Source organism: Lepisma saccharinum, chromosome 13 (assembly GCF_977018435.1).
Source record: "Lepisma saccharinum chromosome 13, izLepSacc3.1, whole genome shotgun sequence".
NCBI lineage: Eukaryota > Metazoa > Arthropoda > Insecta > Zygentoma > Lepismatidae > Lepisma > Lepisma saccharinum.
Genome location: NC_139241.1, coordinates 6,475,437 through 6,547,525, shown reverse-complemented (window position 1 = coordinate 6,547,525; position 72,089 = coordinate 6,475,437). Strand labels below are relative to the sequence as shown.

At 39.3% G+C, this 72,089-nt stretch overlaps 1 protein-coding gene across 1 annotated transcript; it reads right to left on the bottom strand.

Annotated features, from left to right (window-relative positions):
* Positions 1 to 32,336: 32,336 nt before the first annotated feature.
* LOC145996861 (uncharacterized) lies at positions 32,337 to 40,778 on the bottom strand. Its single transcript, XM_083133402.1, has 2 exons — positions 40,275 to 40,778; positions 32,337 to 34,772 (listed from the first exon to the last, which is right to left on the bottom strand). The coding sequence occupies exons 1-2, from the start codon at positions 40,772 to 40,774 to the stop codon at positions 33,767 to 33,769; spliced, it is 1,506 nt and encodes a 501-aa protein (XP_082989528.1). The 5' UTR covers positions 40,775 to 40,778; the 3' UTR covers positions 32,337 to 33,766.
* Positions 40,779 to 72,089: the final 31,311 nt, after the last annotated feature.

Sequence of the window (72,089 nt, the reverse complement as noted above, 5' to 3'; positions counted from 1 at the left end):
CCCCTCTTTCTGTTCTGCTTTTATCTCATATCGCCTTCCCTACTTTTCTCGCATCTTATCTCCATCCCACTCTTCTCCACTCCTCTTATCTCCTTTCCTGTCTTAGATTTCCGACTCCACTGCACTCTCTTTTTTTGTTCTTCTCTTTTTCTCTCCTTTGCTCTACTCTCCACTTCCCTCTTCTCGTCTCCTCCTCTCCTCTCGTTTTCCTCCTCTTTCCTCTTTTTTGTTCTTTTTCCATTCTCCTCACTACATCTCCTCTCCTCGTCTATCCTATCTTTCTTCTCTCCTCTACCTTTCCTGTTCTCCTTTCGCTTTCTCTTTCTCCTCTCCTTTGTAACCTTTCGTTTCCTCTCACCTCTTTTCCTTACTGTAGACTCATCAGCGATGAAATACTAGAAACCTATTTTTTTCTTTCAGAAAGAATTTTGTCATTTGCGATATAATAGTGATATTTTTAATAATTTTATACAATAATAATTGTTTATATTTCTTTCGCGTATTTTATAAATATCTATTGTGCACGTGGCAACCCTGAAATTGAGCCTAACTCTGCACGCAACCCACTAACGGCTTGTGTAAATTGGGTTGCCTAGTTTAAAATGTCGTTGTCCTAAAACTTTTGAGAGACACTGTACATACAATGATAAGGCGGGAGACGGACCACCGTATGTCCCGCTTCTTCTGCAAGCTTGTCTATTCGATATATGGGGAACTGGGGTTTGTGTAACATAAGGAGCTGCAGTAGTTCAGCCTTCCTCATGCTCATATCACATGCTACGTTATGGCGTTCCAGCCAGGTTATGATATCAGCTTTGCGGGATGACATCGTGGGGGGCTTGTCGATTTGTGTTGAATGGTATGGCGCATTGTCAATGATTATTGTCTGACCAGGAGGAATATTTGGCAGCAGTTTGTCTACAAACCAAGAAATGTAACCCTCAGCGTCCATTTCTTCGTGGTAGTCACCGCTTTTTCTGGAATGAAACGCCCACAAAGCTCCTTCCACAAACCCGTGAACCGAGCCAGCATGACACACAATCATACGTCCCCCTTTACCGAGAGGTTGTTTCACGGAAGACGAAGCACTGCCATCAGCCCATATTCGTGGAATGCCATGATTTGTGTTCACCCAGGTTTCGTCTGTGAATATGACATTGCTAAAGTCGACATTAATCATTTTACGAAGAAACCGGCAGCGCCAAATAACAATGTCTTGTCGCTCCATCAGTATTTTCCACCCATTGAATTTTTTATACTTAAAATTAAGTGCGCGAAGAACAATTGAAAGCAATGTTTTCTCTCCACTGAACAATCCTGCTTCTTTAACGAATTCACTAACATTTTCCTATTTGGGATTTCACCGCGAGCGTAATACTGGTAAATGTGTGTAAGAATTGCGTCAAAGTCAAACGTGTCTACATTTGTCACTGCTTTCGGCCTTTCTCGGTGTTTTCCTGGAGTTCGAAGTTCATTTCCCTCCTTGCCAGACTTCCCAAACTTCTCTGATGTTATCCTAGAAACATTGCACTTATTAACCCCGGTAGCATTTGCTGTTCTTTTAACAACCTGTGCAACAGGTACGAGGGTCACTATTTATATTTTGAGCCTTGGCAACACTGATTGAAGTTAGGCGCGATTTGACGTTTGCACGGAATCGTCTGGCATTATTGACCATAACGTACTTCAAATGTTTTGTCAATAGCTTCATTTGTGTTGTTTATGTTGCCTTGGAGATTGCACGACAACAATAAAATGGAATTAACTCGTGAACATTTTCGTGTGATGATTTTTTACGATTTTCGACGTGGATTATCAAGACAAGAGTGCATCGATCAACTTACTTTCACATTTGGCGATGAAGCCCCGTCCTTTGCCACTGTGAAACACTGGTATAACGAATTTAATCGTGGCCGCCATTCGCTCACCGACGAGATTCGCGAAGGTCGTCCAAAATAAGTTGTTGTTCAAGAAAACATTGATGCTGTGCAAAACCTAATACTGCAAGATCGTCATGTGACATACTGTGAGATTGAGGCAACCATAGGCATTAGTTCCACCAGCATATATAAAATATTACATGATCATTTAGCTGTGAGAAAGCTATGTTCTCGTTGGATCCCACACAATTTGACAAAAACTCAAAAGACGCTCGCGTCAATTGGTGCAAACAAATGCTCAATAAATACAATCGCGGTGCTTCAAAAGACGTATATAAGATTGTAACAGGTGACGAATCATGAATATATGCATATGAGCCGGAACGTAAACAACAGTCGACTGTATGGGTGTTTCAAGATGAACCCAATCCAACAAAAGTTGTTCGCGCTCGAAGCACATCAAACGAAATGGTCGCCTGTTTTTTCGGGAAAACTGGTCATGTGGCAACTGTGCCTTTAGAGGAACGTAGAACGGTCAACTCTGAATGGTACACAACAATTTGTTTGCCAGAGGTCTTCGGTCAAATACGGAAAACAAACAAACGCCGTCGGATCATTCTTCATTAAGACAATGCCAGCTGTCACACATCTCGTCTAACAACTGACTTTATGAACAGTCAAAAAATCGAATTGATGGGTCATCCGCCGTACAGTCCTGATTTGGCACCCAATGACTTCTTCTTATTCCCGAATGTCAAGAATAAATTGCGTGGACAACGATTTTCGTCGGCGGAAGACGCCGTTGATGCGTTCAAAAACCATATTATGGAGGTGTCTCAAGAAGATTGGAAAAACTGCTTTGACAAATGGTTCGAACGAATGCAAAAGTGTATTGACCATAAAGGAGAATACTTCGAAAAACAATAAAGCAGTTTTCAATGCCAAATTCCTGTTTCTTCATTGTTAGGCTCAAAATATAAATAGTGACCCTCGTAATAGAGGTCCATTGTTTTCACGTTCCCTTTCAAAACGTTCAAAATCATTTCTCTTCCCTGTGTACCAATTACTTTCTTTCTTCTTTCCGACATTGCAGTACAATTTATCCAAACAACTCTTACTTACAAACACACACACGAACGCCCGCTCACGCACAGAAGTTAACGTTGATCCTTCAAATACGAACAGAGTCGGAATGAGAACAATGGAAGTGTCCCGTTGTTTACTGTTTAACCAGATGTTTAATCCTACACGTGTTTCTGTGGGCTCGCGAAAATCCTGAAGTAGGTCAATCCGGCAACAGCGCGTCGCTACCAGAGTGGGTGGTTCCATGCCGCTTGCTAGCGCGTCCCGACAATAGTGTCGCTTCCAATATGGCCGCTCTAAGTAGGATAAATCTTCGTTTACATTCAGCAGTAGTACAAAATAACAGCGTGTTGTCATGACTGGTATGGTAGAAAACGTTTAAATTACGCATTATTTTTAAATATTGCGAATGCGATTTGAATTCCAGGTACTCTAACAAACGTGAAACTGTACTGAGAACGAAGCATTTAATTATGATAAGCAAAAATAACACGGATAATGCAGACAAAACTATGTATACGCACTGGTTGTCTAAAGCAGTGCTGTATCATCTGCACGTCATGTTGTATCTGGAGTTCTCGGAAATTATTTCAAAATAAAGGAATTGAAATTGACCTGTACTTGAAAAGCTGGGACAGGAGAAAATTGCGAACATATCGTTGCAGTTCTTTCTCGAAAGAGAAAGGCTAGTTTAGTAATAATATTCACGATTTCATGACCAGGCCATACTCACTGAAAAAGGACATTGTACTGAATGAAACAGTAACATTATCATGTCCACTTTTTTTTCTGGTTACATTTGACATTAATTCATTCTCAAACTATTTTCATCATCTCTCTTAATCAACTTGCACCTGTTCCAAATTTCACACATACGTAATACCGGTAATACATGGACGCATTGGGTAAGATGCTTCATGATTTTTCGGAAAAAAAAGTTTATATGTAAAGTACAATTTAAAACTTTACTTTCATGGTAATATATATTTATCTCTCGAAAAATAAAGTAAGCAGACTCGTGCATTGCAGTCTTCGTAATTTCCTTGCCGAATTACAGTGTTATATCCCTCATACCAATCTTTTGTCAATTACGTTTTCCCGGATTTATTAACAAATTTCATTTTGTTGATTCCACGGGGTGGAAACACATGAAAACTTTTAATTTGTTCTGACCCATAAAACGATTTAGAGCAAAAAAAAAAAAAACCTGAACAGTAGACCTTAGTCTTTCGCATATTCCCCATGCTTTAAACGACTTCAACACAACGTATCCTACTTAGAGTACTTCCTGAAAATCCCAACAGATGGCATATTGGTTAATTTTAATCGCGAATTGTGCGTTGCTGCAGTTTGGAAAGATGAGCCGAAAACAATGAAGAAAGGAGAGTTAGCAAATAAGGAAAACCACTCTCAGTTTTTAAATACGTAAGAAAAAAAGGTGTCATCGAAGGAAGGGGGCAACGAAACATGAAAGAAAAATATTGTGATATTAAGGAAAGTGCTACTCAGATGATGTTGCACATGTTGTGACTAGCACTTTATAGAAATGTCTACAGCAGTTTTTTTTAATAATGACTTTGTGTGTTACCGAAGAGATGTTAACATGAATCAGATTTTATATCATTTAACCAATGTGGCCTGTATTCCTTTGTTATGAAGTTATCAGGAGGACAAAAGGGTTCAACACAATATGTGACGTTTCCTCTATTCGTAATTATTATGTCGTTCTTATTCCAACTTATCAGGTTCTTTATGCAAAAAAATTGAATGAAAACAATTTGTTGTAATTAATAATGGTCTGCCAAGCTAAACACATCTTCAGGTCGATCAGAATTGACCAACAAGTGGACAAGTTCATGTAACTACTGTAATTTATTTTTCATGAGATTACAGAAAATAATTGAAATCCTCGGAACAAAAATATCGACAGTACTGATAACTTTCATTCAGTATTCTTTATTTCATTTTTATTCCAATAGATTAAGATTAAGTAGGTGTTATAAGGCGGTTTCGAATCGTCCGAAGTACGTACGAGCAAATCGGACGAGTCGTAGCCTTTTACGGTGTGTATTTTTGTAACCTTTTACGGTGTATGTTAACCTTACTAGCAGTGTTGCCATTTTCTGTACGTGAGTGTACATGTGCCCGGACGAGTCGTAGCCTTTTACGAGCTATTTTTGCGCGTTAGTGTACATATGAGCAAATCGGACGAGCCGTAACCTTTTACAGTATATATATTTTTTAGCCTTTGACGGTGTATGTTAACCTCACTAGCAGTGTTGCCAACTCGTCATAGCCTTTTACGGTGTATATTTTTGCACGTCAGTGTACGTACGAGCAAAATCGGACGAGTCGTAGCCTTTTACGGTGTGTATTTTTGTGGCGTTTTACGGTGTGTGTTAACCTCACTAGCAGTGTTGCCAACTCGTCGTAGCCTTTTACGGTGTATATTTTTGCGCGTCAGTGTACGTACGAGCAAAATCGGACGAGTCGTAGCCCTTTACGGTGGATATTTAAGTGCTTTAGTGTACGTACGAGCAAATCGGACGAGCTGTAGCCTTTTTGCGGTGTTTGTTAACCTCACTAGCAGTGTTGCCAACTCGGACGAGTCTTAGCCTTTTACGGTGTCTATTTTTTACAGTTTTTTGTTTTGTACGTGAGTGTAAGTGTGCCCGGAGGAGTCGTAGTCTTTTACGAGCTATTTTTGCGCGTTAGTGTACGTACGAGCAAATCGGACGAGTCGTAGCCTTTTAAGGTGGATATTTTTGCGCTTTAGTATACGTACGAGCAAATCGGACGAGTCATGTGTGTTTACAACCCCCTCCTTTTTCCAACCCTGCTGCTTTCTTCACAAAACGACAGTTGGATTTGGTAACTCCGCTGTGTTTGCAAATGTTACCCTGGAAACGTGAAAAAACTGCAGCAGGATCAATAGCGTCACCGGTGAAAAAGAAACGTATGGGGGGAATGATTAGGGGTTAGGAAGAAAATTACTTTTCTTCATATTGTGTTACTTCTGGTTATTATTCCTTAAAAAAGGAAGGGAAGGAGCGAAATGTTAAAATAACAGATATTAGTGATAAAAACCATATTTTCTGAGGCTGTCAAGATGAATAACTGTATGCTCGATTCCATTTATGTTCAATTTCATATCCCTTCGGCAGGGGAAGGGTTGGAATGGGGCGACATATTAAAAGAATTTTTAAAAAATCAATATTAGAGCCAAATCCATGACTTTTTGGTGTTGCCGAGAGAAGTGTTGACATTTGATCTTCTTCGGCGAGAATGAGATGGGGAAAAATTGAAATATTAAAAATAATCTATAAATAATACAATAAGACCAATTCTGTATCGTACTTAGTACGAGCTCACACTATTTATTTTTTAAAGGGAAAAATCATCATTTTCTATGCAAACACCCATTGTTTCTCATATATAAATATATATACAACCAACATTAGTGTCGAACCCATAGTAAAAACTTGACTATTATATGATTTATAACAAAATCCCATTAGTCTGTCTTCCATTACTGGATATTATGCAAGAGAAACACGATGACGATAGGATTTTGCGCCGGGGAGAATGTAGGGTTTTCTGTGTACAGTTTGTCGCCGACTTCGATGTCTATGGGTTGCGTTGCATCCTCGGCAAATAAAGTCTCCCTGCTTTCAGGATGTGTAAAATCGGCCAATTACATACCTCTGACTTTCGGTTGGTCGCCGATGTCGGTTACCGTCATGGTTGGATAGTGTAGAGCTCGCGGTAGCGATCAGTACGAAACCTTGACAAACTGAAGTTTGCCCCTGATGTTAAACTGGTGGTAGGCTTTGACGGAATTCAGCATGTAGAGCTTGCTGCAAGGATTGAAAGGGGAAGAGAGCTCTCGATTCGGGATGCTGTACAACTCGATGACCGTTCTCGATTTCAAATTATCGAGGTTGGTGTTCAATGTGTTGATATTGGTTCGAAGTTCATCCTGGACATCGTCTAGTTTGTTCTGTTCCAGATGCTCGGTGATGTAGGTGATGATGTTGTCGTACGAAGGTTTGATCTTGACATGTATACGAAGCGCCTTGAGCTGCTTGTTCTCGTGCAGGTCGCGAAGCTGTGTACTGAAACTGGTCAAAGCCGATTCTTGACTCGCTTCCACGCTCCCGATTTGAAGTTTGACATTGGTAACAATCTGCTGCAGGCTTTCTACGAATCTCAAATTTGAATTTTGCGTTGCGAGATCGTCAACTTGGTTTCTGATTTCGGCAAACAGAGCATGCAGCTGATCGATGTGTTGGTTAGTGGGCAGGGCAGCGATGTTTCCTCGAATTTGAGCAACTTCCTCTTGGATGTTTTTATGTCCTCGGATTTGAGTATTTGGTTCACGGTTCTTTTGACACCCTTCAATTCCTGCGATGTTCGTAAAGTGGCCACGGTATCCTGCAGTGCGACCAAAGCATTCTTCACGGCTTCGAACTCTGTGGCGTCGGCCACGGTACTCAGGGCATCCTGGAGTCGCGTCATGTCATCCTGCGTGGGCGTGGATTGCTGCAGGATTTCCAACTTGCTCTGTATATCATCGATCAGATGGTGGAAGTGGGAAAGTTCAGTTTGGATGTTCAGGCTTTCCAGCCTGGCAATCTGCTGCTATACTATGCTTAGGGTTTCGGTGATACCAGGCAATTTCGATTCCAACGCTTCCTGAATATTCGCGAGGTCGGTTTTCATGGTTGCTAAAGTGTCCTCGATGTATGCCACGGTGCCTTGGATCTTCCCTAAATCCTCGTATGTTTCGAGCTGGAGCTTTATGTTGGCCACTGACTTCCCTATGACTTTGATTTCCTCAGACGATGGAAGATTGTTGATTGACTCTTCGACGATTTTAAGTTTTTCCCTGATGGTTTGCACCGACTTCTCCAATTCAGTGGATGATTCCAGTGAAACAAAATTATCTCTAAAGCTCCCGATTTCGTTTCGTAAGTTTGATACCGCCTGTTTGATCAGGAGAATGTCTTCGGGTGACGAGTTCGTTTCGAGTTGAATCTTGATACCTGCGAAGATGCTTTGAAGCTCGCTGAAGCTAGCTTGGATGTTCGCGTTCTGTTCATCAAATTTGGTTTTCAGCTGAAGGACGTCTCCAGATTTCTGAAGCTTGAACAGTTCGTCTTGCAGGTTGCTAATTGCTTCCTGAATGTCCGTCAAACTTTCCAAAGATGCTAAATTGGCATACTTGGCGACTAGGGAATCGAGTTCCGCTTCGATTTTGAGGATAGAATCCACTAGTGTTGTCTGTAGACTCGTGATTTCATCCTGTAGACTCGAGGAAAGAGTATTCTGGAGAGTCAGTAAGTCGCTACGAAGTTTCTTCACTCGCTGGTCGAGTTTCAGAATTTCAGTGTTGTCGTGCGGCTCGACGTCCGTGCCGCTACCTCTGGAGTGTCCAAATATATTGTTCGGCATCTCGATGCGCCTCACTGTTTATTTAGGTAATCTATCACTTTTACCAATCCCCAAATAATATAATAGTGTACTGTTTACCAATGACTTTCTCCCCAAATAAATATATGTGAAATTTGGCTTGGCTTTCTGTCCTCCAGAGAATGGACCCATTGCAAGAGCCATCCACTTCATCTTCTGTCTCCAAGACGAAAGAGCCCAGAGTCACATGTCCATATTGTAGCATTCTCCAAACCAAATCCAATTTCAACCGGCACAAAGCAAGATGTCAACAGCGCCTTCGAAACCCGAGAAAAACTCCCAACGAAAGCAAGCTTTGCGAAAAATGTGGAAAAATCATAGCATTGTCAAATTTGGCCAAACATCAAAAACTTTGTCGTGTGCAAAAACACAAGCTTCCCGACGACGATACCAGCCAAGCACCGTCTGTTTAAAAGAATATGAAACTCCCGGAGCCTGTATATGACGGGGATACCGAACCCATTTTACCTAAGAGAACAGCTTTCTGGAAGAGATTGGCCGACTACAACCTGAGCAACGGGGATTCGCCCAAGTTAGCGCAAGTATATTCCTGGAGGATAAGAAGGAGGAAGTGATAAAAATTTTCAAAGTAATTCTCGATAGGGGTCCTTATAAAGTCAGTCTGATATTAGGTTCTGAATTTTCCAAACAAGCGGGGAACATTCATGTGTTCTTCCATAGAACCCAGCAGCAACACGTACTGGAAGTCGACAGGCCGGGGATTGGCGATCGTTACGATGGGTTGACGGGGGAGCTTCTTCGGAAACAAGAAGAGTTCCAAGGGAAGGGTTCCGGGTGGAGTGTCTGAAACACAACGCACACACTAGATATTTGCGTAAGCAAATATACACCATTCTCCGGCTCAAAGTATGTGAAGCTCCCAGAGGTGATTGCAAACAAAAAAGCAGTCTTGAACATCAAGAACAGCGATACACAATGTTTCAAATGGTGAATCCTTGCCCATTTGCATCCAGCGAAAAGAAACCCGTGAGGTGTGTCGAAGTATAAGCGGTACTCAGAAGAATTGAACCCATCCTTCCGGGACATCTAGTTTCATGTCGAGCTTCACGAAATTGCATAATTCGAGAAGGCTTACAACGAGAAGAATGCAGTCCCAATCGCCGTCAACGTATATGGATATCGTCACGATACCAAAAAGGTGAACGAGTTGCAAATAGGTCCGCTTCGGATCAGCGACATTGACGAAGAAGGTAAAGAAGTTAAAATGATAGACTTGCTGCTATTAAAAAATGAGGAAAATCATCATTATTGCATCATCAGTGATCTATCAAGACTGGTCCGAAGTGGAATAACAAAACATGAACATCACATCGAAATATGCCACAGATGCCTGATATTCTTCGGTGGGCAGGGTTCAAGATCGGCCAAAGACAACCTGAAAGAGCACCTGAAGGATTGCAGACGATATAAAGCTGCAAGGTTCGTGTTCCCGGGGGGTTTCCACGAGTTCAAAAACCACAAGGTCCTGCTGGAAGCCCCGGTGATGATTGTTGCCGACTTCGAAGATTTCCTGAAACCGATCGCTATTTGCGATTCCGATTGAGCAAAGTCCTCAACTACAGCGTATCAGGAACATGAACCCTGCAGCTATGCTTATTACGTCCACTGAATCGAAGGAGCCGATGCGAAGAGTAAAGGCCCCTTTATTTGCCAGGGACCCGAGGCAGATAAACAATTTCTCCAATCTCTTGTGAGAGAAGTAAAAGAATGCGGGAAAGTTGTCCTAACGGAGAAGAAGTTGGATCTCACGAACATCGAGAGAGAGAAACATGAATCATCAACACACTGCGAAAGTTGCAATGACAAATTTACTGATTTGTCCGATAGAATAGTAATGAAAACATGCCATCATGATCACATAACAGGACACTATATTGGGGCGTATTGCAGGAAATGCAACTTGAAAACGCAAACAGCGAAGTTCGTGCCGATATTTATGCACGGTCTCAGTAATTACGACGTACATCATTTTGTTAAAAAATCGTATCGATGTGATTGTTGAAACCGATGAAAAATATATGACTGTCAGCAAGTGGGTGAATGTACAATCCGATTACCACCTTGTGAATGGTAAAACAAAATTCCCTGCGGAGATGCATGTTCTATGTGTGCCGAGGGTAAATTACCCAAGCAAGACCAAGTTGAGATGCGATTCTTGGACTCCTACCGTAGACGATGAGGTCGTCTTTGTCGAAAGTTCCAGCTGCCGATCCTCACACGATGCCTCCGGAAGGATCCGGTTCCGAATACAATCCGAAAACTTCGTCTCTGTCGCTTGCGCTCAAATACTTGGCCGCGACTGGTCCCAGTCATATTCCTTCGATGGAAGACGAGCCGCTGCTGCTCCTGCCACCGCCAGGCGACTGCAAGCGGCGGCAGGTGGAAGTGTTGGAGAGCCGCGGCGGGTGAAGGAGTGGAAGGATAATCTGTGATGTTGCGAACCGCCACCGGACCAACTCCGTGATCAGATCCTTGTTGTGCTCGGCAACATCCTTGATTTCTTTGCCCAGGTCGCCGATAGCGTCGATGAGCGGCTGCTCCTGTCGCTTCTTCTGCTCGTAATATCCTCGATTCTCTTCCTTCCACCCTCAAAATCATTTGGCAACATACTCGGTCAACTTGATGTTTTCCTCGGCTTTTCTTTTAGACATTGCGAAATAAAGTAAAGTTGGACTATTTGTTTTTACAATTCGATTATTTATTTCGACGGAAGAAAGAATGCCGTCAACGATATGATATTGTTGATAATCCTATCTCTTTCGCTGTTCATCTCGTACCATGCATCTATAAATTTTCTAACATTCTGGTTATGGTATCCATCAAATCTATCTCCCATCTCTTCAAGATCTGGTAGAGCAGCTCCGCAGGAAGGTCGGTTAAGTTAAGCGTTCGAGAAGACTCCATTTTATAAGTCTTTTTCACCTAGTGCTATTACATTACATTTCTTGCTATGAGAAACTCGTTGATCTTGTTGCGATATTTCATCTGATTTGCTAGTCATGTCTATCGTCGGGAAGCCGTAGTCGTCGGCATTCCAGCAATGCGAACACAGATTCCGGAACGCCTCGTACGGCATGTCTCCGCCGACAAACTCGTCGTAGGTATGCTTGAGGTTGGTATTATCCTTCCGGAACAGGCACAGAAAGTTAGCGTTGTCCCTGATCAGCTGCTTGGGGATTTTGGAGAAGGTCTGAGCCAAGTAAAAGCAATCCATGCCCTTGTGGCGGCCTCGAGTGAAGTAATGTCGCACCTCGTCCTGATTTTCCAGGATGACGTCGTCAAAGACGACCACCGAATTCTCGCGACTTTCGTCCAAAGGCACCATCTGCGAGGCGAAGGTGGCTATTCCCAGATCGACGTAGATCTCGGTCAGTTGCTTGTATTTCGGTTGTTCGAGACTTTTGGAAAAAAACGTACAACTGCCTGTTCTCCCAATCGAGCCAGTGGGGAGCCAGGATGAAATTGTCCACCATCAACGTCGTTTTGCCGCATCCCGAAGGCCCCACTATGAGACATCGAAAGCTTTCGGGCAGCAACTCGCCGTTTTTCTTTCTTCTTTCACCTTCGGCGACGTCGGGTAGCCTCTTTGTTACGTCCCAGCTCATATGATATCGCCGGCATTTACCCAGAAATTCTGCAAACCGGGAAGACCCAGCCACTTGACGTAAAGTTTACCCTTCTTCCGTCGCAGCACTTTCTCTACGAGGTACGTGTCCGGGAATTGGGTGGAGGATATTTCCTGTTCGTAGAATCTCCCCTCTATGTCCTCGCCGTCCACGGCGCTTTTAAGTCTGTAGGTGGGTATGTAGGGCTTGGAGGATGGCAGGAGAACGTCGTTTACGATGAAGATCTCGGTGGACCAGTTCCTGGTGAAACCTTTGTCGAACACACCCGGTCGCTTTAACTTGCTCACCCTCACCTTGTCCCCTATTTTATACTTTGCTCTCTTGCGACAGCTGCTCTGGCTTCGCTTGCAGTACACCTCAGTGAGTGAGTGCCCCTCGTCTTGCTTGGTCACCTCCAACGGTTTCATTCCGATCGTCCTCAGGCGACGGTTGTTGTATTCGATCAGCAGTTCTGGCATCAGGTCCACCCACTTGTAGTTCCCGCGGAGAGTGAATCGCTTCCACATGAGGATGTTGAGGGTCCTGTTGAAGCGCTCCACAATGCTCGCTTTCAGTTCGCTGTAGGAAGAATAGTGGAGGATGCCGTTATCCTTCAGCACCTTCTGGAAGACCGAGTTGTAAAATTCCTTACCGCGATCTGTCTGAAGGAAACGAGGCGATCCTTTCTCGGAGGTGCCAACGCCGAGAACAGATCCGAAAGCTTTTGCGACCTAGACTCCTGTCTTGTTCTTGACGGACACCGCCCAAGCGTACTTTCTGAAAGTGTCCACGGCGGTGAGCAGGTACCTAAAACCCTTGTTGATCTTGTGAAGACCCTTGAGGTTTCCCGTACTCATCTCCACGAGGTTGGCTTGCCAGAGATCGTCTATCTCTTTCGTAACCACACGCAGTCGAGGATAGTTACTTAAGACCTACGACTGACGCTGGCGACGGGATATGACAGCACCAGCTCCAAGAAAAGCGGTGTCGGATGCTCCATACTCGTCGCGGTAGCTTCTGCGTACAGACGATCCCCGACGGAAACGTTGTCGTGCTTGATCCTGAACAGGCTTTTCCCGTGATGCAACCTGATCGCGACGCCACTCGAGGGATGCAAGTCCACGATCCGGAGACTTCCGCCACCGAGCGGGAGTTCGTAGAAGATGCGATTGTTGTTGAACACAAAAAAGATCTTGCCGGTGTTCTCTTCAAACTGCCTCACGATGCCATTCAAGTGGACGACAGTGGCGGCCAGTAGGTCGGATCGAAAAGCGATGAAAGCCTCGTCGAGCAAGTCACGAGTTTCACAAACTCCTCGCTTGATATCTTGACGTACTTGGGAAGCAAGGCGCCGGTTTTCTTTCTGTTGTAGCCAAACACGTTCGTCGGCATGTTAGAGTGCATCACATTCTTTTCCCTGGTCAGACTATTTAATTTTTTTCCCCCTTGTTTCAAGAAAGGCCTCGCTGGTGCAATTAGCGTCCGATTCTCCTGCCTGAAGAGCGACGGTTTTCGCCTCACAAACTCAGCTTCTAGATAACGCAGTAAAGCATTTCCTGCAAAGCAACCAGCATAAAAATCCTTTAGTTCTGTGCATTCAGTTATGGTTTTCTCGGTTAATAATGCAAGAAAAGAAAGTGCTCCTGGGCCTCGATAGAGGGCAATCTTGAATTTTATTTTCTCGCGCTTTTTGTATGGTGGAAAACATGAAGGTATGCGACCCCCTTTACTCTAAAGGGGAAACAACCTCGAAGGCACTAACAGGAAGGTAGTGCCGGGAGCGGAAGGGGCGTGGAATTCAGAGGCCCATGAAAGGCTTCGAGGCACACGTACACGCATGCGCAAAAACTGTAAAAAAAAAAAAAAAACGAGCGTAAAAGTCTTCAGCTCATACGGATGAGCCAGGGTTGTCCTCGACTAGCGGGGAAATTTAAAAAGAAAAGAGTTAGGTTAGTTTAGATCGTAATAGATTGTAAAAATTAAAGGCGTAAAAGGGAACAACTCGCCCGATTTGTTCGTCCACTTTCGGTCACTTGGGGGCTACGGGGCTCGATTCGAGGCTTGAAAGCCTAAAAAAAGCACCTCGAAGATTTTGATTTTTTTTTATTTGATTTGATTTAGTTTATTTTACTTCGCGTTTTGTGCCTCTTGGCTAATTTGCGAAGATGGGGATGATTGATGAAATGATGAAATTGATGAATGGACATTCACAAACAACCAAGCCCAACCAGGATTCGAACCCGGGACCCTTGGCGTCGCAGCGCAATGTGCTAACCAGTCGGCCACAGGGTCGGGCAGCACCTCGAAGAAGGGAATAACTCGCCCGATTTGCTCGTCCACTTTCGGTCACGTGTCCTGAGGCTCGACTTCGACGGCTGCTAAGTTGGCAACACTGCTAGTGAGGTTAACATACACCGTCAAATGCTACAAAAAAAATATACACCGTAAAAGGTTACGGCTCGTCCGATTTGCTCGTACGTACACTAACGCGCAAAAATAGCTCGTAAAAGGCTACGACTCGTCCGGGCACACGTACACTGGCGAACTAAAAAATGGTCTCCCTCCTCTTAGTTAGATTAGAAGCAACAAACGAAACCGATATTGAATTGGAAACACTCCAGCGTCAATGACGAAACTCTAAGGAAGATAAGGAAGAGCTGCACAGCTGTCAGATGAGCAAGGAATTAGCACAGCGTTTCTTTCTGTGGTCATTCGGCCTCGGAAGAAATATTTGCTGTCCATTTTAAGCTCTCAAGAAATCAGGTTTTGAGCTGGCGATTAATTTCCTTCATGAATGAAAATAGGTTGTTCATTTTTTCGTTTCTTTTCTCTCTTTTGTCATTACCTCTAAAACAAATATAAAAATAAAACGAGCAAAGAAAGTCGTTTCTTTCAGCACGTGAAAGGCATACGTTGTAACTTTGCTATTTTTACGACCATATTATATCCCTCTTGTTTACTTTCAACGATAAGGACGAATGTTGGAGTGACCAGAAAAAATGAATGAACACAATAAGCTCTTAAATATTACCCACGCTTCGAAAAAAATATTCCGGCCCCAGTGTCAGAGTGGTTATCACATCACACTACGACGCCAGGCGTCCCGCATTGGAATCCTGGCCTGGGCATGGATTTGTGAGTGTCCATTCATCAATTTCATCATATCGTCACTCATCCACATATTTGATTGAGTTTGTGTTTGAAGTCCACTTTATGCACAGTAAAACTAATTGGGACTGGACCTACAGTTTAAAGTGGGATCCGAACCACTATGTGCCTCCACCGGATATCGAACCCGGGAACCCTTGTTCACAAGGCGACGATGCTACCACTGCGCCATCGGGGAGGCCTCCCTCATATTTGCAACTTAGCCAAAAGTGGCACAAGAAGCGAAGTAAAATAAAGCAAATCAATCAATCAATCGAACATAGGGTCTCCGGTTTTATAGAGCAGTATCCAAAGCACTCGGTCATGAAGACCCTCAAAATTGAAATAATAAGTGGAACAAAAACCAGGCAAGCATATGGTAGCTAAACCGAAGAAATCATAAGTTCCGGTCATTTGTTTGTCGGTCATCTTCTTGGAAATTACCTGCTTTTGTTTCATTTCATTTCTTCTTTAACTTGTCACCTGCAAGCAACCTGTAAAGAGAGGAGTAATCTATGTAATCTTTCGAATCTCATCTTTACATTGATGTATTATACACCGCTACCATTTCATTTCTTAACTACTGATATTGGTGGCGAAATATCTCACCCGCAAGCCACTAACAATGGTAGCCATATGGAGTGAAAGTGGGGAATTTGTTGTGTAAACCCAAGTCCGCCGTTGCTATGGCAACAGTGCCGGACGTGACGTTCACCTCACCAGCATATAACCTAAACAGCCAGCACTCGGAAACCACAGACAAGAACCGATCCTCTGCAAACTCACAGATTATCTTCACATGGCCAAACTTTGCTCTGATTGGCTTTTCCACAGAATCAATCCAGTTGAGGAAAGCTAGTATAGCAATTAGAACATGTCCTATTCCTCCAAACCAGTCAAGCATTCAGCCAGGCGGTCATGATTTCTACCTAGAAAGTAAGTTCAGCGCCAACTAGGGCATTCCTACTAGAAATCTAGTTCCGTGTGATAGGGGCTTTACTGATTCTGTTTTGTGTCATTTGGCCATTAGAGAACGAATTCCTTCTTGTCCTTCAGATGAATTCTCCACCTACTGATTTGCAAAGATGTTTTAACCTTGTAGGGATTCGTATCTCCAACTCCCTCATTTTAAAAATTGCTCTTCAAACATGTACACAAGTGAATCTCTTCTTACAGTCAGGGCCTTTGAATGGACGAATTCAAAAGCGACTTCTCAAAGGGATATTCAATGTTCCACTTCGAACAAATATCTTATTGCACGGAGGGCATTCGAATGGACAAATTCCCTCGTGACTTCTCAAGTGTGTACTTGTAGTAAATCTCTTACTGCACTGAGGGCATACATATGGACGAATTCCATCTTAACGTCTCAAGTGTGCATCTCGAGTAAATCTCTTATTGCACTGAGAGTATTCGTATGAACGAATTCCCTTATGCATTCTCAAATGCACTTTTTAATGCTCGATTGAGAAAATTTCTTATTGCACTGACGGCATTCCCTGATGAGTTCTCAATGACTTTTCGATGTTCCACTATGTGTAAATCTCTTATTGCACTCAGGGCATTCGTATGGACGAATTTCCTCGTAGATTCTCAAGTGGTCCTTCAAGCAATCAGTTCGATTAATCTCTTACTCCATTGAGGGCATTTGTGTAAACAAATTCCGTCATGCATTCTCAAATGCACTTTCAAGTGTGCACTTTGTGAAAGTCTCTTATTGCACTGACGGCATTCATATGGACGAATTCCCTCATGAATTCTCAGATGCCTTTTCAATGCTCCACTTTGAGTAAATATCTTATTGCACTGAGGGCACTCGTATGGACGAACACCCTCGTAACTTCTCAAGTGGTCTTTCAAGTGTGCACTTTGAGTAAATCTCTTATTGCACCAAAGACATTTGTGTGAACAAATTCTTTTATGGATAATTTGTTTTTTTCAATTTTGTGTCTTCGATAAAAGTTTTCTTGCTTTGGTTCCATTGCAACAAAATATATTCATCATGTGTATTGATATGGTACGAGAATTCTATCTTCCTTGTAAAGAATTTTCCACAATGTGCACAATTGAAAGAAAATACTCCTTCCTTGGTTCTAGTTTTCATATTAATATGTTGTTTCCGATTCCAGATATTCATGTACCTACGTTTCATTGAATCAACTGATTCTTTGGATGATTTTTAATTACAACATGTTGGCATGGTTTCAATTGCATGGTTATTTAAACTCCACCAACATTTTCACGAGCACATGTAACTCCTGGCTGTTTCTTTCAAATTCTACTCACATTAGGTAATATTAAATTATTTCCATTATCTCTAAAACGAGAGGTTTTAAAATTATGAATATATTACAAGAAAATATCATGATTACAACAGGGGCTTAGAAGTAATATATTTACACTTGCGCAAACATGCGTGATTGAATCTACATAGTGTCATGCAAAAGCTTCTACGCCTAGCGGCACAAGATTTTTCAATATGTATTCTATATTTTTCTACTTCATGGGCTCCTTACTATGCCATTCTACAGCAGTGGAGTATAGTCTCGATCTATCTAATTTGATATAACAACCTTTGTCCAGTGCTGAATGAGTTTTTCCTTCGTCCTGAATATACTTTCTAGCGAACCTTCGTACAGCAATTCTCTACTTCCAGAATGTGAATAGTTCCAAGTGTTTGCTCGTGAATGACCGGTAGGCATTTTCCAGTCTTGGGTCTTGTAATGAACCCAAGTTGGCCATTACTTCATTGTATTATAATATTATTTAAAGAATATTAGTATATAATGGCTAGTATATTGTTTATTATAGTTTCACTTATTTTATAGTTAATAATTCATATATATTTTCATAAATATTATATTAATGTCTTCAACCAAATTTACCAAAATGGCCGCTTTTATAATCGTTAACTTTATACACAGATATATCTAGAAGTACAAGTAGCAGCAAGTTTAAGCTAATCACATCTTTTGATTACTAAAGGAAGTAAAAAAAAATCCAAGAGAAAACTGACTCAGGTCTTAGGCAGCCTTGTTCTTAACAACTACCTACCTGGTTGGGCTGTCTTTACAGAGTTGGTATGTTTTCAACGTTTTTTTGGATTGTTTAAAATACATTTTTATGCTCGATATATGATAATCTGTGTTTGTCTTGCATGTTTCACAACTTTGTCTTCCCATTCAACCCATCTCATTTTCTCTATTATGCACATAAATCTATTCAATGACTGAAAATGTACACTCAGTTAACAGAAAAACATATAATGAGTACCTATGGGCCACATTTAAAACATAATTGAACAGTATATGAATGAAACAAGTAGATATAATAGGCCCTGGCAACTGTGAATTAGTCAAACCTTCTCAAACAGCTTACATGCAAGATTCAAGAGTAACGTAAGTAGGTATTTACAGAAACTAGTAAAGTGTGAAGTAACTAGAAACACAATCTTTCATTGGATGATTAAAAGATCCCTTATTAACCATTATTCTTAGAAAACTAGCCAGTTTGGCATTATGTTTTAAAGGTTTTATTTGTTTGCTTAATTGATCTTGATTAAAACACTGTAAAATACAATTTAAAACATGCTGAAAACAGTGTTTTACTTTCTTATTAAAAAAGCACAAATTTCGCCAACACTGTCCACAATCAAATATTAGAAAGGAACAAAAATAATAATAAAATAAAATAAAAAATAAATAAAAAAAGAACTATCCATTGTGCATTACATGGTACCTGAAGCATGGGCTCTCACTAGGGCGACACATGCACTTGATCTCTACCCTAGTGGGTGATGTGATAAATTACTTTTGTCACGTAGTACTCTGCCCTAGAACTAAATATAGATGTGGAAATTTTTTCTCGGACCTTGGAAACAAATGTTTAAAGTTTTTTTCTTGAACAGCGTGTGTAATAGTTAATAGTGAAGTAGGATTGCTGTGTTTTTCAGTACACTAAGAGTATTAAAAACAGTTTCACTGTATATCACATACTCTATGTGATCAAAATATCCGCACACACCACGAAACGTGTGTTTATCATAGAGGGCGACACAGTACTGCCATCTACCGCATGGAACACATAGTCAGCGAACTCAGTAGTCTGCAGCCAGTATGGGATGGTCTGAGGAACTCACAGACTTTCAACGTGGTCAGTTGGTTGGGTGCCACTTGTGTAGGAAGTCTGTGTGTGAGATTTCCACCCTCCTAAACATCCCTCTGTTCACTGTTTCCAATGTTATAGTGAAGGGATGTGTACAACCCAAAAACATGCAGGCCAACCTCCCATGTTGATCTCCAGAGACCATCGAGTATTGAAGAGGGTCGTACAGCATTATCGTCAATCATTCATTGCCACCATCACACAGGAATTCCAAACTGCATCAGGATCTACTCCAAGCACCATTACTGTTTGGCTCAAGGTGCAGCAACTTGGTTTCCATGGCCAAACAGCTGCCCATAAGTCAAATGCCAAATGCCGCCTCGTGTGGTGCAAGGCGCATCGAAACTGGACCATAGAACAGTGGAAAACCGTTGTGTGGAGTGATGAATCACAGTACACAATGTGGCGATCCGATGGTAGGGTGTGGATGTGACGAATGCCTTGTGAACGACATCTACCAGCCTGTATAGTGCTGACAGTGAAATTAGGAGGTGGCGGGGTTACAGTGTGATCATGTTTCTCCTGGAGGGGGCTTGGCCACCTTGTTGCTTTACATGGCAATGTCACTGCACAAGCTTACGTTGACATTTTAACAGCTTTCATGCTGCTTACCGTCAAAGACCAGTTCGGGGATGACCATTGTGTCTTTCAACATGACCGAGCACCCATCCATACTGCAGGGCTTGTGGGAGAGAGGTTTGATGACGTCCCACTAATGGACTGGCCTGTGCAGAGTCCTGATTTGAAACCCATAGAACATCTCTGGGATGTTTTGGAATGCCGACTTCATGCTAGACCACACTGATCCACATCAACACCTCTTCACATTTCGGCGCTCTGTGAGGAATGGGCTGCCATTCCTCAGGAAACCTACCAGTACCTGATTGAAAGTATGCCTGTGACAGTGAACGTTGTCATCAAAGTTAAGGGTGGGCCAACACTGTATTGACAGCCAGTGTTCCCGATGGAGGGTTGCCCAAACTTGTACTTTATTTTCTGGTGGGTGTCCGGATACTTCTGATCACATAAAGTATATCATGGTTCGAATTGAAAGTTGATCTAGTGATAAAATAATAATACCAATATTAACAATACTGAATTTGGAACAAAATTGCTATTATTTTGTTTATTAGTTATTACACTAAAATAATCAAACAGCTTGCACATAGACCTGGACACAGGTGAGGCCATAAGAAATGGCAAAATACAATCAATGTGCAGTCACACATACAGCACTCCTAGATCGAAGATCTTGCTACCCTTGATAAAATCATTACAATCTGCATCTTGGTATACTCTCTTCGGCGTTCTCGACAAAAGCTAATTTGAAGGATACCAACCCTTCGAAAACAATTTTTGCAACCTCATATGTTTCTTACTATCATGTCGCTTCAGTGCCTGACCACATTTACCACTGGACTCTCGATACAGACAATCACAGAGTCAAATCATAACATCGGTGAGGATGATGTTTTGCGATTGTTGTCGATTTGTCAATTTCAAACGATCGCCAGTCAATTTCATCATCACGATAAGCATAAAGAGGCAGAAACATATAAAATAAGAACAAATAAATACCTAATGTCACCAGTACACGTTTGATATAAAATTAAAATTGTGGATGCAACAAAACAGTGGGGTTATTTGCACCTGTACATTGCATGAGGTCCATATCCTATCCGTAGCTAAAATCAATTTGTGTCGGATGACTAAAATGTCCATACGTAATAATTAGAAACTGAGAATGTACATACACATATGTGAACAAAGCACAGGAAGACACACAGCCCAACAAAGAATTACACTGGTTGTAGATCCAGAAGACGGAGCCTTGTTGGCATGCAACATTGCAGATACAGGGGTGAAGTATGTGAACTAAGGTTGAACTTTGGTACCCTTGTACCCAAGTCTATGTTGTTTGGCTTAACTGGTTTCTGTAAATATAATATTGCCTTCCTCCTGATTAACAATTTTCATTTATATCTGCTTGAAAATCTGAACACAGTAGATATTTCAAAACAACTACTGATCTACAGAAACAGTCAAAAGAATTCAACAGGGATGTAATAAATTAAATTGGTATTGTTCAATAAAATGAAGAAATCTGAGTGAAGATAATTTCCTTACATGCCAGAATGTGAAAGAAAGCAACAGTAAAAGAACTGGATTTCCAGTATGAATGCTCTAGTTGACGCTGGACAGGAAAACTGACTGGCTGCTAGTCTGGTTCTGATGACAAGACTCTGTTCTAATTATAACTGGCTTCTCTGCTAGATTCTGTGGAAACAGCCATCAGAGTGAAAGATTGGTCATGTGAAGATAATTTGCAAGTTTCTCACGGAAAAGAGTTTTCTGGCTGCGATTTCAGTGTGTTTGATATTTCTGTTAACTGCTCGATAAGAGACAAAGTAACAGAGATGAGATGCATGTGTGTTTATTAATATTTAGGAATTTATCCAATGCATTGTGATTTGCACACAAGATACGATTAGTCAATAAGGATAATATTTATTATTAGCAGTGTATTAAATATTTAGTTGAAAAAATATTTCTTTGATGAATGAATACTGCGAATCTCATTTATGAATATGCATACCCACAGTTCATTAAAAAGCTTGTTCAGGGTGGCTACAAACAAGCAGAAATGGAATTTCCTGACTTGTCCAGGTTTTCCAGGACAAAATTTACATTTTTCTCTGACAATTACAAACTAAACTAAATCGATGTTTTTGCAAATGGAAATAATAAACTCATACAGATCCAGGTACGGATTTGTTAAGTACCAATATTAGCTTCTATGAAATTGACTTAATTTATCTATTCTTTATTGTCACGAGCCGGTATTCATTGAATTCAAACAGTCAAATAGTGAATTTGGAAAATTATTACAATTTACAAGCTAGGGAAGGATTGCGGAATTTTATCATATGCAGTAAGTTTAAAATAAAATACTTGATTATTTTTAAAGTTATGACTAAATGAGATAAGAGTAAAGACTGGTTGATAAAAAAATACAATTTGTAATTTATTAGTCTCCTTATACATTCTCGGTATTATATGTTGATATTTCCACTGAGGTTTGGAACCCTCTGCTTGCAAGAACCATGAGTGCGGACTCATTGTTCGATGCATAAAGCTACTCCTCTCTTCTCTGTAAAGCAAACAACTTAACTCTTGCATATAAGTGAAACAATTGAATTGTATAAAAGGAAGTGTCATATTTCCTTACATTATCAATGGGATTTCTGCTTCAGTACAGTATATTCAAGTGAAGTACTGTGAAACTGACAACAAGCAGTTATACCATTGTTGCTGACGAAAAGGGTATGTAGGTATTAGAAATTTAAGGCAAGGAATTTATAGAATTGCAATGTATAAGTACCTGATTTAGCTAACCGCACACTAAAACAGAAAAACACTGTTAATAACAGCTTCTGAAAGTTCATATACAAGGGGCATCCTGAAAAAAGCTCCAATGGTGCATATACACAGCACTATTGGTCGGAGAGCGACACACAGACATGCAGGCAGGAAGAAGTGGCATGTAGCTGTTAGAGATCTGTGTGGGTGGGTATGACTCACTCCATAATCCGGGATCCGCTCAATCGCTGTGGCAGTTCTCGGGACCCAGGTCTCCATGCGCCATGCAGCTTGGATAAAATCAGGCTAGCGTCATCGCACTACGGTTGCTTGCTGGGCAGGATCCACATGGATCACATTGTGGACAGGAGCAGTGAGTCACGTCTGAGGAGAGGGGAATCGCAGTTCGTCTGGGACTTTAAGCAGGCAACCGGTATGCTACACAGCCATGGTTATTCTTGGCAGAGCACAAAGGCAATCATTTGATGATAACTGAGGAGACGGTTCAGAATTCCCAATGAAACCTACATAGTAGATTCAGCATTAAAAACCATGTGACTGACATGATTATTTCAAACTCTGTTCCAGTACAAAATAAATTACAAGCGTAAGTAGCAGGATACACAAAGGACCCAGAAGAATCGCAGTTTTCAAGGTTGGCAAAATGGCATAGTGGTTAAGGCAGGTGCTTGAAATAGTGAAGAACTTACGTTCGATCCCCAGTTGAAGCAACTTTATTTTCAAAACTTTTTTTAGTGTCTCGTTGCATTTCTATAGTTAATTAGAACATATTGGTAAATTGAATTAAAGAAAATATAACTGATTTACCATTCTTATGAATTCGAGTCTTATGAGTCTTAGCAATGGCTTAAAAAGATTGTGTGGTTTTAAGATGGATGTTTAATTACGAATTTGCCGACATGAGTGGCTAGCACAGCATGCTACGATGCTAGAGATTCCAGGTTTGAATCCTGTCCTGGGCATAGGTGTTCCTTGTGAATGTCGCTTCATCAGTTACCATATCATCACTCACACTCATCATCGTGATTAGCCAAAAGTGGCTAAATGAAAAATCAAAATAAATTGCGTATTTATGAAAGAAGAAAAGAATACTGTTTTTTGTTTTCTTATATATATATATGTATAAATTGTGACGCCTTTGAAGTATTTATTACAAAATGTAAAAGGGGAATATTTTGTTTTGTAGGTTTGAAGGTTGTCAGTAATTCGATCAATATGAAGTAGCCTGGATGTTGAGCTGTCTTGTTTAAAATCACAAGATAAATGAAACTCTGAATTGGTCTCTAATAAACAGGAAGTTAGAGTTGAAATTTCACTTGGTTTTGGACCACGCTATAACCGCAGTAGAGACTTGTCCTGTTAAATTTGAATCCTACAAATAACAACTTGCATCTTAAATGAGAAAGGGAGTAGAGTCATACTACGATCCAACTTTTAGGAAATTCATTTTCTGATATGGAAAAGTGCTTTCAAATGAGCACTCCAAACTATTTAGTACAGGCTAAGAATGCTTCCTATGCCCTTTATGTACTTGTAACACCACTGACGTATCCAATTATATCTGACCTAGACTTGAAGTTAACTATTAAAACATGGCAGTACTGGACTATGTTCCCTGTTGTTTGAAATTAAGAAACCTATCAAACAGGAAGTCACTCGACACTCGTTCACATTTAACGTTTTCGAGATTTCGCCTGAGCAACCTTTTCATGCAGCGACATTGATAATTGGAATAATGTATTATCAGTTTTAACAATATTTGCCTGTAACAGATTCGCAATGTGTAAAATAAGTGATCCTGTATTCCCTGTCCACCCCTGCTTCCTACTTCCATGCTCGCAGTGCAGTAGACAGTGATGGTCATTGGTTGCCCACCCGCTATTGAACCACGCTGGGTACTGATGGATACCAGAAAGCTTTCTATTCACATGGGCGAGTCGGGTTGGTTCCCGACAACAGCTGCTCAGGGTGGGAGTGGGCGAGTAATTCTTACCATTAGGCTGGGCAGGTCGTTTGCAGGGAATGGATCACATTGCAGACCTCTAGTAACTGTAATGTGGTGCAGTTGCAATGCAGCCGTTTTAGGACAGTTCTAGGTTAAAGATTGCAACTCTCATACCGTCTCGCACCGGCTGCGATGTAGCTTACGTGTAGTAATCAGATTTTTGCACGCTCAGATTGGTACAGAGCCACCAGCAATCATGTGAGGTGTGCAGACCGGACGTCGTGGGTGATAGTATAGTCAGACGATGGTGCAGACAATTCACGGGAGACCATTGAAATGTGCACAACCCCATACAGCTGAGTACACGTGGGCCCTTTGCATCACTTCAGGTGAGAAATCCTGGACCACTCCCTGTACAGCCTTGGCCTTGCATGTACCGACTTTTATCTCTTTGTTTAACTGAAGAGGTTTCTGGGAGGACAAGGATTTGACAGATACACTAGAGATAGTTCCAGTCTTTGCTGTCAGACACATATGCCATGGGCATACAAAATTTAGTGCCATGCTACGACAAATGCCAGAACAACGGTGGTGATTATGTCGAAAATTAGGTTAGGACTTACTGTTACTAATGCAATAAATTACAACTGATATTCTTGTTTTATTTATGCCTAATCGGTAGGGACCTTGATTTTTTGTTATTTTTTTTCAAATTGGTGTATTTTTTTATTTTTTATTTTTTACTATTCGGTGTTATTTTCCCAAAATTCACATTTTCATTTTAGCACATTTTCTGGCAAATATCTGAAATTATACCTTCATGGTTGTTTTTAAACTACTGTTTCAAATTGTAAGTCACATGGCCTACGCCTCTTCGTGAGAGTTGGATATCTTGAAAGTTATTTTGGGAAAGTTATTTTCCATACCCCGTTTTTAATTTTAAGGTAAGGGTTTTAGATAATGGAATTTTCCCCGTATATACTGAAGGGTGCATAATGACCATATGTGGCGACGCACCCAAAAAATTTAAATCAATCAATCTCACCAAAAATTGGCATTATCTTTTTTGACTTTTTGTTACGTTTCCCAAAATTCGTGTTTTGTTTTAGAACATTTTTCTGTCAAATATACCGAAACTTAATACTCCATTGCGCTTTGAAACTATTATTTTAAATTGTAGGTCACATGGTCTACGTATTTTCATGACAGTTTGACATGTTGGAACAGATTTTTGAGGAAGTAAAAGTAAACTGCTCCACTGCACTTTGCCATGAAGGTATATAGGGGTGTGGAGTTTCTTGATCACGGCTGAAGGTGGGGGTGATGTGATCAGCACCATGCTCCTGGCTAACTTTATCCCTCAAAGTTTCCTCCAGGTACTCGCTTGATATGACGCTGGGTGGGTGCCGGAACAGTTTGAATAGGTGGAAAAGATCCCAGTTCTCCCCCGCAGGGGATCGACACCGGGTCTCTCGCATGATAGTCAGATACCCTAACGACTGAGCTCCATTATTTCTCGCTCGATAAATGCCAATGGTGCGCACTTAGCTTGGTAATTCAAAACACATTTCGCGGGACAGATACTGAAGATGTGGCTCCCGTGTGACGGTAGATATGCACCCGATCTCCTGTTAGAACCCTGCCACTTTGCTCTGTGATGCAAATTAGGGATGGCCAAACGGATCCGGATCTGAAAAATTCGGATCCGTTTGCATCCGGATCCGGATCCGAAAATTGCCGATCCGGATCCGGGTCCAAAAATTGCGTATCCAGATCCAAAAGTTCCGATAGTTTCGTATCTCAATCCCATTATAATATTACCACACCTTAAAAGGTATTATGATCTTCTATTACAAAGAAATTTTTCATTTGTTAGTCCTACAAGATTTCAAGTATTGTACCTAGAATAATTTGCTATTCATCGGCTAACACACTCGTGCACAAAAATAATCTTACTTGTTTAACATAAAATGTCAGAGGTGATTTTGTAAATTCCATTGAAACGAAAATGTATTCATTCGAATGTATTGGAAATGGAAACACACATAAATGTGAGACATTCCATTCCAGGATGAAACCTTTAACACAATTAACAAGATAGAAATGTTATACAAAAATTATACAATTGTTCTACAGTTATAGTTTTAAAAATTAAAATAAAACATTATAATATATGCAGTGTTATATAATTACAAAGTGTAAGACTAACAAGGGAGGTTATCTAAGTGTCCCCCTCCGATTTCCATGAAACTTGGCAGGTGTATAGAGGGGCCCAAAGGAAGAAATACGTGGTTTTTTGTTTCGGCTAAAAAAAACTGTTCTAGGGGAGGCAACCCCCACCTCAAATGTTAAGATGAGGACAAATTGAAGTGGGGATCTGATCCCTGTGTCCCCCTCCGATTTCAATGAAACTTGGCAGGTGTATAGAGGGGCCCAAAGGAAGACATCCGTGTTTTCTTGCTTCGGCTAAAAAAACTGTTTTAGGGGGCAAAACCCGTCTCAAATGTCAAGATGAGGACAAATTGACGTGCGGATCTGACCCCTGTGTCCCCCTCCGATTTCCATTAAATTTGGCATGTGTATAGAGGAACTCTATGCCCCCTGTTTCTTCCTAGGCCATATTTAGGTGGTTTCAGAGTCAGATCCCCACTTCAATTTCTCCTTATCTTGACATTTGAGCGTGGGGGGGGGGGTGTTTGCCCCCTAAATCCGTTTTTTAGCTGAAACACAAAAACATGTACTTCATCCATTTGGGCCCTCTATACACCTGCCAAATTTCATGGAAATCGGAGGGGGACACTTAGATAATCTCCCTTGTAAGTGCATTAATTACAAATCGTGCACGCACACTATAAATATATATATGTATATTAGCAGGTAACAATATGTTATAAAAACATTCTTACTTTCCAAAGAAGCGCTCATGTGGGATGGCCAAACGGATCCGGACCCGAAAAATTTTATGATCTGGATCCGAAATTTTTTTGGATCCGGATCCTAAGAATCCGGAGCCAACCAGATCCGGATTCGCTAGGATCCGGATCTGGCCATCCCTAATGCAAATGGTTTTGATAGTAGTTGAAAAAATCGTGGGAAATACATGATTTAATGTGGCTGTCGGAATCATTCCATGTATAATAAGCATTATAGTTTACTCATGAATAAAATGTTTGAAAACTTGCACATTCTATGTACACAACCATGGCCTAAAAAAGACAAGAATGTTAGATTTCATGGAATTTTTCGTTGTTTTAGGACATTTTTTAAAAAAAATCGCTAAAAACGCCAACAATTTGGATTATTTCTATATTTCGAACGGGCAAAAAATGTGTCCTGACATCACTGCACATTCATAAACACAACTTCACAGTAATTACCATTTTTCACGGTTTTCGCGTTTGCGAAAAATCAATGTCCCTACTAATTGGAAATTACTTTCTGTCCACCCCTCGTATAAATCAGTAGATGGAAATTAAAAATTTAGCAGGGCTGGCAGAGAAAAGTCAATTATTGAAGAAAGTGATTTGCTTTTATGATTGAATGATTCGAGTAAATATGATATTAAAATATTTACGTATTTATTACTACTATTTTTTTCATAATTTGGACATTAACTTCAATCAGTGAGAGATTAATCGCCATCTCTCACGAGTTTAAACACACAGAGAGTGGAGTTAATTTCATTGCAATACTAGAGTTGCAGTAAACTTGAAGTTGGTTGCCAATTTTTATAATGTACACCAATGCAGATTTATGTTTCACTTTTTTGTCCAGTTTTGTTGGATTCTTCTTGATATCTAAGAATAGTGCAATGTCATTGTAAACATATGTTAACTTGTGCGAAACCAGTAATACGTCAGGATGATGAAAAAAAAACCTTCATAAGCACTGCCACATTAAATAAGGTGAAGTGAGCCAGAAGAGTAATAAAATTCCAGCAGCATATTTGCAGTCTCAAGCTCTTCTTGTTTATGCATATGATTTTTGTTGGATGTTACAGTCCAAAGACATCCAACAAAAATCAATTCCATACGAGTGCCATGCATGCAATTTCTGTCGCATGTTGTAGTGAGATACTTTGTCGGTTGGCGATATTCGACAAAAATCGTATGTATCAATGGAGCCTATTTATTTCCATGTTCCTTCAGTTTGTCTAACAAAATGCCTTACTACGACGTCCAACTATCAGACGGAGCCACCTGCTACCATCCCCTCCATCTGTTGACAGTTCTGCCCCCTTACTACTCTCATACGGACAAGAAAGAATGATAATTCAATGCATTTTCCACGTAAATATTTAGACGTTTAACACATTTTTCTACCCCTCCAGAAATTTCTCTGTCTCTCTCCCCTCCTGCCATCACTGGTTTTAGGGGCCGTGGTTGTGTTGTGCATAAAAGGAGCCTAAAACTTGAGGCCGAAATTTAGCAAGAAGATTTCCTGTCCCTGTGCAGAGTTCCATAACAATATCTTAAAAAAAGTCAATCAAGACAAGATTCCCTGACATTTCCCCGACTTTTTTTGACACTTCAAATTCCTTGACTTTTCCCAGTTTTCCAGGTCTGTCGCCACCCTGTTGTTAAGCACACTTTCATTACCTTATCTATCAAGCCAATTTCTGACCCATGCTTTTCTTTAATTTATAATAATAACTATTGAACAGCGATATTCCAAAAGTTGCTCATCTATGTTTTTAGCAATGTCTGATCTGCGCAATGCCTTGTGGGAACAAATAACGAGTATTGTGTGATTCAGGCATTAATTTCATTAGTTATTTGAAATGGCAACTTACTTTTTTATTAATCTGAAAAAATAACCCTTAAAAAAAAAGAAGGTAAAGTGCTCCCCTGTGCTTAGCACCACGCCATGAAGGCGTATAGGGGGTGTGGGGGTAACGCCCCACACTTTCTTGATCCGGTCGTGAGTGGGGGTGATGTGATCAGCATCACGCCCCTGACCGCCTTTACCCCCCAGGGTTTCCCCCAGGTACCCATGTTATTCGACGCTGGGTGGGCGCCGGGGCCGCTTCCATCGTTAGAAAAGTTCCCGGATTTGAACCGGCCGGGGATCGAACCCGGGACCTTGAGCATGGTAGTCAGACGCGTTACCGACTGAGCCACCGCGGCCAACCGAAAAAAAAAAATAAATAACCCTTACTTTTAACTTTGTGTTGTGCTCGGTGATATATGTAAAATCTTTGATAATCTTTCTGGCAACAATGTCTGAACTGATATTTCTACACCACTCTTTCTAGAAAATAATAAGAAAGTGTAGAAGAAAATTATGACTTTGGATAACAAAGTATTTTCAGTTCTGAAATATTACTTACTTTGGTTGAAATAGTTTTAGATCTTTTTATGTGTAAAACTAAAATAGTGGACTGTCATTTTTTCAAACTATATGTTCAGTACTAGTGGCATCTGTGGTGTAATAGTAGCATGCTCAACTTATGTGACATGGGTTGTAGGATCAATTTCCAACCCCAGCAGAAACTTTTTCAAGAGGCAAAAAGAGTTGACGAAATATTTGTTCAGATTCATGGGAATAACATAGTAAAGTTGGCTTCTCTCTGCTGCATATTTGTAGGTTTGGTGCATAATACTCACATTTCCAGAATATAAAAAAAGACGTTAAAAAATTAACGTCAAAAACTGTACTTACGTATGCGAGTATGTTCTTCCTAATTTCCTTCCTCTAGAACGTATTTTTTTATATTCTCTCTGCTGGTGCTCAAAAGCTATGTTGTTATGTTAAAGATTTCTGAACTTACTTCATAATATTTCAGGGTGGTCAAGTAATATTCGGAGAAATGGTACAAGTTTCAGAGGGCGAGGGAGTGTCATTCTAATTAACATCTGAATCGTCTTTCCACTGATGAATGTATCTTGACCCCAGGGAAATAAGAATTAAGAAATTAAGAAGGTTGTGAATGTGGAAGCCATGAGAAACTCTTTCCTGACATCCAAAAATCTTGATAAGTTAAGAAACAATTTGTCTGTAAATTTCCGAGCTTCGAAATCCTGATACTTCAGGAAATACATTGCATTTGTAAAATGTTCCTGCACTCCTACTTTAAAGAATTAAAAATTAATTTTTAAAAAACGCTAAAGAATTCACGAGTTGGATGAGTTGACAAGCCTGCCAGGAGGGATTGGTATGACGTTGAATGTTTAGGTTACATTTAGAACAGTGCCGCTGTTACAGTCCTCAGTCTAAGATGTAACATCACAGATTGTCAACTATGCCTTTTAAGCACATCACCCATTGAGACAAGCAGAAACGTGGCAACAAAAACCAACAGAACTTTTGTTGTCTGCTTCTATTGAAATCAAATGGTGTAACGCCCACTACGAAAAACACACAGGTTATCTTAAGGATTATCACCCACAGAAATGCTGGAATTGTGTCTGTTACATTCTGCTGCCGCGTCTCGGTGGGTGTTAAGCTTTATTCGCACACCCCCAATTGCTAAGTTGGAAGCATACTTCGAGTAGTCCCATGTCATGTGACAGACGTGGGGACAAATGGAGAAGTCAATCTCCTGATGATCCGTCAACAGGTAAAAAAAAATAATCAATGGATGATTGTTTCAAATTTAGTTTCAATATTCTCTTTGTGTATTTCAACACACGGAAAGTGGTTTGCTGTCTTCTCAGTGTGTTACAGACCTCAGAGTTTGCAGTATTACTTACATTTAGTTTACAAATTATGTTTTTTCTTTTCTGTATTTCAAGTAATAGTTAAGAAATGCATGTAATCATTACATTGACATGTTCAATAAATTATAAGCAAAAAATTCTCAAACTTTGAGTATGGGGGACTTTTCAAATGCTCGTACCAGAGGCTGGGAAATCCTTAAGAGACAGAAATGCCAAACTGTCAGGAAATTCTCGAAATGTCGGGTAATACCAACACATTTCTTTAACCTAACGTTTTCTGAATGTTGGAAATGTCTCTTTCCTTCTTGTCCCAAGGTGAAAAAGGTTGGTACTACACAATTTTACTGACAATCTTTGTATTCGATGGTACATATCAACTCTCTTACGCATCACACAAATGTTGAAACTCTTCTGCATGAAGGTGTTGGTGGTGGTCATTTTGATTACCTATTGTATACTAGGTACTTTATTGTATGCATCATGGAACATCTAATCTGTTCCTTAGATTAATTTTGTTTCATCATAGCAGTGTACAAAACAAAAATAGAGAAGCCAACATTAAAAATTCAGACAAAAATTGTTTTCACATTTCCAAAATCACCACTTTATCTTCTACGGAATTACAGAATGTTTACTCTGGCTGTCCATTACCAGAACATCCAGCAGAGAACTAAGTTGCAATTAGAACACAGCCTCGTTCACCAAACCAGTCTGCAAGCTGTCACCGTACAGGCTAGCTCTTTCCCCCCCTGGGCTGCTTGGTTGAAGCCGAACAATAGACGGTTGGAAACCAAGCCATCCAGGGTTCGATGCCCGGCTGTACCTGCACGGTGCACATAAACAACTATAAAATGTTACTGAAATGATGGGAAAAGGATGGGGTTGCATATGAAATTATAGCTATTCGAATGATGGACTGTGATATGTCAATATGTATTTTTTGTTAAGAATCACTACATGATATGAAAATTGAAAGTCCACACCTTAATTTTGTTTCCAGTCACACTTACTGTCCACTGATGTATCTATTGTCTGCCGTTAGGGAACATGGTTGTCCCAAGTGTCCATGGTGTCGGTCAATGCGGCATGGAACTCAGACCAAGTTGCCCTTTCTTCCCCTGGCACCGTTACACCACCGGTTGCTTCCTGAGGTGTCGAACGAACTGCCCTTGGACGACGTAGGGAGACACTTTCATCTCACCAAAGTTCTGTACACTGACCACTTACATGCATACTTTTATATACAAAAGTTATATGTCTGTTTCGAAGCGAAAACTGTCCCGTTCATCGTAAATCAAGTGTTAATAGCTATGATCTGAGCATTGACAGACACTGACTTCTAGACACAGAATGTTCAGTATAGCCCTTTCAACACGGACTCTCAACGCAACCTCTTGACAAAGACTCGTCAAGGCAAATGCTCAACACACTTCTGTATCACCTTCCAACACAGACTTCCAGCTCAACTGCTCAATGACGGACTTTTTGATACAACTTTTAGACACTGACTTGTCACCGCAAATTCCCGACACACACTCTTCTGTCTAGCTTATAGATGCACACTGAACTGCCAAAATTCCCCATTGGGTTAGGGGTTTTTGTCCATGTCCAGTTTCTATTGGCTGACGTGGAGGAGGGGGTTGGTTGCGGGGAAGAATGGAAATATTTCACATTGGCGAGACAAAGGGGATTCTGTGAGAGAAAGTGTAAATATAGCCCTCCTTTTGTGAGCAAGGCAAATGACCTTTGCTTGGCTTCTCTGAAACTGACGGGGATTTGGAGACGTGCTGAATGTTCGATGATAATAATAATAAATGTAGAAGAAAAATGATATATGTATATATTGATAATAGTGTGCACGTATGGAAATACGGGTACAAAGCCATCATAATTGCAGCATGTTAGGAAGTGAGAAACAGCAAGGGTGTTCCAGAAAAAAAATATCTAGTTTTGTGTGAATTCAGACTTAATAAACAAAAGCAATTTGATTTTCTTCGAATGAATGTCTCTTGCACTGAGGGAATTTATACAACCAGTTTCCATATAAATTTCCACTCTCGTATAAAACTTAAACAAGTGTATCATTCTACATTGGGAGCCGTTCTAGGAGTAAATTCCTGCATGAAAATCTAAATTAATTTTCTGTTTCACAATCAATAATTATTTATTTGTATCCTCTGTATTATTTTTGATGAAACAGTAATTATAAACAATTTTTCACCAGATTTTTAAATGTACCTCTGCATTGGTCTGCACAAATTTTATTGTAAATTTGCAAAATTTTCAAGAATTAGATTAGACTTAGGCACCCATTAGGGATTCCCAATTCCCCATTCTCATAATTTCTTTCAAGTTTGCACTTATTGTAAATCTCTTCTTACACTCAAGGCATACAGATGAACGAATTTACTAGTGAGTTTCCAAATGGAGTTTCAAGTTCTCACTTTGAGTAAATTTCATACTGCACTGATGACATTTGTATGGACGAATTTCATCATGACATCTCAAATGTCTTTTCAATGTTGCACTTAGAGCAAATGCTGCATTGCACTTAGGGCATTCGTATAGACGAATTTCCTTGTGACTTCTCAAGTGCATTTTTAATGTTGCCCTCAGAGCAAATGTCTCATTGCACATAGGGCATGCATATGAACAAATTAACTCGTGACATCGCAAATGTCTTTTCAATGTTGCACTTAGAGCAAATGTTGCATTGCACTTAGGGCATTCATATGGACGAATTTCATCATGTCTTTTCAAATGGTCATTCAATGTTTTACCTCCAGCAAATCTCTCATTGCACAGAGGGCATTCGTATGGACGAAATCCCTCATGACTTCTCAAATGCCTCACTAATGTTGCACTTAAGATAAATCTCATATTGCACTGAGGGCATTTGTGTGGGCCAATTCCCTCATGAAATCGCAGATGCCTTTTCAATGCTCCACCTTGATTAAATCTCTTATTGCACTGAGGGCATTCATATGGACGAATTCCCACATGAATTCTCAAATGAATTTTCAATTTACTGGCTTGAACAAATCTCTTTTTGCACTGAGGACACTGGTGTGAACGAATTCCCTTATGAGCTCTCAAATGGTCTTTCAAGTGTCCACTTCGAGTAAATATTTTACTGCAGTGAGGGCACTCGAGTGGATGCTTTTCTTTGTAGCTTAATTGTTCTCTGAATTGTGTATCTTGGATAAAAATTATATTGCATTGGTTCCCTTGCAACAAAATATATTCATTGTTTGTTTTAAATTGATCCTTGTTTATAATATAACATATTGACATCGTTTCAATTGCATGATGATACTGAGGATTTCCATCAACAATTTCACCCGCACACATGATTCCTGACTGTTTCTCATTAATTGTAGTCAAATCAGGTAATATTAAATTTCTTCCTGTACTCCTGAAATGAATGGTTTGATACACTCAATATATTAAGATAAAATATGGTTACAACATAGACTTTAAACAATAAAATTTACACTTGTGCAAACATGTGAATATATCTGCCAAATATTGTATAAACCTATCCACACCTACAGCCTAAGACTTTTCTAGACATATTTTATTATTCCTAGTCCATGGCAATATTATCCTCACTATTCTAGTCTACTACAGTGGCATATACTGTAGGTCATCGAAACTGAACCACCTGTGGTGCTGAATGAGTTTTATTTTTCTAACGTCTAGGCATCAGTTCAAGCAAATCTTCGATTAGTGTGTTTCCCTACTTCCAACACACAAATAGTTCCAAGAGTTTGCCCATGAATGGCCAAGGAGATTTCTTAAGCCTGGTGGCTGCTGGCAAGTGAGATGACCCTAGATCCTTTCAAACCCCTTGGTGTGGAAAAGGGAAACACATCTTCTCTAGTGTGCTTATTCAGATCACTCTTTCAAGAGATACAGGGGTTGGACAAAAATATGGAAACACCTGGTATAAAACAGGTACCCATTTCAAACATGATTTGCGTCTGATTGGTAGGTGGCGCTGTGGTCACTGGCACTTCCTGCGAGGTATATACCCTGGCCAACCTGACAGATGGGTCAGTTACAGTTCAGCGACTGGTCCGTGCAGGTTATCGTGAATCATTTCTGAGCTGACAGCGTTTCAAAGAGAGCAAATTGTGGGTGCGCGTATGGTGGGAGCTTCCGTGACGAAAGTAGCGGAAACGTTTACTGTATCAAGAGGCACAGTTTCGAAGATCATGACTGCCTACGAGACTTCTTGAAAAACCGCATCAGCAAAGCACTAGCGTCGACGCAAGTGTGTGTTGAGTGACAGAGACAGATGCACATTGGGTAGGATTGTAACCAAGCAGATGATCACCACGGCTCCAAAAGTCACTGCTGAGCTGAACACAGTGCTTACAAACCCAGTTAGCATCAAAACAGTCAGATGAGAACTCCACAAGCAGGGTATTCATGGCAGATCTGCAATTCCCAAACCACTCGTGACTGTTGACCATGCTGCTAGATGGAGACAGTGGTGCAACTCCCATAAAAACTGTACAATGGAGCAGTGGAAGACTGTAATCTGGTCGGATGAGTCATCCTTTACATTGTTTCCAACTGCTGGCCGAGTGTAAGTGTGGAGAATGCCAGCACAAGCGTACGATACAGACTGTCTGTTACCGAGAGTGAAGCATGGTGGTGGTTCAGTGATGAGTTGGGCAGCCAACTTATGGTATTCTGCCGGACCCATCATCACCCTGCATGGACATGTCACCGCCAGGGACTACGTAAACATTTTGAGTGACCAGCTGCATCGCATGGTGCAAACTTTGTTCCCAGATGGTGATGCCGTGTTTCAAGATGACAGAGCCTCTGGTTCATACAGCTCACATCATCCAGGACTGTTTTGATGAGCATGAAGATGAAGTGTCACATCTGGCATGGCCTCCACATTCACCAGACCTCAATATTATTGAGCCCTTGTGGTCGGTTTTGGAGACCAAGGTGCGAGCCCACTACCCACCACCATCGTCTCTACAACAACTTGCAGCTGCTTTGGAGGAAGAATGGTACAACATCCCTTTGACAACCATACGCGACCTGTATTTGTCAATTCCACGTCGACTGCAGGCCGTTTTGCGTGCCAAAGGTGGTCCTACTTGATATTAATAAAAGTAATGTGCATTTCCGCAGATGTTTCCATATTTCTGTCCAATCCCTGTATCTAATTGTAGTACATCACTTGCCTGACAGCCTACCATGATATCTTTTGCTGTTCCCTGTGTTTGCCATCCTACTTTTGTCTACTTTTCCCCTGTTTGCATAAGTGTTAAATATAGAAGCAGTGTTTTTTTCAAGACTGAAATTTCCTAGGAATGCAAAATTTGGTTCAGCATCATAGGTTGTACATTCTCTTGCCTCCTGAAAAAGTATTTGGCACAGCGAGAGTCCCAATAGAGCACACTGACTCTAACACTAGAGGGAAGGAAAACTAAGGAGGGCTGGTTACCTACATTAAGCACTCTTGCACAAACACACCGTTCTGTTGCCATGGTATTTTTCCGCGACAACACCTATATTGGTAGAGATTTTACATTCACAACAACACAATCAGGGCTCTCACCAAGATCTTCAAGGCAACACAAGAAAGCTCAAAAGGACAGATGGCTCCTGGCCTACGTAGATAACCTTCCAATCAGAAAAAGCAGCTTAATCAGTGAAATTGTGCTAAATGCAGATCAATTGCACTAGGAACTACGGGTAAAGATCCCGGTGCATGTAGCACCATGCCATGAAGGCAGTTAGGGGGTGTGATGGTAGGGATCCACTCCACATATTATCGATCTCAGCTATTTTGGAGGTGATATGATCAGCACCATGCTCTGGCTACCTTCACTCTGCAGTTACCCATTGATTTGAGCTTTGTGTGGGGACAAGACCGAAAAAATTCCAACTTTAGATCACCCACCCCAGGTCTCCTGTGTGGCAGTCAGATGTCCTACCGACTAGATTAGACTAGCCATGGCTAAAATCTACATAATAATAATAACAATGAAGTGCTATTATTCATAATTAGTAACAGTAATTATTATTATAAATACAGGGAGTCCATAAAGTCCTGCAAAAAACTAAAACTCTATAACTTTTTAGTAGTTGCATTTAACAATACACATTTTTTGGGTGAGAAGGGTGGAAGTTTAAAGTTTTGTTTTGGCCACACTGCTCAGTGATGCTTGCACTGGTAATCACGTGATCATGTGACTTAAGATGGCATCCATCCAGGAAAAGGCACAGTGTGTTCTGTGGTTTATAGAGTTAAAATCTTGTGTTTCAGTGCAGAGAAAGTTCCAGACAACATGTGGGAAACCACCCCCAGCAAATTCAAGTATCAAGAGATGGTATGAAAAGTTCAAGGCATAGGGAAGTGTGTCAGATTTGCCACGCAGTGGAAGGCCAGGATCGAGTGACGATGTGATTCAGTCAGTGATTTTTCTTCGAGGAAGACACAGTAAATGGCAACAACTATCTGAACATGCTACAGACATTCCTTGTGCCAGAACTTAATAGGTTAGGCATCATCAATGACGTCCACATGCAACAAGATGGGGTGCCGCCGCATTTTGCCCTTGAAGTTTGGCAGTTTCTTAATGAACAATTTCAAAGTAGACGGATTGGCCGAAGAGGGCCCACACCTTGGCCTGCAAGATCACCAGACTTGACACCTTGCAATTATTGGTTGTGGGGACATGTAAAGACCGAGGTGTATTCACAGAAACCAGCTAATCTGGATGACCTAAAAGAAAGAATAAGAGAAGTGATTCTGAATATCCCAAGAGAGCACAGTCAGCATGCAATTCTCGGTTTCACAAAAAGACTGCAACAGTGTTTGGACGTGAATGGTGCACAATTGGAGGTTTGGCGATGAACCTAACAAGCAGGAAATAAACTTTGAGCTTTGCTGTAAGTACACACAAAATATTTTGTTAATAAACTTAATAGTTTTCAAGTTATAGAGTTTTAGTTTTTTGCAGGACTTTTCAGATTATTGTAATTTTAAGTTATACATCTATTATCTGAGATATGTTCAACATTGAACTAGATGTGATGATTCATCAACTACAAAGTGGAACATATTTTTTATTTGTGACCCATAAATTTTTACTGATTTCTTGCCATGTAATTTTCCTCAAGAGATAAACTGGGAAGAATAAAGAAAAGCTGAAGAGAAGAGGGTGTGGTTGGAAAACCATGTCCCTGAACCCGAAATCAGATCTGGATATGGTTTTATTTTAAATTTCTCAAAATATCGTTATTTGAAGTGAATTTCTCCCTTCCAGAGGAGCAAGTTCGCAAATTATGCTAAATTTTCATATTATGAAAATACACTATGCTAGGTGCCAACGAAACTCAAATTGTGCTACGTCATTACGCTTGCCCTGCTTGAAAACAACATGCAGCTAAATTTTATGGCTTGGGTCTGTCCTATTTAATTTTTCTTTTGAGTGAGGGAGAGAGGGAAAGAATGAAAATAACTATTATTCATTGCATATTAAATTATACAGTAATACATTCAAATGCCCACTAAAATATTTATTTTTGTATGTCTGTGTCTGCATATGGGAAAGAGAGAGGAAAAGAAAGATAAATGGGTAGAGATAGGAAAAAGAGGTGATTCCTTTTACTTTTGAAAATGTTGTGTCTGACATCCAGTAGTAATCACAATCAATCAATTACGACTATCTTATAAATTTCATGTTTAATGTATTTCTCAAGGCAACAATTTAAGTTCACTGCTGGATAACAAGGGGTATGGATTTCATACCCGTTAGTGGTTAAACTGTAGATACCATTCCGATTACACCTAATTGGGCATAAAGTGACTTAAATCTCAGTGAAATATTATAATTTGACATGTGTTTAGACCACTAAAAACATTAATTCCAATTTCAAACTACTACTGTCTGTCTGTTTCTCTCTCTCTCCCATAATATCTGTACTAATCTTATATGCTATTGTTGAAATATAGACATATTATCTTATAATATTTAATGTTAAACAGAAATATTTCATTTAACAATAGTGGGAAATAAATAAAGCTTACAAAAAGTTTGACACCACAGGGATTTGAACCTAAAACTGTTGGAGTGAGAATCCAGTATGATAACCACTACACCAACCACTCGTTACTTCCCTAAACCTGATGATAATGGAATGAGAGTATATTTCAATGACCTCCCCCCTTTATATTTTGTAAAGAACCCATAAATACTCTTTTGTAGCAAATTAAAAAATATGGATCGACCCAAAACAATGAAACAAATATATCCTATACTTATGCAGGATGCACAAGGTCAGGGGGAACACTATATTGGATAGCTGGGAAGAAGTTACTTCATGCGTCATTGTGCTGTGTTGGATTTCTCTCCCCCCTCACCATTTACACTGAATGGGACAATTCCATGACTACTATCAGATTAAAAATTATGGAAACTCGTGTATGGACTCTAACATTTAAGCAGCAAATCCACACAGAAAACAAGTTACATCAAAATTTTGCTTATTCAATTCCACATTAACCTGTGGCAACTAATTTTTTAGAAAGCTTTCATTTTTTTATTGTAGTGTGAACAAAAAAGTGTGGTTTTTTGGCAGTTCCCAAACGAGCGGTCTATTTGAAATTCTATATAAAATAAACGGGTGGTCCAATCCTCATGAAATGACTAAAACAGATAAACTTTGTGGTGTATAATTGAGTTACTTCTTAAAAATTTTAAATCATTTTTTAACAATGTCATCATGGGGATAATGTTTAAATCATTTAGATCATCAAATTCCGAGCCCTAATCATAACTTAAATGTGTCAGAGAATTCTGGAAGAACCTCTTTTAATAACATTGCAGAATGAACTATTAACACTAATACGGTACATTGTAATGTAGATATTATTAATTACCTGGAATCAGCATCTTCATCTTTTGCTGGATACTTCAAATCCATATCAGTCAGATTTATCTCATTTGTTTCTTCTGTTTTAATATTTGGGATTTCTTCATCATGATATTCTGCAACTTCCTCCTTCATACATTTACCTTCCACAAATAAACTTCCATTTTCCTCTCCTATGTCAAACTTACTTTCCTCCCAATTGAATGCATCATCCCCTTCATCAGCTTCTGACTTGCAGACAACTAAATGTTCAACCATATTTACATTTCCAATTGAATCAGGTTTTGTATCTGGTAACATCAAAGGATCAACTTTTTCCAATTCATTCTCACAAATGTCATCCATTATATGTATGCCATATTTGTGCACTGATGTCTTCTCATCGTTTGTGTCTTCTGCTTTTATGGAAGAGATGGAAATTGGGAGGTCTGATATGGAGTTGTATTCTTCAACATGATTTTTCTGTGATGTGGTAAAATAGACTTCCTTCTCACATTCCACTTCCATTCTGCTAGATATGTTCACTGAAATTATCAGGCAAGAAAATATAAACATTGAAAATAATGGTTATCAATAAAACAAAGACACACACATTTACTATCAAATTTACTGAAAGTATCTTGTCATCAAAGTGTGCTTTCAATGAAATAAGGTTAAGTAATATGAAAAGAAGAACTAAGATAGGCTAGTGAATCCCACAGTAGATTATTGTTGTATGCAAGTAAGAACTGTGCCACCATTCCACATACACACACATATAAATGCACTCTATGCTGAAACAATTGCATAATATGTTTTAAGTTTAAATTGAAATATATCCATGGTAGACAAAGTTTAATGTTAATATTTTCACAGAATATCTACAAATAGTTCCACCACAACAAAGGAAACATAATAAGATAAATTTCTAATTCAAGCATACAAGTTATAAATGGGTCAATCCATATGAAGTGGTACAAGATGGTTGCTTGACCATTTTTTAAAAAAATATATTTTTTGTGTGGTGTTATCTAGGGCTACCATATTTTGAAATGCTAAAAGGAGGACATTTTCTTCGAAAGAACCTTCTGCAGCAGTTAATTTTTCTTCGTGTTCACTGCCAGGTTTCGTGAAAAACTGAGTCAGTTTTGTAGATGAAGCTTCACCTCTGACGGCTCTTTTGTGCTTTTCACACTCCACGTGTGCTTGCAAGTCTAGCCATCCTTTGATTGCCACAGACACATATGTACCGGGTTTACAAACCATACACTCGTATTCAAATTTGTCTCTACCACGTCTAAAACATGAATACTTTTCTTGTAACTCATTAGTAAACTTGCACTTTCTTTTAGGCATATTAGTAGCTTAAACCGTGTTCGCAAACTCTGATTTCCACTTCGAAACATGAACAAACGAATGACGTGGAAATCTCATCGATCGGAACTTGAAACTGTAACAACAAACAACTAACACTTAGTGCATCGTCCAGTACTGCCAACATCAGACATTTAATGATTCGAAAAGTTGTAACTTCGTGATCTCTGACCTATGATGATTGGATAAAAGTAAATACCCGGACATTTTAACAGAAAGTAAAAACCCGCCCGGATGCAAATTTCAGGGTCCGAATTGAGGACATGTCCGGGAAAACCAGGACGTATGGTAGCCCTATGTTAGCCTCATATGTATGTTGACAGTTCAGAACCACTGTTATTTTATTTTCACTATCACCGATTTGAAAATAAGGGGCATTTTTTTATCATGGCGCACGTTATTTTATCCATTCGTAAGCATCAGCGGCAACTTTTTTATCTCAGCTCTGGTAAGTCCTAGGACAATTAGACAAAATCTGTGATGTTAATCATATTATAGCTACAATTATATTTGCATATAATATCCTCGATATTATTCCTTCATAATACATTTTAAATTCAAAGTTGTGTATCCTAATTGCTCAAAATGTCATTTTTGGACATTTCTTTTTAGGAGGAAGGCAGTTTGTTTAACACTTGAATTTTTTTGTGCAAGTACCTGTGTACCAAGAGTGTGTGTCAAAATTATTTGAAGCTTGAGACTTTAATCCTTCTTATTCTACAGGGTCATAAACATGTACTTTTTGTTAAAAATTCCAAGATCAGGATTAAATATTTCTCGTGGGCAGTTGTTTAAAAATCTGAGATTTGAACACAATACAGTACTCCATGATAAGTTACTCCAGTAAAAATTTTGAGTTTGAGATTCAATTGGTTTCAGAGATACAAAACTCGTGAAAAATTCAATATTTTGAATTAAATATGGTATGCCTAATTTCATTTCTTATTAACATTTGGTGTTAAAATTCTGCAAACTGTAATTTGGAATGTCAATCAAAAACATTACAATCCTGAAATGGATCTGCAATAAAGTACATATACGAGGACATGCTGAAAAGTAAAGCCTCCTAGGTTTTTATTTACCTTGTAAACGCATTTTGGATTTTGAGCAACCATACATTGCACTTAAAGACTTTCCTGCTTCTCCATTGAAGGTTTCAAGCTTTTATCACCAGGGGGTGCTGAACTACAGCAAGGACAATGGCAGCATGTAACCATGCAATGTTGGTGGAGTGCCTGAACTGCAGAACCATGTTCGGAATGCTCTTGCTTCTGTAACACCTCAGATGCTACAGAACACATGGAGGGAGATTGAATACAGGCTGGACATTTTTGCAACAATCAGAGCTAATTTAGAGTTATACTGAGCTGTAACTGCTTCCAATAAAATGTGGTGAGTTTGACTTCAAAATGCATTTTTTTTTTTTCCAAAGACTGTCAGTCCCACTTTGGATACCATGTATTTGGGTCAATCCATGCAATGTTGGTGGAGAGTCTGAAGTAGCGTGCCGTGATCGAGTTTCTAACCGCAGAAAATGTGCTACAAATTGACATTCATTTAAGACTGAAGGCGTTTTATGAGGATGAATGCATAGACATCAATACTGTGTGATATTGGGCTGTTCATGTTCGTAAAGAAAACCCCAGCTCAACACTATTCCGATGACCTAAATCAGTTGCACTACGCAGCCTTCCACTCTCATCCTCTCACATACGTTGAGACTTCTTTAGCTGGCATTCATCCCCATAAAATACCTTCAGTCTAAAATGAATGTCAATTTGTAGCACATTTTCTGCGGTTATAAACTCGATCACGGCACTCTACTTCAGACGCTCCACCGACATTGCATGGTTTGACATTGCATGGATTGACCCAAATACGTGGTATCCAAAGTGAGACTGACAGTCTTTGAAAGTGTGTTAATGTAATACGGTAAGGAGTTGCTAGAAACAAAAAAAAAAAGCATTTTGAAGGCAAACTCACCACGTTTTATTGGAAGCAGTTAGAGCTCAGTATAACTCTACATGAGCTCTGATTGTTGCAAAAATGTCCAGCCTGTATTCAATCTCCCTCCAAGTGTTCTGTAGCATCTGAGGGGTTACAGAAGCAAGAGCATTCCGAACATGGTTCTGCAGTTCTTGTAGATCATATATTTTTTGGCCAGAACACACCATGTCTTTGATGTACCCACAAAGAAAGAAGTCTACAGGTTGTAACAATCTGGAGAGCAGAGTGGCCAGGGAATTGGCCCACCATGTTTGATCTCCAACATTCAGGAAATTTCCTATCAAGATACTCACTCACATGTTGGCTCCAATTGGCAGGGCCCCATCTAGTTGTAATATCACTTTTGGTTCTAAATGACATAATTGGGAACTGTAAAATTTTTCAGCACTTTTAAGAACGTATTTTCTGTTACAGTTTGCTCCTCGAAAAAGAATGGGCCTATGACTTCATCATGCATGAGAGCACACCAAAGATTCAATTTTGGACTGTCTCAAACATGTTCCAAATAAATATGTGGATTCTCTGAACCCCATGTTCTAGCATTGTGTCTGTTAACATGACCTGACAAGCGGAGAGAGCAATCCTCGATAGAGACACGGAGTCGTTATCAATCCTCTGCAGAATGTTAATGGCAAATGGATGTCTTTTTGGCTATTCATATGGCTTTATTTCGTGCAACAATTGCATCTTGTACGAGGGTCACTATTTATATTTTGAGCCTAACAATGAAAAAACAGGAATTTGGCATTCAAAACTGCTTTATTGTTTTTTGAAGTATTCTCCTTTATGGTCAATACACTTTTGCATTCGTTCGAACCATTTGTCAAAGCAGTTTTTCCAATCTTCTTGAGACACCTCCATAATATGGTTTTTGAACGCACCAACGGCATCTTCCGCCGATGAAAATTGTTGTCCACGCAATTTATTCTTGACATTCGGGAACAAGAAGAAGTCATTGGGTGTCAAATCAGGACTGTACGGTGGATGACCCATCAATTCGATTTTTTGACTGTTCATAAAGTCGGTTGTTAGACGAGATGTGTGACAGCTGGCATTGTCTTGATGAAGAATGATCCGACGGCATTTGTTTGTTTTCCGTATTTGACCGAAGACCTCTGGCAAACAAATTGTTGTGTACCACTCAGAGTTGACCGTTCTACGTTCCTCTAAAGGCACAGTTGCCACATGGCCAGTTTTCCCGAAAAAACAGGCGACCATTTGTTTCGATGTGCTTCGAGCGCGAACAACTTTTGTTGGATTGGGTTCATCTTGAAACAGCCATACAGTTGACTGCTGTTTACGTTCCGGCTCATATGCATATATCCATGATTCGTCACCTGTTACAATATTATATACGTCTTTTGAAGCACCACGATTGTATTTATTGAGCATTTGTTTGCACCAATTGACGCAAGCGTCTTTTTGAGTTTTTGTCAAATTGTGTGGGATGCTAAATGATCATATAATATTTTATATATGCTGGTGGAACTAATGCCTATGGTTGCCTCAATCTCACAGTATGTCACATGACGATCTTGCAGTATTAGGTTTTGCACAGCATCAATGTTTTCTTGAACAACAACTGATTTTGGACGCCCTTTGCGAATCTCGTCAGTGAGCGAATGGCGGCCACGATTAAATTCGTTATACCAGCATTTCACAGTGGCAAAGGATGGGGCCTCATCGCCAAATGTGGAAGTAGGTTGGTCGATGCACTCTTGTCTTGATAATCCACGATGAAAATCGTAAAAAATCATCGCACGAAAATGTTCACAAATTAATTCCATTTTATTGTTGACGTGCCATCTCCAAGGCAACATAAACAACACAAATGAAGCTACTGACAAAACATTTGAAGTACGTTATGGTCAATAATGCCAGACGATTCCGTGCAAACGTCAAATCGCGCCTAACTTCAATCAGTGTTGCCAAGGCTCAAAATATAAATAGTGACCCTCGTATGCACACAATCGTAACCTTTTGTGCATGATATTGTGAACAGTAGATCTTGGAATTCATCCACATCAAGTGGTTCCACAATCCGTCCTTGAATTCCATACATCATTGCCAAATTGCTGTATTGCTATGGTGCCACCACCACGGTTATATAACAAGACTCACGTACTTTCGACGTGGCCTTTGGCCACGTCTTGTACGCACGCATGCATGACCTTTGGACACGTTGTGATCGCAATCATGTTTTAGATGTGGTTCCTCAATGATCTTAATGACTTTGAAAATGTCTGCATGTTGTATTGGATGATGGGGAACATGTGTACAAGTTCACTAATTTGAAAAGTTTATGTGTGTATGGGCTCTAATAAGGTACAAATATTCAAACTATTATTGTCTATTTTCTTAATAATGAACTGAGTAAGTAATAACCGTTTCAAGATAAGTAGTTGGATGTTTTGCATAAACGAATTGAATAGCGACTAAATTGAAAATGCAATATTTACATATTTTGTTATTTTCACATTTTTTAACGTAATTGGATAATAACTGTCTACCGTCATTCCCGTCAAATTCCTACCTTGCCTCTGTAATAAATTCTGATGCTCGTATTTTGAAATTCGAAAAGTCTAGCATAATTCCCTTACAGTAGATTTCGGGGTGAAAATAAACTATCTTTAAGTTCCCTAGCAACGTCCGTTTCCATGGACAACAACTGGCACTGCAAGCTCTAAGGAATTGCATGTCATTATACCCCCTAAATATTTAGTTAAAACAAGCACGATGTAGATATTTACGCATTGAGTATAACAATATATACATAATTGTATCTGGGCTGAAACTCCTTATTATGTAGATGTCAACCTTGTTTCAGGCAACTTTTCAAAACCATGAGTTCATTCATCTGTGTGCTATTGATCTGTGAGAAATATAGTGTATCTCGACAATTAAGAATTGAAGGAAACAATGTGTGCAAAAGAAATGCCCGTGGCAACGGTTGCTAAGGACGTGAAAAAAAGGGCATTTTCACCCTTAAGGAAGGGCCCATTGAGCGATTTTTTAATTTTCTCGGCCTTTTGGGACGATTTCATGGGGGGTCGTAATCGGGCATTTTTCGCCTCTGGGGCTTCCTTCATGGAGAACATTTATGTCAGTGAGTGGTGGGATTGGGGCTATATATATATTGCATATGCAGGTTCAATTTCATTAAAAATAAATGGGGAGATATGCTCTGCACAGACGAGACATGATTCAGACTAACTAACTCTGTAGCCTTCTTAACGCTGAAGGTTTATGGCTGCAGCAACACCAGCCTTCAATCTGTCCCTATCCTGGGCATGACCAATCCAATCTTTTCCATCCCTACTGATTTCCTTTAGGTCCATATCAACGTTATCCCAGCATCCTCGTCTTGGCCTTTCTACAGGTCTCTTACCACCATACAGCACACTTATTCCTGATGGCAGCCGATGAAATCTCAGGAACATCATGGAACGGGAAGAGTTTGGTGGTGGTTCAAAATGGCATGGGCAATCATTTTGCTTAGGGGGGGAATAGAACTGCATGTATTCACTGATGTTTTAGTTAATGTCCAGATGTACCAAGACGAGGCTCTGTAACTGTATTTTTTACTCTTCAGAGGTGCAGGAGAACAGATTTCATCTTCATGGATTATAATGTATGCCTGCATCGAGCCAGCCTGGTGGAAGATTTTGACAGGAAAGATATCAGTACAACAATCCCTGGGCAGTGAGGAAAACAGACAAAGCATTTTACCTGATACTATATTCACTCTTACTTCAAAATGTCATTTAATCAATACTTTTTGAAGGTAAAAAGCTTCTTCTCTCTGTCTTTGTAAACTCATCTGTCACATCTTGATAAAAAGTCCTCCTGTTTAGTTTTACTATTTGCAACACTTCATGTATCAATCTATCACCTCCGTAAGTTATTCTTCTGCCAACAATCATATTGTTGTCTCTCTACCGTGCTTCCAAAACTTACATTTATATTTCTTGTTGATCTACCACAACCCTTCTAATGGTTACAAAAACAAATGGGAAATAAAAGAACCATGCATCTGGATATTTAATTGTATACTTTGCAACACTACAGTAAATACAGCAACAGGCCTTGTTTCTGCCTTACAATTACATTTTGGCCTGTGATGATTAGGAGACGAAAGCATTGCTTAATAGAAGTTGGCCTATTACAGGATGATTCAAGGTAAACTTTTTCCATTTTCATGTCTTGCTTCCATTGTTCCGGATTGTTGGCCAAAATCGACAAATGTTGCATCATCTCACCACAAGATAGTGCTGAGAAATCCCATTCCTGAATCAAAAGAACTAGGAGGCCGGCAGGTCGATTCTGGTAAAGTGATATTGTTTCTTTGATGTATACTACAGCTTGTTTGTTTCAATTTTACAGTGTTGTGTGCCATTTCAGTAATGACCTGTATACTTATATCTTAATTATGCTTAAGCCAGCCTCAGCAATGGCACATCGTGCTACGACACCAGGAGTCCAGGGTTGTGAGTATCCATTCATCAATTTCATCACTCATCCCCATCTTTGCAAATTAGCCAAAAAGTGGCACCAAAAGTGAAGTAAAATAAAGCAAATTAATTAATCAATCAATTATCCTTAATGTTTGGACAAAAATGTACAATGAACATGCCTCAAATTTAAGTATTTATAGCAAAGGTGCGACTCACTCCAAAAGTCCGGATGAAAAAGGGCCTGAGAGGCTGCCATTCTGGTGGTGCAAGTACATTTAGCTCAAAGCTGACTGACTATATTGAGAATGTAGATGTATCTGCCAAGTTGTAACTGATCTGCTTGTTTGTGAAAATAATAAAGTGTAATTCAATGAGATTGGCCCCTCATATATATCATAAATTGCATTGTGAAATTTCAAATACATTTAGCATTTTGTAACTCACCATATATTTGAATGAAGAGCTTCACTTTAACTTGGTTCTGTCAATTCAGAAATCTCTGTTATCGGCTCCTTTCTTAAACTCTCAACTGTCTCCAATATTTCCACTTGTGTAAGTTTCTGGTAATCATCCATTTTTGTTCTGACATTTGTTTGTTATTCCTTCAATGTATGCAAATATTTGTCAAGAAAGAAGAAGTGAATTTAGAATTTGAATTTAAAATTTTGGGTTTGTCAGCACTTACATCTATTTTGCACCTGTCACATTATACGGTGGCCAGCTCCTTACCATTACAAATAACAACTCTAAACGTTGCATAACTAAAAATCTTAAAATATTCTGACTTCTGTTAAAAGCTGAAGCTGTAAACGAGCACTCAGCACACATAAGGACAAAAAACAGGACAACACACACCAAATTATACTGGCCATAGTGCCAGTCACCAGAGCCTCGTTCGTCTGCATATGCAGTCCAGGGTGTACTGCGTGGAAGTGAGGTTGACTTTTGGGGCCTATGTGGAAGGCACCCCTTACACCCCTCACAAAGAAATGACTGAATTCAATTAATTTCTTCATCTCGTGAAATATATTCACATTTAGTGTACTTAAAACTATAAAATACAGGCTCATATAGTTAATCAGAGTGCATAACCCTTACATCACATATCTATGGGGGGGAGCAGGGTTGAACCAAGTATCTAAGGAATAATAATAATGATGTTTAAATTAAAATAATTATATTATTAAGTGTATTAAACTAAATGAGTACTAATTATAATGTATAAATGCTTTTGGTAATTCCAATACCTTCTTTATGATAATCTATAAACCAATTTTGAACCATTGATTACTTATTAAAACTGTTGGAACATAGTAGTGCTACATTCTGAAATCTTACTATTCACTTCAGATTAAAATAGTGATTGCAAAGGCTTCCGAAATGTAATTAATAGAGAAAATATATTTTCTTCCCTTTTTAATTGTGCCTGTAGAGTTGGAATCTGGAATGGTAACATGAAAATAGCAGTCTTTCCATAAAAAATAAAACACAGCTCATCTCCCTGCACTGTGACCGTGTGATCTAAGGCCCAGGCTATGGGATGCATGCTGCTAAGATTCTACTGGGGGAAGCGTAACAGCTTTTCTCCAGAAATTTTGACCAGTGTATGGAACTGGTATCCACCCAACATCATGAGGAAGGACACAGGGGAGATACAAATGAGTAGCATAAGCTGATCAGGAAAACCTACAACGACGACTGGGGGCTCGTCATGCTCACCATGCATCACCCATTAACTGGTTGGATCATTGCCCAACTACGATGAGGCATGTGGGAGTGAGGCCGGAAGTCGGTAGGACTGTTGCATCGCAGGTTATTATTCTCTCTATACTTTGAATACTTCTCCTATCAAATATATTGAAGAACTTTTAAAGGCATTTGCAAGTCCATACCTTTCAAACTTCTAATCATAGCATTTCTCTTCATTTTGAGTATGTTACACCTTCATACACAATTAAAAGAACAAACAACAAAAAAGAACTGAGACATCAATTCTGGTTCTTCAGAAATTATAGCATTAAATACAACCACATGGCATTGCGATATCTGTGGTCCCAGCTGTCTCCAAGTGGATAAATGAAAAACATAATTAAAGTAGCTGAGTAAGTCTTATCACTTTAGACTGTAGTACACTGACAAAAATGTACAAAGAGGTCCTGATTGATGAAAACCTTAGCTGAACCAGAGTATCAATGGAAAGTGTGATTATCTCTTAAGGATTACACATGCCAATCCTAATCATTGCTATTTCTGATTGAAGGTCTATTCAACCACGGCCCATAAGTGAACTTATCCCCTTTAAGAATATATCATAACAAGCATGTTGATCATGAATAACATTGCAAAGGAAAATAAATTACAGGCATTCAAAAGGATTGCAGTACATGATTTAATTAATGAATCTACAGTTTCTTCTATGGAGAAGCTCTCTGGAAATGCTTAGATGCAAAAGGGACACCACTGGAAAAGACCATTACCAAGCAAGCAACTAGTGCCGACAGTACTGCAACAGTTAAATGTTCACGTGCGAAGTACCTTCAATACCAATCATAGGAATTGGGAGTTCCATACAAAACATAAAGCAGACACATGGTTAAAGATTTACATCTATTGCCATTAAAACATTCTGTTACAAACAATTTGAGTGATAGTGGCATGCAGAAGCCACACGAAGTGTGTTTTCAGTCTTACGAACAATTCCTCCACATAAAAAAGTTATTGTCTTGGATGAGTGTGCACTTTACCATAGTGGGGCCATTGACCCACTGTACCCCACCTCGAGAAATACATTGATTTTTTTTTTTAATGAGCAGATTCCAATGTCTTATGTCGGAAAACGCATATATAACACATATTTGATCCCAATCATGACATGCGTAAGTAAAAACTTGTGATCTCGGAGTACTTTCGCCACTTACTGTTAGTGAAAACTGGTTTTATGCACACTCAAGAACACATGCAATAGATAACACAATCAAACCTAGCACCCCTAACTTAATAAAAATGTCGAAAATTGCTATCAGTCCAATATCTAACACTCCTATATGTGTGTAATATTTATTATAAATGCCAAATAAAGAAGTTTCATTTCTTTGAAGAACTGGAAAAGAACTCACCCGATAGGATCATATGAGATGCAATGTTTGTATTTCTTTGAAGATACTGTGGATCATATCTCTACCTCAGCACAACTAGTTTACCCCTCATCTGTAGGATCGGGTAATGCTCAGTCAAGTGTGGATCCAGCAAGATGGAACAACAGCACAGTGTGAGATTCTTTAAGCATAGCTCATTGAAGGGTTCAGAGTTTGACTGGAAGAGCTTCTGATCAATTACTTTGGAATGTTGCTCACAACATCTAACTTATCGATAAATGATAATATATTGTGGAGTTACTTCGTAAACATCACACCGAAAACAGCTAGCAACCATTATGAGATAACTGAAGGCCTTAAAGAAGCTGCTCGCAATGCAAATTGCATTGGAGCCAATCAATGTTGATGAGAATTTAACATCACATTTACAACCGGCTTGTACTCTGCAATGAAAATGACAGCATGCACATTCACACTCCAGAAAAAAAAAATCTGATCGAAATTTGTCCTCCTTAATAATACTATGCAAGTGCATTAGCATTTTACATGAATTTGAAGAATGCACAGTAGAGGGTAAATCTGTACAAATGTGTGAAGTATTGTCCAGTTTATAAAACAACCCGTGGCTCCACAGTCCTTAAAGGGCCTTGGCCTATCTCCCGACTCCCTCACACAGTCCTAACTAGAGGTGTGGAGATCTTCAACCAGTAATGGGAGGACGTGGGGTCAGCACATTGAACCCTCAGTTAAGGAGACCGGGTTATGCTACTCACTCGTAGCTCCTCAATTGAGAGAAATTAGAGAGAGAGAAGAAAAATCATTTTTCTTCCTTCTCTTCTCCTCGAAAGAAAAACAAGAGAAAATGAAAGGAAATCTCTCTCTCTCTCTCTCTCCCTCCCTTCCTACCTCCCTCAAGAAATAAAGAACAAAAGAAAGAGAGAAGGAAAGAAGGGAGAGAATGAGAAAGAAAGATATGAGTTTCTTTCTTGCTCCCCTCCCCCCTGTTCAAGAGAGATGAAGAAGGAGAAAAAGAAGAGCGGACGCTATTTCTCTCTCGTCGGGAAGTAAGGGGGCAGGGGCAGTGAAAGAGACGGAGAGAGAGAAAGATCAGGTCGCACACTTCCCCCACCCCTGTTCTTTCTTTCTCTCATTCTTTCTTTCTTTCGAGAGAGAGAGTGGGAGAGAGAGAGAAGGATAGAAAGAGAGTAAGCAAGAAAGACCTTTCTTCTATTCCCATCCCCTTTCTTCCCAGAGAGAGAGGTAAGAAAGAGACAATCTTTCACTCTCCTTTTCTCTGTCGAGAGAGAAATGAAGAAAGAAAGGTTGAAAAGAGAGAGTCTGGGGAGTGTAGGGGAAGGACCTGTGAAGAGAACCTCTCATTTTATTTCCTGGAAGAGAGAGAGAGAGAGAGAGAGAGAGAGAGAACAAGAGATATACCCCCGAGGAGAGAAAGAAAGAAAGCGGGGCCGTGGTAGCGGTTGGAGGCACTTATCTGTCTCTCTCCATACCCTCAAATTTCTCTCTCTCTCTAACCCCCGGGCCCTAACTCCACACCCGTGAAGAGAGAGAGATAGAGAGAGAGACATCTTTTTCCTCTCTTCTCACTATTTCTCCTATCCTTTCGTTTCTCTTCTTCTTCCTGCTTCTCTTTCTATCTTCTCTCTTCTTCTGAAAGAAGGAAGGAAAGAAAGAAGAACAAAGGAAACAAAGAAAAAGAGAGGGAGAAAGAGAGATGTTCACCCCCATCTTCTCTCTGTATCAGGGGAATGTAGAGGTTTTAGTTTCTCTTTCTCTCCTTTGTCCTGTTCACCTCTTCTCACCCCCTGGACAGAGAGAGAGAGACAAAGAGAGAAGGGGAGAAGAAAAATAGGAAGAGAAAGAGAAGAAGAAAGAAAACAAGAGGAAGGAAGAAAGCAGAGAGGAGGAGGAGGAAGGGAAAGGAGAGAGGGAGAGAAGGTGAAGGATGTCTCTCTCTCTCTTATTTCTACTTCATTTTCCTTTTCTTCTTGTTTTCTCTCCTCCAGTCAAAGGAGAGAGAGAGAGAGATAAGATGCTCTTTATCTTTATTCTCTCTCTCTCTCTCTCTCTCTCTCTTAGGAGAGAGAGAAACAGGGAGGGAGGGAGATGAAAAAGAGAGAGAAATGAAATGGGAAGACTGAAGAGAGAAATAGAGAGAGGAGATAGAAGAGAACTAAGAAAGAAGACAAAGAACGAAAAAAGGATCCTGGAGGAAAAAAGAGATTCTCTTTCCCTGTTTTTCTTCTTTATCTTTCCCTATTTCCTTCTTTCTCTGTTCTTTCCCTCTCCCCTTCTTTCTTCCCTCTTTTTCTCTCTCTCTTCCTTTCTCTCAATCTCTCTCTCTCTGTGGTTCTACAAACCCTCCACCCCCTCTCTCTCTAAATTTCTTTCTCATTCTCCTCTTTATGGGAAGATTTTTCTCTCCCCCCACTCTCACCTACCCTTCCTTCTCTCTCTCTCTCTCTCAGGTACAAAGAGAGAGAGAGCAGTGGTCAACCCCGCACTGCCCCCCCCCCCTCTTCAGAGAAAGAAAGAGAGGTGGGAATAGAAAGGAACCTTCCCTTTCTTCTTCTGCTTTCTCTTCTAGGGCCCAGGGGGGAAGCGGGGGCATCTCTCTCTTTTTCTTTACTCTTTCCTTCTCTCTCTCTTCCAGAAAGAGAGAGAGAGAGAAGGATGAATAGGAAGAAAAGTGAAATGAAGGGGAAGAAGAGATAGAAGAATGGAGGGGAAGGAGAGAGAGAGAGAAAGAAAGGTAAAAAGATGATTTTTTCTTCTTTCCTTCTTTCTTTCTTAAAGAGAGAGGGGAGAGACAGAGAGAAAGAGAAAAAATAAAAGAGAGAGAGAGAGAGAGTGAGAAGTGGTGGCTTTCTTCTTCCTCGCTTCTTTTCCAACTCTCTCTCTCTCGTCTTTCTTTTTCTCTCTGGAAGAAGAGAGGGCGTATTCCCGGTCCCAGGTTCGTCCCCTCCTTCTCTCTCTCATTCTTGGAGAGAGAGAGAGAGGAGGAAAGAGAGGAAGAACTTTGTCCCTTTTCTTCTTCTTCTATCTTCTCTTTCTTCTTCCTCCTCCTCCTTTGCCGACCCGGGGGGGGGGATGATGAGAGAGAGAGAGAGAAGGGAAGTGGGAAGCCCCTCTCTCTCTCTCTCTATATATATATATATATATATATATATATATAAACACACACACACACACACCTTTCTCTCTCTAGGAGAATGAATGAAGAAAGAAGATTCTATTTTTCCTTTCTCTCATCAGGGGAAGGGGGGTGGGAAGAGGCGAGTAAAGCTTTGTCTCTTTCTTCCTTTCCTTCTTTCTTTACAAGAAAGAAAGAGGAGAGAAGAAGGTAAAAAGAGATAGAGGGAGAGTGAAGGAAATTTTTTCTTCTCTCTCTAGACAAAGAGAGAGAAAGAAAAGAAAAAGAAAGAAAAAGAAGGAGAGAGAGAGAAAAACTATAGAAGAGGAAGGTGCTTTTTTCCTTTCTTTCTAGAGAGAGAGAGAGAGAGAGAGAAAGAGAGAGAGAGAGGGGGGAGGGGGATAGAGAGAGAGAGAAGTAAAGAAGGGAGAAGACTGAAGAAAGTGTTTGGAGAAAAGAGAAAGACATCCCCCCTCTCTCTCTCTTTCAGCGAAAGAGAGAGGTAGAGAGAAAAGAAACACTTCTACTTCTCTCTTCATCTTTCTCTCTCACCTTCTCCCTTTTTCTTCTCTTTCTTTCCATTTCTCCAAGAAATAGAGGAAAAAAGAGAGAAAGAAAGAGAGAAGCACGAGGGAAGGAGTTTACTTCTTCCTCTCTCTCTCTCTCTCTCTCTCTGCATCTCTCCATTCTCCCTGTCTCTCTCTCTCTGTTTTGGAGAGAGAGAGAGAAGGGGAGGGGGTATTCTCTCTCTCTCATTTGGTCCTCCCCTCTCCCTTTCTCCCTGATGTGGAGTATGCCCCCCCCCCCCCCGGCCCCAAGCAGAAGTGAGAGAGAAGTGAAAGGTGGAAAAAGGAGAGCGAGAAAAATAAAGAAGAAAGGAAAGATATCTCTCTATCTCTGTCTCAGTTGTCCCCACTTTTTGCACCTTTTCCAAAGAAGAGAAGAGAGGAGGAAAACGATCTTTCTTTCTCTCTCTCTCTCATCAACCACTTGGCCACAGGGTCCGGCTATACCACAGGGGTTATCCTTGAGTAAACAAATACAAATGGCACATTCAATTGTGGAATATTACCAGAGAAACTTCTGGTTCAGTTTAAATATTACTGGAGGCATACATATGGCATGAGCTCACAAAATTTAGTGCTATGGTATGACAAATGCCATTAAAATGGTGGTGAATATGTCTAAAATTAAGCTAAGTCTAAAATTAAGCCAACTAATAACTAGAGCCCCGAAGTTTGGCAAAATGCCTCTTTTTATCTACTGCATATATTGATAAAATTTTTCCGGATATACGTTTTTTATGTTGTTTTGAATGTTTTAGAAGCCTTTTCATTTTGCCTATTTTGCCTATTTGGGACCCCACTGCCTCTTTTTAATTATAATGCCTTTTTTTGCCTTTTTCAATGAAATTCGAACATTTTTTTAAAAAAAATGTGTAAATAAATTATTTTTCTCCCAAAAAACGTTGTTGGCATTTATTTTTCTTCCGTTTATTATGTGAATAGTTTTCACCTTATTTAAGTAATATTGAACTCACGTATGTTTCAACATTGCTGAAGGAGAAAAGTGTGTTTAAAAAAAATTAGTATTTCATGCTGAGTTAAGATATTGCCTTTCCGTTAACATGTCCTTGTGAATGATTGACTGCTGAAAACCTGTTGCAGAACACCTGCACAATTACGTCATCACGTCCAGCGTCCGTGTCAGGAGGTTATTGACAAGAAACAGCACTAATGCCCAAGGGCCTTTGCATGGATTCCACAATCAAGTTCTCTATCTTTAGTTTAGTTCTGCACTTTTTGAAGGAAAGGATCGTGTAGTTGTCATCATGCCGAAATTTAGTGTGCTATTAAGTGGTAAGTTACATGGTTACTTGCATGAATTTGGTGAAAGCACATTTTTGACAGATGGTACTATTCTTCTCTGCAAGATATGTGAAAAAAACATTCAACCATGAGAAAAAATACTTTATATCTCAGCATGTGTCAACAGCAAAACATAAATCTGCAGTTGCCAAAAAGGTTGGACAGAAGAAGATATCCCTAATTTCAACAGTGGGCACTTCATCCAACAGGCAATCTCAGTTTTCTCTTGAACTGTGCAAAGCTTACATGGAAGCAGGGATATCTTTCTGGAAAGTGGAAAACAAGTCACTGAGGAAATTCCTGGAGAAATACACTAAAGAAACAGTGCCGTCGGAATCTATGCTGCAGAAAACATATTTAAGCATCTGCTACGAAGAAGTTCTGCAAAGAATTCGTGCTGAAGTTGGTGGAAAGAAGGTTTGGATTTAAACAGATGAAAGTACTGACGCTATGGTACGCTGAATAGCCAACGTCATCATAGGAACTATGGAACCAACATGTGGAGAATCCTCGTCATTTCTTCTCATGTCAGAACAACTAGAGAGAGCCAATGGTTCGTCAATAGCTCAGTTACTCTCAAATTCCCTACTTCTGGTCTGGCCAGATGGTGTAGATCATGATGACATGCTACTTTTTATCAGTGATGCAGCTCCCTATATAAAGAAGGCTGCCATAGCATTGAAAATTCTCTTCCCGAACATGCTTCATATCACATGTGTAGCCCACGCAATGCACAGAATCGCCGAAAAAGTTAGGGTGTTGCACCCAGAAGTAAACAGGTTGATTTCGAACACAAAGAAGATATTTCTGAAATCTCCCTCTCGAACCAGAACATTTCAGGAAGTTGCGCCTGAGCTTAGTTTACCTCCGCAACCAGTCTTGACGAGATGGGGAACCTTGATATCAGCAGCTATAGATCGACCACAAGGAAAAAAACCTTGGGACGGAAAGTCCCCGCGCAGTTTTCTCTTCTTCCCTCCACCTCGGGCCATAAGGAAGCATGGTCCACTCTCCCCCACCCCTACTCGCGGGGGTACGGTGCACAGGAGTCGTGGGTCTGCGCAGGTTGTTTTGCTCGTGGTTCCACTATATATATTATGCTAACCACCTTGAAAAAATCAGTGAGGTGATCGATGCTATTCCAGAAAATGAAGCGGCTTCAATTCGTGAAGTGAAAAAACTCCTGTGCTATTCAGAACTGAAGAATGAACTGTCATTTATTTTTGCATATTATGGTGCATTGCCAGAGACAATTACAAAGCTAGAAAAAATAGGTGAGACTCTTTCAGCATCCATAAAAATCTTCGAGGAATCTATGCAGCAGATGATGGAAGTGTCAGGAGAAAAGGGGTCAGCTGTTGTGGAAAAGTGAAAATGGGTAGTGAGTGCAAATGATGACTTGAAACAATTGAAAACAATTTGTGATATTCTAAAAGGTGAAAATGCTGTTATCGAAATGAGTCCAGCTACATTTGCTTGTTTTATGTATGCTTCATTAACATTTTGCCAGAAATTATAGATAAAAGTAAGTGACTTTCAAATGTGCCTTTTTCAGTTTATTTTGCCTTTTTTCCCATTTTTAGTGCCTATTTTCCACATTATAAATGCCTTTTTGCCTGCCTATTTTAATGAAAATAAATGCCTGAACTTCCGGACTCTACTAATAACCATAACTAATGCAATAAATGTCAATTACTACTAACTTTCTTGTTTTATTTTGTGGCTAATCGTAGGGACCTTGATTTTTTATATTTAGGTAAAATTTCAGTAACCACCAAATGTCTGAAATTCCTTTATTTTCTTCTTTTTCAAATTGGTACTTACATATTCTGCATTCCTAAGGATTCTTGAAGGTGCCATTTCATTTTTTTCATGCAAATAATCTCAATTTTCGACATATTGAGTAATACTTGTTTGTTCGTTTTCGCTTGCGTTTCACGCAATATGGCGGAGAAATCTTTACTAGCATTGTCTATGATCAGTGGTTATACAGTGTTGCAACCTTCTTCATCGAAAAATACCTACTTTCGTGTTACTGATTTCTTTATTTTTTTCTCAGGTTCGAAAACCACAAGAACCATTCATAAATAACCCCATGAACCATTCACGGATAGCCCCACAAACCATTCATAAATAGCCCCACGAACCATGCACGGCAAGGTTAGGTTAGGTTAGGCAAACAGTTAAAATTGTCATGTTCTTGGAAAACAACGGTGTGGTTGGAAACACTGACCGGGGGTTACATCATCGAATGCACGCAACATATGATTCACAAAGTGTAAGGACAAAGAGACAACAGCTTTCGTGCATTAGATAGATATTAATCTTCAAAAATACATGATTTACCAGCGAAATAAATTAAGTGATGGGAAAAAACACTTCTACGATGTTTCAAAAGTGTACAGACAGTAAGTCAGTTCGGTAACCGAAATGAATTTATTTTTACTTAGGAAAGTCTTGGAAGTGTGTTTTCTCCTCGCTGGAAAACGAGAAAAAAAACAAAAAAACTATGTTTTCTTAATGTAACGTAACCCTACCATAAGAACAACAGCTCCACAGAAGACGCCATTTTCCCAACATGAAGAAATCAACAGGCAAGACAAGGTATAGTTCACTTAGCTAAAATATTAATTTTTATTTGTATTTATGCTAATGGAACCTAACCTAACAGGCCTTATCTAACCTCGTAGGCATTCCTCGTCTGACGTCAGCAACATTGTTGTGCGTAAAGGAAGACCATTAACGAATTGCGAAAGAAAGATGGTTCCGATTTGCTGTGTATGGACAATCACCGTGGTAAATCGCAAGGTTATTTTAGAAGTTCTACACGTACATGTACAATTTTAACAAGTGACCGCCAAATATGAACTACAGATATGTCATCAGGACACAGAAATTAGTAAGTGGGCGAAATTTTATAGAAATTGGAGAGTGGTCCGGTATTGTAAACTCATGCCTAAATGATCTTCATTTTTTCTATTTTTTTTAAAAAATTAACTGTTTGCCTAACCTAGAATAACCTAACCTAACCTTGCTGTGTATGGTTTGTGGGGCTATTTATGAATGGTCCGTGGGGGTTTTCGAACCCAAAAAGAATATTTTTCTAATTTTAAAAAACAAATTTAACTACGTTTGCCTAACCTAACCTTGTCGTGCATGGTTCGTGGGGTTTTCGAACACACAAAAAAAAATAGTTTTCTAATTTTAAAAAACAATTTTAACTATGTTTGCCTAATCTAACAGAACGTAACCTAACCTTGCCGTGCATGGTTCATGCGTTTTTCGAACCTGGAAAGAAATATAATGGGTAACACGAAAGTAGGTATTCTTCTATGAAGAAGGTTGCACCACTGATCATGGACAACGTTAGTCAAGATTTTTGCGCAATATCGCGTGTAACGCAAGCGAACAAAAAAAATTACTCGATATGTCTAAAATTGAGATTATATGCGTGGAAAAAACAAATGCCGAAATGCAGAATACGTATGTATCAATGTGAAAAATAAGAAAATAAGGGAATTAGAGACGATTGGTGGTTACTGAAATTTTACCGATTCGCAGGATTCGTTCATAAAAATAAAAATGTTGCTCAACTAAATATGTCAAATATTTAATGCACTGGTGATAAAAATGATGGTACTGCTTTCGAATAGTCACATTTGTCGTGTACAAATCAATTCGCTTTCGAGCAATTCTAATTAATGACAAGAATGCACATCAGCTTTGTTTACCTTTTCTTTCATCAAGGACTACCACAAAGTAAGAATCACCTCCGAGGGTCTCACTTATTGCACAACAGTTGAGCAACATTGTGTTCTGACGTAACATGAGGACTCAATATGAGGTTAGGTAAGGCGGCCTGGAAGATTAAGTTCCATTAGCATAAAAAAATGGAAAACTATTATTTAGACTAAGATAACTAAACATAGCTAGCCTAAGCTGACAACGTATGCATCTAGCCTAAAATTAAATAATATTGCCCAGCGACGTCAGAACACAAGGTTGATCAAGTGTTGTGCGATAAGTGAGACCCACCACCACCGAGAGAACAAAAACAAATAACGTCGGAAATCGGAAAACCGAATTTCGTTCGTCATTTGGTTACCCTAAGATTTACATTGGAGTTCTCGATTGCGTGGCTTTTCAACCAGCATACCCGACAAGAAAAGAATAGATTACTCTATTAGTCATTAGACAACATGATTGCAATAGACTTTGTCATAATAAGTATATAAATGTTAACATAAAAAATTACAAAAGAAAAGAAAATTACAAATACATATTAAAATATTACAATATTACACATTCAACAATACGCAAAATTGAAGAAGTTAAATATTGATGTAACTCTTTTATGTAGGTCTACTGGTTAATTTTTAATTGGAGTCCATACAAGAGTATAATTATTAAGCCGGCAGCGACAGACAGCACATACGTGAATTGCAAACAAGTGATCATAGAAAAGTTAGGTAATAGAAGTGGAAGCTACATTTAAACCTCGCTGTGCTTGGAAATTGCACTTCCGTCGGTGGTCAATAGATGGCGCGGCCGTCTTCTTTTGCTGTTTCCAGCACAAATTGGGGGAAGAGCTCTTTCGGTGACAGTCACGTGGGTTTCAAACGTCCTTATTGGTCAGATCTCTTGTATCCCAGCAATGGCAACGGCTTTCTTTTTCGCTGGTTCCCTTCCAAGCACCGCTGTTAGGGTTGGAGTGAAGAGATGGGATGGATGATGCGTTTCCGCCACCGCAAAGTTCTTCGGAATCTTTTACTCGAAAGTAAGGTTGCCTTTCCTATGCAACAGATTCTTTGAGTGTTTATTTGAAGGCAAAATTGGGAATGTAAAATGTACACATTTTCAACTGGCGCCTGAATTTTCAAATTCAGCTCTCAAAAACTTCTTTTTTTTAATATTTCAACTTCGCTTGCGGAAATTTCCATTAGCACTTTTGAAATAACGAATACAGTGTGTGGGCCTCCCCGATGGCGCAGTGGTAACGTCGTCGCCTTGTAATTAAGGGGTCCCGGGTTCGATACCCGGTGGAGCTACAAGTGGTTCGGATCCCACTTTAAACTGGAGGTCTAGTCCCGATTGGCCTGAGCAAATATAATAACTCATAACTGAAGTACAAACTGGGGGAGGACTAATTCCATGCACCGGCGCAACAATCATTTCTTGACTGCAACAATCTTCACTCGACCCCGCCGCACAAGAAATGAATATGAAGTGAATAACGTGAAATTCAAATAATTTTTGTTTCACTTTGCTCGAAAAAAAATCGTTTCTTTAAGATAGGGTGACCATTCGTCTCGTTTGACCGGGAGAGTCCCGTTTCATAGGCGTGTCCCAGTCGTCCCATCGATATTCGATATTATACAAGAAACACTATTTGTCCCTTTTTTTAAAGTCTAGGAATTAGCTTGAAAACCAAGTCTAAATTTGAGAGATTCTTAAAAAGAATGAATTTCTGTGTCTTGACTGAAATTCAAATGTCAAATCCCGCGTTCTGTGTTAGATATTAATATGTGATGCAACTTTTTCGGGGAGCTTTATTAACGGTTAGTAAAGCCTAATGCACAACATACAAAGCTTAACTCCCAAAATAGCAGAACTCGAAGTATTGATCAACACGATCGACCCGGAACCAGATGTAATATGCTTAACAGAACATTGGCTCAACAGTGAAAATATAAAACTTTTGAAAATTAGTAATTATAAAATAATTAGCGGTTTTTGTAGAGTGACATACCAACTCTAATTTTAGTAAAAAACTCTCTGCTGCCACATGCTAGACTACCTAACAAACTGTGTAACGAGTCCTCGGAATTAAATTTTGAATGTGCTGCTGTTACAATAGATAATTTGAACCTTGTCTACCGAAGCCAATTAGGGTCTTTAGAAATATTTCTTGAACGTCTTGAAAATGTGCTAAATAACATACCTAATATTCATAAGAAAAAAGTATTAGTTTGTGGAGATTTCAATGTTGATTTTCTAAAAGACTGCCCTGAGCGAAACCGTTTGTTGACACTAACTTTATCGTATAATATTAACTATTTAATTAAAAAACCTACCAGAATAACATCTAATTCCGAAACTGCAATTGACAATGTTCTTACAAATCTCGATCACGGTGACATCTCATATGACATTAAGAACGGTCTCTCTGATCACACGTGCCAAATAATGCACGTAAAAACTACACGTGTTACCAAACAACCTGTTATGCATGAAAATAGAATATATAGTCAAAGAAATATGTACAAATTTAAATCTTTGATAGAAATAGAATCTTGGAGCCAAATATATGTAAGTCAAATAGACAGTGATGAAAAGTTCACAATTTTTACAAATACACTCTACAATATTTTTGACAATGCTTTCCCCAAAAGAAAAATACAAGCCAAAACTGGAAGGAGAAAACAATGGATAACACGAGAGGTAAAACAATATAGCAAAATAAAAAGATCCCTAATAAGTCAAAGTCAACGCACTCCCATAAATAAATCTGTAAATAAATTTTACATAAATTACTATAAAAAACAAATAAGAGATACCAAACAAAAATATTATGCGAACAAAATTGTGTCTTCAAACAACAAAAGCAAAGCAATGTGGGACGTTGTAAATGAAAATACTGTAATGAAAGAGAGAAAAACAAATAACAATATAAAATTATGCACAAATGATATTGAAAAAAACGATCCATTTGTAGTGTGTGAAACATTTAATAAATACTTCACCGAATTAGGAGATAACTTAGTAACAAATATAAATAATGCAAAAAACCCATTGCAACTTTTGTGTAACTCTAAACCGCGCACTCTAGAAAGCATGTTTTTAACACCAACCACAACAAATGAAATATCGAAAGAGATATGTAATTTAAAAGACTCAAAGGCTGTAGGAGACGAATTTCCAATCAGAGTAATAAAAGAAATCAAGGAGTTGTTAGCACCCATTTTAGAATATCTCTTTAATGAATGTATCGCGAATGGTATCTTTCCCACTAAGCTAAAAATAGCAAAAGTCAACCCAGTATTTAAAAATGGAAGTAAAAACATGGTTCAAAATTACAGACCAATTTCATTACTACCTGTGCTAAGCAAAATTCTAGAAAACTTACTAAAACGCCGCCTTCTACAGTTCCTTAATAAACACAACATACTATCAAAAGAACAACATGGATTTATTGAAAATAAAAGCACAGTAAGTGCAACACATACATTAATCGAAAACATCTTGCAAGGTATAAACGATAAAAAATTAGTTCTCACCGGCAAGTTTAGAAGCATTTAGAAAACAAAAGCAAGCCATTAGGATTATAGCAGGTATAAAGCCTAGCGAATCGTGCAAAACGTTGTTTAAGAAATTTAAAATATTAACCCTCCCTTCTCTGTACATATATGAAATGTCATTATATGCCAGAAAAAATATTGCGCTGCGAAGTTCAATAGAACACACATATGACACCCGAAATAAACAGCTCTTAAAGCCATACTTCACCAGGCTAACATTAGTTCAAGAAGGACCCCAACAGATGACAATTAAAATATTCAACCATTTACCAAATGATATAAAAGCAGAAAGTATGACAAGTTTCAAAAATAAATTAAAGAAACTATTAGTTAATAAGGAATATTATAGTGTTAGTGAATATCTAGATTGTAAATTATAGAAAATTTGTAATTATATATTTTTCTTTTATATGAACTGTACTGAACCCTCCAAATACCAATGTATATGGTTTATATGGAGTAATAAAATTGAAATTGAAATTAAAAATTGAAAAGATTGGTTCTTCTGCAAAATACTTCTGGCACTCGTCAACTTCAGCGTAGGACCAACATCAAAGGTTGATCAGAAGCCAGAAACACTATGCAGTCATACCGAGATTATAAAAATTAATAGCTCTTGACAGCAAGAGATCATATTTTACATAGATATTGTTCATGATGTATCATTTATGTGATCCATACTATAACAAATAATAAAAAATGTAAAGCGCTCCCCTGTGCTTTGCACCACGCCATGAAGGCGTATCTCGGCCGAAGCTTGGAGTGATGTTATCAGCACCACGTCCCTGGCCTCATTTACCCCCCAGTTTCCTCCAGGTATCCACTTTATACAACGCTGGGTGAGCGCCGGAGCCTCATAAACATGTGGAAAAAGCCCCGGTTCCCTCCCGCCGGGGATCGAACCCGGCGCTCTCGCATGGTAGTCAGACGACATACCGACTTTTTTATATATAAAATAAAGAAATACCCCTATTCGCTGGTATCCCCCGTCATTCACACACATTTTCTCAACATTCGTACATATCAGTTTTTCTCTATATTCTCGGTTTTCTAAATTTACGGACAACACAAACATCCAAGTCCTAGCCGGGATTCGAACCCGGGACCCCTGGCTTCGTAGCGCGCTATGCTAACCACTCCGCCACGGAGGCCGACCCCCGACTGAGCTACAGCGGTTACTATAAATAATAATAATAATACGTTATTGACAATAATTTTATAGCTAATTAGGCCTAACCAATTTTTCAGGAGTGAGTAAAGTGACCTTCGGGTCAAAATATTATGGTCACCCTACTTTAAGAGCAACATCAAATCGTACTTGACCATGTTTTTATGTTTAAATTTTTGCAGCTTTTAAAAATTAAGAAATACTATTGATGAAATCCTACGAGCAATATTTGTATTTTCCTCAACCACTACAAATTTTTAATTCACCATGCTCCTAAAAGCTTGTAAAATTATTGCTTTTTTATTTTGTTATTTTATTTTATTTTTTTGAAGTGTGACAATTGTCAATTGAATCTGTAGGCTACATGGAGTGAGTTGACGATATGTTCGAGGTCAGTTGGCAATATTTGTAATTCTACCTTTGAAATGGTTTGAAATTATTTATTTCAAACAATATACTGTCTTAAAATTACAGATTACAAAAATGTGATCTAATGAACAGCATAATATGTAACATAAATGTTCCAAACCAGGGTGCGGAATCCCGGGGGGAATTTCTCCCACCAACGATCTTGTCTTGAAATCCCCCCCCAAAAAATTCTTCCGGGGGGGAGAGTTTTTGTTTTAACAACAAATATAAACAATTAGTTTGAGATTCGAATATACATGACTGGAATAATATCGAGAACATACAAAAAGAACGGACAACAAAGAGCCTCACCTCTAAGGACACTAAACTCAGCAATCCCCACAACACTGAAATTAGACCGACTTGTTATTTCTTCTCCATTACTCATCGTCTTTCGTTAGCAACCACGAAGTACATAGATATATTAATAAAACACGTAATAGCATTTATATGTGAATTTTATACATGAAACTATTATCATCTTAATATATCTTATTTTTTATCCCTCCTCCCTTATGCAAATCATTGTTCATCTATTTGCAATTATACATTTTGAATGAAAGACAGTCGATATAATATATTGTATATTTTATAAAATAATTTGAGACATTTAATTACACACACACACACACACACACACACACACACACACACACACACATATATATATATATATATATATATATATATATATATATATATATATATATATACAGGGTGTCATTTTAATGGCGCCCACGGACCACAGATTCGTGTAGAGGACATCAAAACAAACAACTTTTCTCCGTAACATTTTTCACGTTGGTGCGTCCATTCGACGCTATAGCCGTTCAAAAAAGACCGTTTTGCCGCCTGGATGCTGGCAACCCAACACAACAGTTGATCGTATCTGTGACGTCATTTCCTGCGGCGAAACAGCGCACGGTAGGGTTGCAAGGAACACACAAATTTTGTGAAAAATGACAAACATCCAACCACATTTTTAGCTGTAAATCGAAGCAAGAAACGCGTCCAGTTAACCGAACATCATAGCCTACCTGCCAGAAGATCAGCAGTCATCTCAGGGGAAGTGAACCAACGATATGAGAAATGTTAAAAACATATTGAAAATGAAGAGTCAATATCGGATTTTGTCTCAGCCTACATGTCAAATATCAACAACAATAACTTTTATTGTACTTACAACTTACATGTGGCTGTTTACGCCCAGCTACATGTCAATTATATTTGCAAATCTCGTTGCAAGGTTGATATCTACAGGTTTGTGTCCAGATGCCTTGTGGTATTTTGTGCTGATAACGGAAGTATCTGAGGTTCACGTTGTTACATTACGGCTAAAACACGTACAGTGGGATCCATAAGTATCACCAAGCAAATTGTCCATCACCACGTTTACTCCCTCTGTTTTATGCAATTAGAGATTCAAGAACTGACACAAAACACCAAACCATCTGCTCACAACCTCTGAACCAGTATACGTAAAACTACAGTCCTTAAAAATACGTAGGATGAAGATAAAAACCAACGAAAATAGTCATGGATAATTTGCTGAGCAATACTTATGGATCCCACTGTACAACCATAGTAACAATCTAATGATGAATCAGTACCGAATATACTGCCGTGTTCAGAGTTGCAAACTATTACGTGTGTATCCGGTGCGTAGATAAACACAGTCGTCGGAGAGTTTTTTTACTACTACTTATATCCCTGTATTTTCAACCATTTTTGCCACTTGCCTCATAATCCCCTGAATATACATTATATTACGTGTTGCTTACCTTTGGAATTTTGAGTTGTTTCATTTCTATTTTGTCATCTGTTCAGTGTGTCACAGACAACTAGTATAAGAAGGACGAAGTGGATAGACTAAATTGTAGATGCCAACTTGGTAACTAGATTTGCAAATATTTGACATGCAAGCTGATACAAAATTCGATATGACCTCTTCCACTTGAATTCTATTTTCTTTCTACCATTTTTCGTATCGTTTGTTTACTTCCTGTTAGGTTACAGAACGTGTTTTCTCGTTTTGTTTTACGGTACATAATGTGGCTGATTGTAGCTATATCATTTTTCACAGAATATGTGTGTTCCTGGCAAATCTGTAACGCATCGCTTCACGACGGGATATGACGTCACAAATGCAATCAAATGTTGTGTGTAGTTGCCAGCATTCAGGCGGCAAAACGGGCTTTTTTGAACGACTGTAACGCCGAAACGACGCTCCAACGAGAAAAATGTTACTGAAAAAAGTTGTTTGTTTTGATGTCCTCTATACGTTTCCGTGGTCCGTGGGCGCCATTAAAATGACACCCTGTATATATATATATATATATATATATATATATATATATATGGGTCGGGTCATTCATTCCATGTCAAATCAGGCAGAAGTTGACCCTCACAGTCACCGATTTTAATGATATTTCGTACACAGCTTTGCTTTGCTCCAAAACCTGTGAAAGGATTTTGCTGAAATGTGATTATTACGAATTATATGAGGGTTGTTCAAAATGTCATTTTTGAGCAACATGCTCTTTTCAATTAAGTATATCTCGGGAACGAACACAGATACAGAAGCGTTCCTGAGCTCGTTGTAAAGAGGAAAAACGGTTGCATATTATGAGATGATAAAATGTTGAAACTTTGTGAAATTTGAACACACTGTCCAAATGTTCAAATTTCAAGTTTGAACAGCTCAAAACACCCCCCCAATCGATTTTTCTCATTTTTTAATATTTTTAACTACCATCCTTCCTCTTCATACTAAGAAAGTTTTATAGAGGTGTTTTTTTTTATATAAGGGAGAAAAATGAAATTGAAATTTATCCTGCATCAGCAACGAACTGAACTGTAGCGTCCCTATAATGAGACTTTTCATTTGTGTCGCGCTAGAGGTTATACATATGTACTGTTTAGGGACAGATGATATTCCTCTTGATAATTGGCTTTATTTTGTGCTGTTATTGCAAATTTATACGTTGCTGTCTTCATATTTTTAGCCACGTTCATGGGGACGAGATGTGGGAGTGTAGTGAAAACTTCTGTGTTAGCCAAAAAAAATTAAGTTGAAAACGAAGAATGTTGGAAATGATTCCGTAAAAGGTGGATTTTGGTCAGTTGTTAGACCTCTACTAGAAGAAAAAATCTCAAAAGTTCACGCCCTTCTCCCCTGTGCTTCCCCTCAAGCATCGGATTCACAGACTCTTAGTTACTGCCTTATATATAAGCAGTTATTTTTTCTATTAAACTTTTGATCCTCATTAGATAGACTGAAGAAAAGGTAATGTTTCGTTGTGAAATAATGCGTAACGATCTGTAGGATTTTATGTTTTGGTAATGAATGATACCCCTATAAGATTGGATCACATATAAAGACGAATTCAAAGGAATTATTTTCCGGAGAGGGGCATCGTAACGATCTGTAGAATCTCTTAAATGTAACGTACAACAAACTCTAAAATCCCAGACATTTAGCCATCACCTTTCCACTCAGGAAATTGCTAGAACCATCTAAGGAATGAATGTCTTGTCAGACATTGCCGAGCTTCCTTGATCGCCATCGTTGCAAACAGGTGTAAACGATCGCAATCAAGGAAGAGTCTATAGAACTGAGTTGGCATTACTGAGTAAATTGGATTGGAATAAATGTCTGGAAGGAGAGAGGTCAGTAGTCAGTTCTAAGTCAGTCAATCGAGGAGCGAATACAAGGATTACGAAGAGAGATAAGAGGACGCCTTGGGGAGACCGTGTCGAGGCGAGTCGCAAGTCAAACTTTTTGTATAGTCTCGAGCGTAATCTCTCATCGCATATCTTCAGCTGTAGTGCAGAGACAAGTATACCCTTTCCAATAAGCCATGTTCAGCCAGTCTTTGCGGATTTAAAACTCAAGTGTTGTGTCTTGCCACACGTAGGGTTACCAGACGTCCGGTTTTTCCCGGACATGTCCTACATTTTAGCCTTATGTCCGGCGTCCGGGACGAATTTGAAAAATATCATAAATGTCCTACATTTTGAGCGTCACATAATATTAATTAGGCAAATAGGTAACAGAAAGAAATCATGCAAGATTCAGACATTGATGTCCGTGTGCACGAACGAAGATCAAATTTTAAACTCGGATCGGGAAAGGATCATTGGAAAATTCCATTGCACGAAGACGGTTCAACACTTGATCGCGATTTAGGAACGACTTTATCTTCTGATCGGACATTCGCGACCGTTTTGGTGTGTGATCCTGGTTCACGATATTGACGCTTCGACTACAGGCAGTTGTTTTTTAATATAAAAACAGCGGAAAGTGATATCGAGGGCGTGCAAACGCTAGATATGTTGGATGTACAATGCTGATAATTCGAGAACTATGTAAACTAAAAACTGCCAAAATAATAATAATTTGTGGTTCTGTGGTGCAAAGTCGTAATGTTTTTAAATACTGTACTTTCTATCCCAGAAAACGAAACATATATAAATGTCATATATTACGTGCAAGGTAAATTAGAACAGAGCAATGTTTACGATATTTCTACATGGTGTTGAGTAGTGGAAACCTATTTTTTCACCTGCCTTCCTTGTAGGTATGCCTAGTATTTAGAGTCAGTTGTGACATATTTTGATGATTTTTTTTATGGATTTTACTGCCTTCGACAATGTTCTAGCCCTATTTTTTGCTCAATCTTATTTTGGGACCTTTTTTGTAAGATGGTGGGGGCTCTCAACGTAAACGCCTACGGACCCTCAGCGTAAACGGCTACGATGTGCGAGCCTTTTTTTTCACGATGTATGGCGTGGCAATAGGTTCAATACCCCCACTACTACTTTTGGAGGGAGGCACACTGGGGAGGGGCTCGCAGTGTTGCCAAATTACTCCACAAAAATTTCACCATATGATATTTCACAGGCGAAGCTAATCTACAAATAGAAGTTGGCACTACTGACTAGTACCAAGAAATTTGCTTCACCCCCCCCCCTTTTTAAATTTTGCCGTATGATATTTCACAGGCGAGGCTAATCTACAAATAGGAGTTGACAGCGATCTATGCTGTAATATTTTGTAGCCTTCTAAGATGATAGGTATGCAGTAAGATGGAGAGTTGGTGACAAATGAGTACGCTAATTGGAAATAGTGGTGGTGTAGTGTTGATGCTCTTGTTACCCCCCCCCCTCTGTTTTTCTAGCATACTGATCTATTGCATGCTAATCAAAAACTCTTAAGCAATATTGGGAGACAGGCTCGTTTTTTGTAATGCCACGGATGGAAATAATGCATACCTCTGTCTTCCACATGTATGTAATGCGATTTGGGGGGAAGGGGGTCAATTAATCTTATGGCTGACAAGGTTTCTATAAAATAACAATTCCTATGAACTCTGTAAATTTCCGAGCATATGTTGTATTCATATTTTTACTTATCTTCGAGTGTACATTACAAATTCGCAAACAGATTTTGGCTATCTCGTACCGTTTAAGAGATAAAACCTACTTCCGGTTGCCATTTTGAATTTCTGAGCATAGGTTGTGTTCACACTTTACTTATCTTCGAGTGTACATTACAAATCCGCAAACAGATTTTGGCTATCTCGTACCGTTTAAGAGATAAACCTACTTCCGGTCGCCATTTTGGATTTCCGAGCATAGGTTGTATTCACACTTTTACTTATCTTCCAGTGTACATTACAAATCTGCAAACAGATTTTGGCTAACTCGTACCGTTTAAGAGATAAACCCACTTCCGGTCGCCATTTTGGATTTCCGAGCATAGGTTGTATTCACACTTTTACTTATCTTCGAGTGTACATTACAAATCTGCAAACAGATTTTGGCTAACTCGTACCGTTTAAGAGATAAACCTACTTCCGATCGCCATTTTGGATTTCCGAGCATAGGTTGTATTCACACTTTTACTTATCTTCGAGTGTACATTACAAATCTGCAAACAGATTTTAGCTAACTCGTACCGTTTAAGAGATAAACCTACTTCCGATCGCCATTTTGGATTTCCGAGCATAGGTTGTATTCACACTTTTACTTATCTTCGAGTATACATTACAAATCTGCAAACAGATTTTGGCTAACTCCTACTGTTTAAGAGATAAACCTACTTGTGGTCGCCATTTTGAATTTCTAAGCATAGGTTGTATTCATACTTTTACTTATCTTCGAGTGTACATTACAAATTCGCAAACAGATTTTGGCTATCTCGTACCGTTTAAGAGATAAACCTACTTCCGGTCGCCATTTTTAATTTCCGAGCATAGGTTGTATTCATACTTTTACTTATCTTCGAGTGGAAATTTAGAAATTTATTAGAAATCTGCAAACAGATTTTGCCTGTTTCTCTCTGTTTTAGAGATATTCCAAAATATATATATATTTCATAAGCGACAACAACAGAGCCATCTATGTGCAAATGTTGGAACTCGATGAATGCTCGAGGGGGAAAAGTCATTTTTTTTCAGTACGACAACATCTTTAACTCTTTTTGCCAGTGAATGGGTTAGGTGACTTGCAACGACGAAGGCCTAGCAAGCAATACGAACTTAGCTTATGCCGGCGTAATTCGCTAAAATATCTTTCATTTACATATTTCTCATACCGCCGTATCTTGTTCTATTAGACCTCTTCAAGAAAATCGCCAATTAGTGAAAACTAATTGAGCACAACAGCAAAAGAGGTGCTAATAGGGCAAGCATACAATGATATGGGGATATGTGAATTGTCGGTTTCTTCGATTCAGTTAAATGGATCGAATTGAAACTGGGATATTTTGCATTTTTTTATATTATAGCTAAAATAACGGAGATTTTGATTGGCTAATAATTTATACGTGGTGTTTTCTGATTATGTTAAGTAAGCAAGACTTCTATTGGCTCTATAAATCTATATAAGTCAGAGCACGGTGCTTATTTCTCACCTTTGCTGGATCGGCAGAGGAACCCACATCGCGGGGGATAGAACCTGAACGGGCTTAACCAAAGTATAGGAGACTAGAGTCGACGAGCCATATGAAAGCGGCTG

Coding starts and splice junctions, on each gene's coding strand:
- LOC145996861 (XM_083133402.1), bottom strand. CDS start 40,774: ATGGAAGTGGAATGTGAGAAGGAAGTCTATTTTACCACATCACAGAAA. Junction 34,773..40,274: donor GATGAAGATGCTGATTCCAG/GTAATTAATAAT, acceptor CATTCATTTCAG/GAGTACAGGAAGAAATTTAA.